The following is a 61,724-nucleotide window of genomic DNA, read 5'->3' as shown; positions in this document are numbered from 1 at the left end:
TCCTATAAAAGTTTTTCATTGCTTGTCGATGATGTGTAATCAGATCACCAAGGTTTGTGTTAGAATTGCAATGAATTTTTCTCAAAAATTCTTCTCATAGTTCTAACCAGAAGATAGGATAAGACTTCTTGTGCTTGTTTTTGTTGTTATTGCATGTGTCCAAGAAACAAAAGTCATAGAGAAAGTAGTTCTTGGAGTTTCACAACAATCAAAACATAGCAAGCCTTGTAGTAATCAATATTCCATACCCCAACATATTAGTCAAATGTTTTAAGTGTTCTAAGGAGTGTCTTAATTAAAGAGCATAGGCTTGCTAAAGTATGTTTCCTGGTTTGGCCAGGTCTATCCTAATTCTCAAGTGGGGTTAGAAAATCCATCTCCAGGTCAGAAAGTCTGCCAGTGATAGTCATTGCCAACATAGTTTGATATTTTGTGAGAAAAAAAAATCAATAATGTAGTAAACAACATATAGATTGCTCTCTAAAACTGAGAAGAGTGGCCAGAAACTCAAGATCAGACAACAGAATCGGAATTTAGGTCACCTGGAAGAAACACAAATACCAAAGGTTAGAAGAATGATTAAAACTCAATGTAACGTGCAGGGTTACACCCAGCTAGGAAAAACATACAAATTGATACAAAATAGCTAAAGGCCCAAAAAATATGAACAGTCTCTTGAAAAGAACCCCAAGAGTTATTGTAGGTCCTGAGTCAACAGTGAAAAAGCTGCTTACCACTCTCTTTGTTTTTGTTCAGAAATAATCATGATTCTATAGCAACAAATGTGTGGTTGGCAGGAACCATCGTGCTCAGCCTCAGTCAGTCTCCAGCAAGAATGCTCACTCCAGGTTGGGAATCCACTGGGAGAAAGAAGTATGGGGAACTGGAGGAGGCTCAATGGAAAACTGAAAAGATGATTAAAGGGTTATAATATCAGACCTACGTGCAAAGATTAAGACAATGAAACTGATCTGGTCATTCATAAGCTGGATGTGCCTTTGACATAGGTTATTCAAATTCTCTCTCTAAATTCTGGGCTGAAACACAATGTTTTATTTGATTCCATGAGGCATGCATTTGTCATGTGATTCTTCTGACTAATGCTGCTTCTAGCTGGAACTCCTGTTGCACAATTATTTGATTTACCACTCAGTTATGAAACCAGAATCATTCAGCTGAAAGAAGAGTTGAGACAAGGAGTGATCAGCAAAGACCTTAGAAATGTGAAGACCTCTTCCCGAGAGGCCATGGCCTTGCTGTCTTCCATCTCCAATAAAGATAACAGATGGAAATGGGCCCACACTGAGGCATGAGGGATGTAGATTAAACATGGAAATAAGAGTTGGTAAACACTTTGCTGAAACAGATCAGTGAAAGGGATTAAGGACTCCATTTCTCTGGGAGTCTTTCAAAAGATTAAGCTTTATCTCTCTGAAGTGGCTTATGGACTTAATGCCAAGATATAAACAATGCAATCAGGCATGTCATTCCAGGACAGCAAATATCTGTATCTATCTATCTATCTATCTATCTATCTATCTTCATTCCATGCCCTGGGTTATAAGAGTCTCCCTAAAAAGCTGTATATTGATTGAACTTTTCTTTTTTAAAAAAAGATTTATTTGTTTATTTGAAAAGCAGAGTTATAGAGAGAGAAAGAGAGACAGAGAAAGATAGATTCCATCTGCTGGTTCACTTAATAAGTGGCCACAAAGGCCAACGCTGGGCCAGGCCAAAGCCAAGAGCCCAGAACTCCATATGGATTTCCAACGTGGGTGACAGAGGCCCAAGCACTGAGGCCATCTTCCACTGCATCCCTAGGTGCATTAGCAAAGAGCTGGATCAGAAACAGAGCAGCCAGGACTCATACTGGCTCTCATATGGGGTGCCAGCATCATAGGTGGCAGTTTAACCCACTGTGCCACAACACTGGCCCCTATTGATTGAACTTTTAAAGTCAGTTGCTCTTAACCAGAATCTCAAGCCAAAAACATAAATATATGCTCTCATAGCATTTAATTAAAGTGGTACAAAATCAACATATTGATAGGCACACAAAACTTTAACACAAAAACTCACAAGAGTAGGATAAAGAATTTATCCTCACAATTTGTGAGGGCTGGTGTTGTGGCATAGCAGATAAAGCCACCACCTACACCACCAGCATCCCATATGAGCTGTTCCATATCCCGGCTGTTCCACTTCCCATCCAGCTCCCTACTAATGGCCTGGGAAAAGCAGTGGAAGATTGCCCAAGTGTTTGGGCCCCTGCCACTCACATGGGAGACCCAGATGAAGCTCCTGGCTCCTGGCTTCAGCTTAGCCCAGCCGTAGCTTTTGTGGCCATTTGAGAAATGAACCAGCAGATGGGTGATCTCTCTCCCTCTCTCTGTCTCTCCCTCCCTCTCTGTAACTCTGACATTCAAATAAATAAACAGATTTTTGAAAAATAATTTGTGCAGCATATAAATGAACTAATTAAAATGCAAAATAAAAAGGAAGAAGCAATTCTGAAATTATTTTAATGTTTAATTACTTCATTTGCATGCATCTAGGATTATGTTATTTTTAACATATCCTTCATTAATTAGATTAGTTGATGGATATGTTACTTGTTTAATGTTTAGAATTAGTAAATTTGGAATGTTTTTCAAGAAAACATAGCTACACATCAATCAATAAATAAAATCAATTGCTCTTTTTTTTTTTAAAGATGTATGTATTTATTTGAAAGGCAGAGTTACAGAGAGGCAGAGGCAGAGAGAAAGAAGTCTTCTTTCCGCTTGTTCATTCCTCCAAGTGGCTGCAATGGCCAAATCTGGGCTGATCTAAAGCCAGGAGTCAGGAGTTTCTTCTGGGTCTCCCATGCAGGTGCAGAGACACAAGGACTTGGGCCATCTTCTACTGTTTTCTTGGCCATAGCAGAAAGCTGGATCAGAAGTGGAGCATCCAGGACTTGAATGGGTGCCCATATGAGATGTGGACACTGCAAGTAGTGGCTTTACCCATTACCTCACAGTGCTGACCCCTCAATTGTGCTTTTAACTGAGAATTTTAAGTGTGATACAATTTGCAAAGATTTTTTTAAAAGATTTATTTATTTATTTGAGAAACAGACTTAGGGAAACAGAGAGAGCGAAAGACAGAGATAGGTCTTCCATCCACATGTTCACTCCCCAGATGGCCACAACAGCTGGAGCTGGGCCAATCAGGAGCCAGGAGCTTCTAGGTTTCCCACACAGGTGCCATACCACTGGCCCCTGCAAAGATATTAAATATAGTAGAATATCAACTGTGGATCTGTCTTGTGAGTGAAAAGTTCCCCTTCATCATTGCCTGCTTAATCTGTTTTAAATTAATTAGAATGTTGTTATATCAAGCTTTCTGAAAGCAAGACCCATATTTATTAAAAATATCACATTTTTGTCAAAAAAAAATCACATTTTTAAAGATTTGGTTATTTATTTGAAATAGAGAGTTACAGAGAGGAAGATACAGAGAGAAAGAAAGAGAGAGGTCTTGCATCTTCTGGTTCAGTCCACAAATGGCCACAACAGCCAGGGCTGGGCCAGGCCAAACCCAGGAGCCAGGAGCTTCTTGTTCTCCCAAGTGAGGTCAGGGGCCCCAGAACGTGGGCCATTATCCACTGCTTTCCCAGGCCATTAGCAGGGAACTGGACTGGAAGTGGAGCAGCTGGGACTCGAACTTGCACCCATATGGGATTCCGGCACTGCAGGCAGTGGCTTTACCCACTTTGCCACAGCACCAGCCCCCCAGAATATCACATTACTGTTGGACCTTTTCCATCCAGTGTGCAACTGTGTGCAGACAAACCTAGTGTGATTCTTTTTGAAGGTATTAGGACAAAGAGAATCAATGAGTCTATATAATACAAAAACGGGCCAACAAGTATAAAATGAAGTCAACCAAGTGAAAACTGTTCCCTAGTAAACACCTGCTTTTGCTGAATATAGTCCTCCTTAACAGTCCTCAACATGCTTTTCTCCAAGGCATGCCCACCTTCCCAGGGGAAACACCATCGGAATGATCTGAACTGGGGTCATTTCTATTTGTCCTTTCATGGGAAGGGTTTTTTGGTTTTTTTTTTTTTTTTTTTTTTTTTTTTTTTTGTCATCTACAAGAATAGCAGGTCACAGAATGAGAGCTGGCAAAAAGCAAAAAAGTAAGTCATGAGCAGGATTTGTTTAGTCTGAGGACCGATAAAACACACATAGTGATGTGTATAAAGACTCAAGGAGCATGAGCATATCTGGGAAGCAGAAAGAGCACAGAATAAAACTTCGCACGCCCAGACTTTGGGGCTTTGCTCTATCTTTTACCAATCTTGAGCTCAAAACAAGGTCTTCAACCTCCAGGAGCCTGAGGTCCCTTATCGCTACATGATGATGATAGTGCCCCTCCCGTCTGCTCTGCATGTAAATAAATGTCAGGGCTCACTCAACTCAGATTTCCCACCATGAAGTGATTGCCAGTTGGATACAGAAAAACTTTCAGCCTTTTGGCAAATTCATTGATAATAATTACAGCTGGAAGAATTGACTTTTGTCATTGATGATCTGGTCCAATGAGAATGCGAGATGAAGTTGGTTGCCAAGGGGCTGAGTGTGAAAGAGCCTTGTTATGTTAAGAATGACAGCTAATCCCAAAACGCATTTCATTCTGCCATGAAGGAAAAACAGGGGCTTCCTATCATAGCATCCAAGCTCTCCAAAAGATGCCAGTAGAAGGAGGATGCCAGGCCATTGATTGTCACTGCACCACCAGCATCACTACCCATAATAGACACAGGATAGCACACATGATGTTTTCCATATGTATGCCTTGTTCCAGTGTTGTTCAAGCAATCAGTCTCTCTCTCTCTCTCTCTTTATATATATATATATGTATATATACACACACACATATATATATAACTTCATCTTCAAAACAATTCTCTGAAATAGATTTATAATTTTGGTCATCATTATTCCTTTTTTTTTTTTTTTTTTTTTTTTTGACAGGCAGAGTGGACAGTGAGAGAGAGAGAGACATAGAGAAAGGTCTTCCTTTTGCCGTTGGTTCACCCCACAATGCCCGCCATGGCTGGCGCACTGCAGCCGGCGCATCGCGCTGATCCAAAGCCAGGAGCCAGGTGCTTCTCCTGGTCTCCCATGCGGGTGCAGGGCCCAAGCACTTGGGCCATCCTCCACTGCACTCCCGGGCCATAGCAGAGAGCTGGCCTGGAAGAGGGGCAACCGGGACAGAATCCGGCGCCCCAACCAGGACTAGAACCCGGTGTGCCGGCACCACAAGGCAGAGGATTAGCCTATTGAGCCATGGCACCGGCCCTCCTCTTTTTTTTAAAGATTTATTTATTTATTTGAAAGGCACAGTTACAGAGAGGCAGAGGCAGAGAGAGAGGGAGAGGGAGAGGGCAAGAGAGAGAGGGAGAGAGAGAAGTCTTCCATCTGATGGTTCACTCCCTAATTGGCTGCAACGGCTGGAGCTGCGCTGATCCAAAGCCAGGAGCCAGGAGCTTCTTCCGGGTTTCCCACGTGGGTACAGGGACCCAAGGACTTGGGCCATCTTCTACTGCTTTCCCAGGCCATAGCAGAGAGCTGGATCAGAAGTGGAGCAGCTGAGCATTATTCCTCTTTCTATCCCATCAGGAAGCAAAGGCAACAAAAGATTAGGGAACTTGGGCCCTTGGTAATACAGGTGGGAGAGCCAGTGGTCTTTTTTCAAGGTCCCTCCCCTCAACACCAGCACTTCCAAGTGTGGACACCAGTGATATAGTCACGGCTATGATCAGCAAAAAACAAGTGCACATCCAGCCAGTGCAAGCTTTAGAGACAAAGACCCTATCTTCATAAATCTTATAGTCTGGTTGAGGGTACAGATATTAAACAAACCACTGTGTGTATAATTTATAATTGGTCTGATGGGATTATTGGATAAAGTTGGTTACCAAGAGGTTGAATGTGAAGGAGTCTTGTTATGCCAAGGAGAAAAGTTAAACCAAAAATTCAGTTCATGATTATTCTATGGCAGTATAGAATTCTCTCTAGGGATCTTTTTTATTTATTTATTTATTTTTGACAGGTAGAGTGGACAGTGAGAGAGAGAGAGAGAGACAGAGAGAAAGTCTTCCTTTGCCGTTGGTTCACCCTCCAGTGGCCGCCGCGGCCGGCGCACTGCGCTGATCCGAAGCCAGGAGCCAGGTGCTTCCTCCTGGTCTCCCATGGGGTGCAGGGCCCAAGCACTTGGGCCATCCTCCACTGCACTCCCAGGCCACAGCAGAGAGCTGGCCTGGAAGAGGGGCAACCGGGACAGAATCCAGCGCCCCGACCAGGACTAGAGCCCCATGTGCCGGCGCCGCTAGGTGGAGGATTAGCCTATTGAGCCGCGGTGCCGGCCTCTAGGGATCTTTTTTTTATTGTGTCCACTTTTAAAGTTGAATCCAAGCTTGCAGAAAAATCAAGCTTAAAGGGACTGTGGAATAGAGTGAGATGCCCCAGGTCATGTAGGTAAAACTGCGAGAACAAGCACCTTGACCCAAGGCTAATGCTCTCTCTCCAGAAAGTGATGAATCTTCAGCCTGTTCAACTACTGAACACAGATGTACTTCTCCTGAACACACATATGCTCTCCTTATACAACCTTCCCCATCAAGTTTAAAAATACCGCTTCGAGTCATCAATCTTTCCAGTGACAGCCTCAACTGAGAAATCCATTTAAAGGAGCAGGAGGCTCTTTGCAAGCCATTGAGTTTTCTCATAGTCCTCACGTGCTTCTCCACTGCGATCTCTGACACTAACCCAGCCCTTCCCTCCTTTGGCTTTCAGCCCGAGACAGTGATGGAGCTGAGGAGGATGTAGCATTAACTTCATATGGTACTCCCATTCAGCTGCAGGTAAATGTGCTCGTCTACCTTCACCCAGCAGGGACCCAGCAAGCCCGCCTCCCTTGGGAGTGCCTTCAGGCTTCATTTCCAATGGCTTTACTGACCTGAGAGAGGACAAGCTGGGCAGGATCTTCCCAAAGGCCTTTGGAGCTTGAACCATTTCAGATTTAAGCCAGAGCAGGGCGGTGCAAGAGAATCAAGTGCACTTTTTGCCTCCCAGTCTCCACCAGCACCATGAACAAGCAATAAATCCTCATGCAGGTGAAGGTCCCTGGAAAGACAGGGTAACTCGGAGGGTCTGTGTGAGGATGAAGAGGCTCAGGCTCACAGAGCTTTGCCTTGCCAGCAGCAGAGGAGTGTAAACCTGCGTGAGTGCCCGGCCCTTGAGCCCCCACCAGCAGCCTATCGGACACCCTGTCTAGCTCCAGCAGCCCAGGCTGCCCCAGAACTGGGCCTGGTCTCTCAGCACCATCTGAATGCCCAGATGCACCAGCCGATTGCAATGCTTTCAGGACAAAACAGAGGGGGAACTGCTGAGTACGTTGGAGAGACTCGCATTTGTATTGTGATGGCTTGAAGACACACAACCTAGACAGTCAAAAATACCACATGGGGACACAATTCTTTTATTGTGGTGATCAAAAGTAACTAAAATCCAAGACTGAAAGTAATGCTCAGACCTTTTCTTTAGTAAATTTCACTAGGTATCTAAGGAAGTTAATCCCCTGGGTCTGTTATCTGAGACTTTGTACTTTCCTAAAATGACACATGGACCAGGACATTTGCTGTAATAAACACTCAAAAGGGAATTTACATGATGAGAAAAATCTTCATTCTTGCCTCAAGATTTTCCTAGATTAGTCTCAATTTCCAGTGATGAGCTATACAAAAACTCTGCAAAAATATTCTTGTTAACGGCTCAGAGGGTAGCCTTTTTTCCTTGCTCTTTTTTTAATTAACCAAGGATGAAATGATGGTGAGATGATAACATTTCAAACATAGCCTGGAAAATCTGATCTCCTATGCTGGCTCAGAGAGTTGATGGTGGTATTTCTTTCTTTCCAGACTGTTGATCCTGCACAAGAGTATTGCATCCCTCGGGTGACAGTAAGCTCCCAGCAAGATGCAGAATCCTAAAATCTACAGGAAACATGAATAGTCAAGACCCAGAAGACAAGCCTGGTAAAGGGGGCCCCAACAGGCCTCCGGGAAGCTCCCAGAGTCAGGCTGCGCAGGAAGCCTCGGCTCAGCCTGTCTGCTCTGTTTGCTGGCCTTGTCCATCCATCTGGATCTGTAATGGAAGACTGCCCATTCGAGCATAATTACAATCTTGCTGGCCACCCTCCCTTGACTATGTGTCTCTTTCTTCATTTGTGTAACTGAAAAATTCCCTTTCTTAGACATGCTGGAACGAATTGGTGCCGCTTACTAACAACTGAAAGACTCTGGTCTGCAGGAATTAGGATCATTCTAATATGACAAAGCAAAGAGGTTAGTAGCAATTTACTACTACTGGATTACTCCCCTGGTTAACTGTACACTGTGGTAAGAAACACCATACCATAAGATTTTATCTCTTAACCACGTTTCTGCAGCCAGTTTAGTAGTATTAACTAGATTCACATTGTTGTACAAAAGATCTCTACAAGTTTTTCATCTTGAAAAACTGGAATTCTGTACTAATTGAACACAACCTTCCCCAGCCAGCCCCTGGCAACACCATTCTACTTTCTGTTTCTATGACTGTTTGTTTACTTTAGATACCTTATATTATACACTTAAACAGTGTTTCTCTTTTTGTCACTGACTTAGCCTAATGTCCTCAAGGTCCATCCATATGACAGGATTATCTTCTTTTCGGACTTAATAATATTGCATGTTACGTACAAGGGCAATTTTAAAAGAACATGGGAATTCCATATTATGAAAAAACTATGCATGAATTTCAAAAAAATTTTACACCAAAATAAACTTACCTTTAAATTCCACTTTCCACAAATTTTTCTTACATATTTATTTATTTGAGAAGCAGAAAAAAGAGGTAGACAGACAGAAACAGCTCCTATCCGCTGCTTCTCTCCCCCAAAAACCTGCTACGAGCCAGGAACCAGGAGCTAAGAATTCAATCCAAGTCTCCCATTTGCACAGCAGGAACTCAATCACTTGAGCCATTACCACTGCCTACAGGTTCTAAATTTGCAGGAAGCTATAGACAGTAACAGAATCAGGTGTCAAACAGAGAGACTCTGGCATGGGAAGTAGGCATCTTCATCAGCATCTTAACCACTATGTCAGAGGCTTGTCCCTCCTTGAACTTTGTGCAGTACCCTCTTGTATACCATTTTCTCTATTTATCTGTTGACAAATTTGGGTTGTTTCCACCTCTTGGCTATTATGAATAATGCAGCAAAGAACAGGAGCGTATATGTACCTCTTTGAAATCCTACTTTCAATTCTTTGTGTTGTATGTCCAGAAGTAAGATTGCTGGATGATAAGGTAATTCTGTGTTTAATTTTTCCCTCGTGGCTGCACCAAATTACATTTCCAATCACAGTTCACAGAGAGTTCCAATTTCTCTACATTCTCACTAACTCTTGTTATTTCCTGGGTTTTTTAAATTTTGTTTTCATTTTGCTTTGTTTTTGTTTTTGTAGTGGCTATCCTAATAGGTTAGGGTGTCTCGTCATTTTTCACAAGGAGCCCAAAACATGACGGACCCTGCAACTGCTATAAAAGTTATAAGATGATCCTCAGGATCTCTGCAGCTGAGAGATTTAAATACCATGGACATTCCCGTGGACTTGCAAACGGAAAGGCCTGCTCCCCTGCTGACCAGCCCACGCAGCCAGTGTGCCGGCAGACATGGCTAAAGTCAGTGACCTGCCTCCATAAACCAGTAACAGCAAAGGAAGAGTCACTCCTGTAGATGCTCATAAAGGGTTTTAAGTGGTGAACATGAAAAGCAAAGTCTGCCTGTCTTGATGCCTCTGATGAGCTGGGGCCTCCGCACTCCTTGTTTTGCCTTCATTTCTCATGCAGCCCCGTATTTGTCCCAAGGGTTTCATCTGTCCTTAACACGCATTTGTTATATAGGACAGTTATCACAGGACCAGAGTCGAGGACATGCTCCAGATGGGTCCCCAGGGCCCAATTCAGCCCTCTGACCTTGCAGAGGAGGAAGACAGAACCTTGAAGAAACAGAATGACTCACCCAGCTCCAACAGTAGGCAGTGCTGGGCCACGTTTCCCATCCGCTGGCCCGGTCTTCTCCCCCATCTCTGAGGCTTCTGTATCAGCAAGTCAAGACATTTCAGGCCAGTGAGTGCTGAGTGCTTGCTACGTGAAAGCACTTTGAAGCCTCCATACAAGGGTAGTTCAAAAACTTCATGGAAAAATGGGGTTGAAAGTTGGATTTAGTTTGGTAGAGAAAAATTTTGAAATGCATACGTAGTTTTTTCATAAACTGAATTTGTCATGAACTTTGTGAAGACACTTTTTATGCGCAGATTTCCCAGAAAAGTTACACCTAAACACATCTGTTTATTCTATTTCCCTCTAACTTTAAAATGATTTTTAATTATTTATTTTCTTTATTTGAAAGGTAGAGAGACAGAGATCTCCCATCCACTGGTACATTCCCCAGATGCCCACAGCAGTCGGGGCTGAGCCAGTCAGAACCTGGGAGCAGGGACCTCAATCCCAGTCTCCCACTGGATCTCCCAGCTGTGGACAGCAGTGACTCAATCACTTGAGCCACCGCCTATTGCCTCACAGGGTGTGTATTAGCAAGAAGCCAGAAGCAGAAGCAGGGCTGAGACTTGAACCCAGGCATTCCAAGGGATGTCAGCCACCGCACCAAACGCCCACTCTTCCACACACTTTTTGAAGTACCTTTGTATATGTTAGCGAAGCCTTTTGAATGAACATGGACAGCATGGACTTTTCTTTTTAAATATTTACTTAAATAACATGTTTAATATTTTCATGTTCATTGACAAAAAGCAGTTGTGGACATTTGTGAGGTACAATGTGACACCCAATGTACAATCATGGATTTTTTTTTTAAGGCAACAAATAATTCCTGAGCATCTGGAGTTCATCCCTGGGCAAGGCAGGGAACACAGAGAATTTCAGAGATGCATCTTCCTTGTCTTACAGATCAGAAAAAGGGATTTGCCCAGGATAACAGGGCTTGTTAGGGGCGGAGCCAAAACCAAGATCCAGGTTCCCAATTCCTATTCAAGAGTTCACCCCAGGCCGGCGCCGTGACTCAATAGGCTAATCCTCCGCCTTGCTGCGCCAGCACACCAGGTTCTAGTCCCTGCCGGGGCGCTGGATTCTGTCCCAGTTGCCCCTCTTCCAGGCCAGCTCTCTGCTGTGGCCAGGGAGTGCAGTGGAGGATGGCCCAAGTGCTTGGGCCCTGCACCCCATGGGAGACCAGGAGAAGCACCTGGCTCCTGGCTTCAGATCAGCACGATGCACCGGCCACGGCGGCCATTGTGGGGTGAACCAATGGCAAAAGGAAGACCTTTCTCTCTGTCTCTCTCTCTCTCACTGTCTACTCTGCCTGTCAAAAAAAAAGAGTTCACCCCGTATACAATGTTCTGATGTTTTCAGCTACTTTTCTACTCCCTTAAAATTAGCTGCTCTTGGGGCCAGTACCGTGGCTCACTAGGTTAATCCTCCACCTGTGGCACCGGTATCCCATATGGGTACCGGGTTCTAGTCCCGGTTGCCCCTCTTCCAGTCCAGCTCTCTGCTGTGGCCCGGGAGGGCAGTGAAGGATGGCCCAAGTGCTTGAGCCCCTGCACTCGCATGGGAGACCAGAAAGAAGCACCTGGTTCCTGGCTTCAGATTGGGGTAGCTCTGGCCATAGCAGCCATTTGGGGAGTGAACCAACTGAAGGAAGACTTCTCTCTCTCTCTCTCTCTCTCTCTGTCTAACTCTATCTGTCAAATAAATAAAAAATTAGCTGCTTTTTTAAAAAAATCTGTGCCCTAAGCAGTATTATCAGCACAACCCTGTACTTAAATAAGTAACCAAGGCTTTGGCCCTTCTGCCCTCACTAACAATGAGCACTGAGAGAAAAGGCTCAGACATTAAGACCCTCACCTACAGACCAGCTGGCACCCGGGTAAAGAACCAAATGCTACGCCAAGTCATGGCTTCTTGCTTTGCCAGAAAACCATTATCATTGATCCTCCTGGTTATTACCCCACTAACCATGACAATGTACCTTCAACATAATTTTGCTTTGGTTCGCCAGCAAGAGATTTCTGTGGAGTTGGCTGACAACCCATTGAAGCCATTTTCAAGGGCCTAAGACTGTTTCCCAAAATGTGTTTCCTAAAATTGGTGCAGATAGGGCCAGTGTTGTAAAGCATCAGCTTAAGCCACTGCCTGCCACCAGCATCCCCTAGGAGCACCGGTTTGAGTCCCAGTTGCTCTGTTCCAGCTCCCTGCTAGTAAGCCTTGGAAGGGAAATGACCCAAGAGCTCGGCCTCTGCCATCCACACTGGGGAATCCAGGCTCCTGGCTTCTGCCTGGCCTAGACCTAGTCACGATGGCCATTTGGGGAGTGAACTAGTGGATGAAAGATGTCTCTCTCCTCTCTCTCTTTCTGTATGTCTCCTTTCAAATAAATAAACAAATCTTAATAAAAATAAGTGCAGGTAAAATTAAACTTCTTTGTACCAAATTGCCTCTGAAGTCAAGAGCATAATTTTACCACTTTTTAGACTGTGTTAGATTTGGGGGTTGTGGGTTGCAAATGTCTCAAACTCCTTCAGGAATGGAGTTTTATTGTAAGGCTTATATACAATAAGGAGACAAAAAAAACTCCCCCAAGGAACCCACTACAGCCATTTAACTGGCCTAGTGGAGATCATATAGGGCCAAACACCGCGGGATCTTGCCCCACTCCCTGCCCCACACTCCCCCTCAGCCACTCCTCGTCTCTACTTCTTGGTCTGGGTTTATCTAGCAATTCACATAAAGCTACAAACTCGGAGATATTAAAGTAGAAATCCATGAGAAGAAACCTGTTTTAAAAATAGATGACTTTATGATTATCATATTATACTCAATTACTCACTTCAACAAATATTATTTGGAGATCTAAACTCATTTACTGGGATGAGCATTTGGTACAGTTTTAAGACGCTGCTTGGGATACCCACATTCCATATGTGAGTGCCTGGGTTAAAGTCCTGGCTTCACTTCCAGTCAATTTTCCTTGAAAACTCAAGGAGGCAGCAATTACTTGGGTTCTTGCCACTAATATGGGAGACTCAGATTTGAGTTCTAAGTTCCTGGCTTCAGTCTGTCCCAGCCCTAGTTGTTGTGGGTATTTGTGGAGTGAGCCAATGAATGGAAGATTTCTTTTTCTGTCTTTGTTTCTCTCTCTCTCTCTCTTTCAAATAAATAAAAATAAATAGATAAAATTTTTAAAATAAACTCATTCCTTAAATATTTTAGAAAGTCCCCTTCTGAGTTTATTTTATCCAAAAGAAAAATATCAATGAAAAATTAATTTTCAAATACCTGACGGGTATAATATGACCAGTAAGTTCAGCTGGTTACAGCATGGTGCTAAAAAAATTCCTGCCCAGGTAGGGTTTATATATGCCCCCATTTGGGTATTTTTCTAATTCAAAGAACAGCAACGATTTGTTTTCCTCCACATTAAATTGCATGATCTTCCCATAAGCTTAAAGGGGCTTCTACTTACATTTTATTTCAACCTGTGGTTGGTTCAAGTTCAACTTTTCTCATCCTCTCTATTAGTTTTTCTTCTTTTTTTTCTGTTAAATTTGCCTTTTTCCTAGAGTAGTATCATTTTTTTGACCAAATTCATGTTTCTTTTTCTTTACATCCTTTTCCCACAATTTAAAAATGTACATTTTTCTACAAACTTTCTCTGTTGTTGTAGGAAAACAGGGTTGTCACACATCAAACCTATCCTAAGTTATGGTAGAATGAGGTAAACAAGATACTTCTGTGGTATTTGCCTCAGAATAACCTAGTCATCGACCCTAAAAGAACACAATTACTGAGAACTAAACTAGAAAACCTCTTTTTGCTTTCTCGTTACAAATGCCTCTATAGTTTGCACGTGGGGGAGATACTTCTCAATTAGCACTACATGAAAATCTGGAATTCTGACCAGATACACCTGACATCGAAATAAAGACAGACTTTCAGGATGGGAATTTGACACAGCGGTTGTCACCACTTGGGACACACACAGACACACACACACACACCCAGGCTGCTCTGCTTCCCAATCCTTCCCTTTCTAGGAAGCAGCACAGGATGCCTCAAGGACGTGAGTCCCAGCTTCCTGCTACTGTTTACCCAGGAAGGCAGCAAGCAATAGTTCAAAGACTTGGGCTCCTGCCTCACCTGTGGGGAACCTGGATTGAGTTCCTGGCTTCTGCTTTGGTCTGGCTCAGCCCTGCTATTGGGACCATTTAGGGAGTGAATCAGTGAAAAGAAAATCTCTGTGTCTCCCTGCCTTTCAAATAAAATGAAAATAAAGAAAATAAAAATTTTACAAAGAGAGACTTCCTCTTGGAGCTGTTAAATTTGTCTTAATGGCTCAGACCAATTTTTTTAAGATTTTTTTTATTTATTTGAGAAGTAGAGTTACAGTCAGAGAAAAGGAGAGACTGAAAGGTCTTCCATCTGCTAGTTCACTCCCCCAACGGCCGCAATCACCAGAGCTATGCCGATCCTAAGCCAGGAGCTTCTTCCAGGTTTCCCACATGGGTGCAGAGGCCGAAGCACTTGGGCCATCTGCGACTGCTTTCCTAGGCCATTGCAGAGAGCTGGATCAGAAGAGGAGCAGCTGGGACAGGAACCAGTGCCCATATGGATGCTGGCAACACGGGCAGAGGCTTAGCCCACTTTGCCACAGTGCCAGTCCCAGCTCAGACCAATTTTAAGTAGTTGGTCTCTTGGGAGAGATCTTGTTCACCATTCTTGAAAGAGATTGTGTAAAATCTCTGCAGTGAGATGAGGTTTGTGTTTTAACATGTATCAGAACGTATTTATTCAAAGGACTTCAAAGTGATGACTTCTGGAGGCACAAGATGCTACCATTGCTTAAAGCATTATTAGAATGCCTTGCCTGGAGCTCCCTTCAGGAACATCTCGGGAAAAATGACTGTGATTGGATGACTGCGGTACTCAAGCTGCCGAATGCAGGAGGTGAGCACAATAGGAATTTCTGTCATCACTCACTGTGCTTTCAAGTACACTTTAAAAATTCCACTGGGTATCTTTCTGGATTTTTCTAAAGACAGAGGGAGGAACTATTAGAACTTGAGCCATATTTAGTTTCTGGTTAAATCAATTCTTGGATTAATAGATATGGTTCTTGAGGTAACTTTGATTATAGGACTCAAGATAAATTAAACTAGTAGAAATTTCAATTGATCTATTACTGTCCACTAATTGTAGAACAATGACATTATTGCTGCAGAATAAATACGGAGGAAGCTAGCCACAAAAACGTACTAAACAGAGGAAAAGAAAAACACAAATTATATTGTTGCATCTATGTGTATAAATATATATATAGTTCAATTTGTGCAACTGACATTTTTAACTCACTAACATGTTCTTTATGTAATGTTAGTATTCTAAGGGAACATGCTGTGCTTTTAAAATTTCTTTTTAATATGAAATTCACCCCATAATTATAATATTCAAGAATGTGAGGATCTCACATCTTCCTCAAACAGGACTCTCCTGCATTGATTAAAGGGGCCAGGCTGCCACAAAGGGAACATTGTGTTACAGCTCCCATCTGCACTTTATTTATATGTAGAAGAAGTTTATGTAGACTTCATCTGCAATTAATTTTCAAATTCCCCAATGTTCAAGTCAGTGGCAGTATTCCTTCCCGGAGCAATTTATTTCTGGAAAAACTGATCCTTTCAATGTTTGTTTTGAGTATCTAGCTTATTCAGACTAATGTTTGCTGTACCTCTGTTGTTACTATTAGGGTTTTTTTTTTTTTTTTTGAGCAAATGAAAAGAAATGAAGATATACCTATAGCAGAATAAGCTCTTGTACTAAGGATCTTCAAGATACCCCATCCTTTAGGCTAACAATAATTTTAATAACACTTTACACTACATAATACTTTATAATTTATGAATGATTTTCACATGCACCATCTCAATTGATCCACTGGATGGATTAGCCAGTGGTTTTCAGTTATGGAATCTACACATTCATCTATCTTACTAATATATGAAGAATCTTACCCAATACTCATAAGCTAAATTTGGATATGTTCTTTCTGTTGCTTTTTACAGCACGATCTGAAGTACCTCTGTTAAATAGACGCATAGCCCTTGAGAATCCTTACTGATGAGTGGAGACGTCACTCCAAGACTTCCAAGAAAGACACAGCTTTTGATTTTTAGCTACAGTTGTTATTGTCACGTCTTACTGTTGATAACTCAATTTTCTAAACACCAAAAAAACTCACAGGTGCATCTAAGATCTCACTTGGGGCACCCACATTTCATGTTGGAGTGCTTGGGTTTGAGTCCTGACTCCATTCCCACTTCCTGCTAATGCAGATCCTGGAGACTCAAGAGGTTGAGTCCCTGCCATCCATGGGGAACACCTGGATTGAGTTCCCAGTTCCTGACTTTGACCCTGGCCAAGAGTCACTGGAAACATTTAGAGTGAACCAGCTATCAGGAATTCTCTCCCTCTCCCTCTCTCCCTCTCTCCCTCTCCTCTCCCTCTCCTCCTCTCCCCCTCTCTCCCTCTCCTCCTCCTCCTCCTCCTTCCCCTCCTCCCCTCTCAAATACATAAATGAAGCAAAGCAACTGGTAGAGGTGATTATTGAGGAAATTTTTATGGAAAGTGTCACTATAGCGATCAGAACTGCTGTTTACCAACTACCCTCAAGCTCTCTTGTCTTCCAGGCACATGGTAAGAGTGTTCTTCTTGCCCCTTCTAAGCTTGAATGGGACCATGACACTAATTCTGGCCAGTAAGTTGCAAGCAGAAATGATGCCACATCTGAGTCTCTTATAGGCCAATTAATTGTTAATGCAGGACCTCCAAGGGCTTTTGTTCCTTCTGCAGTATCCCAAATAATGACTGTTCCATGCGTCTAGGTTCTGTGATGAACATGCATGTGAGGAGGAAATAGACCTTGGTTGCTTTAGCCACCAAGACTTGGGGAATCTTGTTACCTCAGCTAGCCAGTCCATCCTGACATAGCCACTGACCCAGCTGTTTGTGTTCTGAAGTAAAACGAGGAGTTACTTGTCTGAATCTTTTACTGTTCTACCTGTTAATCTAGTGTTCTTCAAAGACCGCCTTAGATTAAAGCAGAACCACCCTGAACTTGACTGCTGTGCACCACACTGATCTGCCAGTCACGTGGCTCCGCGACTGTCCACATAATTACCATTCACAGAGATGGATGCCATCATAAAAGCTTGCCCAATGTGAAGTGGTAACTTTGAACCAAGAGTAACTCCGGGAGCTGAGTCAAGAAGGAGCTCTGACTTCCATGGAGTGGAGAAATTCACAGAGCAGATGATGTGGGGATTGATACTCAGAGCTGCCTCTACCAAGAGTCTGTGTGAGTTAGGAAAATGCGGCCCCAATGAGCGGATGCACTTGAAAATGTGCCCCCGTGCCAGTGGATGCATCCTCAGTGCAGGGCTCACAACCTGGCATGGAATGGGGCCGGATGCCAACCCAACCCACCTCACCACCTCAGCTGTGTGTCTATGCAATGCAAAAAACAGTCAATTAACCAGTGGCCCACATACAAGCGACAGCAACAAATGCATGTGTAAAAGGGCAGCTGCAGGGAACAAAGGCTCCCTTAGAGAAGTGCGAGGTCCTGGCTGCCCCACGTCTGATCTAGCTTCTGGCTAACACATCCTGGGAGGCAGCAGACGATGGCGCAAGTGCTTGGGTCCCTGTAACCCTGTAACCTGCTAGAGTTCCTAGCTCTTGGCTTCAGCCTGGGTCAGCCCTGGCTATTTTAGGCATTGGGCAGTGAACCAACAGATGGAAGATCTCTCTCTCTCTCCTTCTTTCTCCCTCCCCCACCCCCACCATTTCCCCATCTCTCTGCCTTTGAATTACATAAAAATAAATGAGTATTTTTAAAATCTCATAAAAATAGAATCAAAAGCTAAGTTTCTTGAGGCTGGATCATAGCATATTGGGTTAAGGGGTCGCCCGAGGCACCAGCAACCCGTATCAGAGTGCCTGTTTGAGTCCTGGCTGCTCTGCTCTGAATAGCTCCCTGTTAATGCATCTGGGAAAGCAGCAGCAGATGGTCCAAGTACTTGGGTCTCTGATACCCAGGTGGGAGACCCAGATGGATTTCCTGGCTACTGGCTTCAGCCTGACCCAGTTCCACCCCAGCCCCAGCCCCAGCCTTTACAGCCATCTGAAGAGTGAACCAGCCAATAGAAATTCTCTTTCTCTGTCTTTTCCTCTCTGTGATTCTGCCTTTGAAATAAGTAAAATTGTTTTGATGTGAATGAATTTTGAATCCTGCATAGTTTTTCATAATACACATTTTCCACAAACTTTTTGAGGGTCCCTCATACAGTTGTCCTGTGTACCATGATGGACTGGCTCCAGGACTCTCCAGCTATCAAAATCCAAGGCTATCTCAGCTACTTTAAATCATCTCCTGATAACTCATAATACCTGACATCATGTAAATATTGTGTACAAATTTAAGGACTAACAACAAAGGGGAAAAATACTGTCCGTGTTCAGCACAGGCACAGTTTTCCTTCAGGAGATTTTCCGTGTGCTGACGTGGACCAGATCTACCACACTGAGATCCTCCCTGTGGGGTTGGGCTCAAAGATTCAGGCTGGCCAGGACTATTGGTGGATTCCAAAAGAAGGGTGAATGTGGCCAGTACTTTCCCTAAAAGAATCAGCTGTTACAGCCACAAATTCTCGGACCCTGACCCATGGATCAGAACTTCTAGGTGTGCTCTGTCAACCAGGAAAGTCTTCTCATCTGCAGGAGCTCCCAGGTGTCTTCACTTTTCCAGTTTGGCCTGGGAAGACGGAAAGGGATGGCCCTGATTGGGTATAATCAGTGGGAAGGGTTGATGAGTCAGTCCTGCTCCTGGGGACGTTCAGCTTTGGATTTGCATCCTCCTCCTTGCCAGGGACGATGTGCAGCTCCACCCTCCACACACACATGCACACACACACACATGCACCTGCACCCAAACACACACACACACACAGGCATGCACACACACATATGCCTCTGTCACACTGCATTGACCCTAGACTCCACCAGTTTCCGTTTGAGAAAACATTGCCAGAAGCAGCTGATGCCTGGAACACTCGGGAAGATAAATCTTCCCTGAGCCTATTTGCTGGCACTCTCATCTGTTTCCAGTTTGGTTTATGTAATCTGAAGGCCCGTGTTCATCCATTTTGGCTCAAGTCAGTTTAGAAAAGTAACGCGCTTGAAAAAACAACACAATTGATCTTTGGGGGAATCAATCTAAAACGCTTCTCTGAGTTTTTGCTGTGGGGGATGCTTTTCTATATTTGAAGTATGTTCTTGTGTCGCTCTCCCGGGAAACACAGCTTTCCCAAGCTTGACAAAGAAAAGCCTCAGGGAAATAAAGTGGGACGTGATGACACGCACTCAGTCCAAGACGTGGAAAATGTCCCTTCGTTCCTCCCAGCTGCAGGCTTGTGAGTTGCTTTTATAGCATTGGATATAAGTGTTCTTGTGCGGAAACCAACAAAAATCTGATGGTTGATCAGCTGAAATCCATCAGAATTTTTTGAGGACAAATTGGCATTCAAGATGCCAACACTAGCAAGAGAGACATCCAAAAAGGATGTTCTCTGAGAAACCATAATTCCAGTTAGCCTGGGACAAAACAAACTACCCGTCTCCCCAAAATGCACTCCTTCATTCCACCTGTGTGTGTAGGCACTGTGCACGGCTCAGGGAAATGCAGGGGGAAGCAAGCAATTGCTCTCTTCTTGCCGCCTACAAGATAGCAATGGAAAAACGGGTCCACCAGCAAATTCAAGGGTACTTCAGAAAGCTTTTGGAAAACAGAATTAAAAGATGCTTATTTTGATGCAAAAAACATTTTTAAATCCATACATAGCTCCTTAATAGTACATATTTTCCATACTTTTTCCAAATATGTATTTGTTCATTTTCTTTACTTGAAAGGCAAGAGAGACAGAGAGATCTTCCATCCTTTGGTTCATGCCCCCAAAGGCCTGTAACAGCTAGGGCTGGGCTAAGCCAAAATCAGGAGCCAGAAACTCCACCTGGATCTCCCACATGGGTGACAGGGATTCAAGTACTTGAGCCATCACCACTTCCCTGCAAGGTGTGCATTAGCAGGAAGCTGGAATTGGGATCAAACCAGGCATTCCAATATGGGATGTAGGCATCCCAAGTGGTAGCTGAACTGACTCATCAACCAGCCCAGCCCTCCACAACTTCTGGAAGTAGCCTCGTATAAAGTCACCTCACCTTTTCAGTCCTCTGAAAACCAAAATTGAGTAACTATAGATCTTGGGAAGGAGAATTTGGGTGAAGATTCCAGTGGGACCCCGAAGTTCATCACTGGAAGAGTATGCCATTGAGAAATCTAACTCGGAGGATTGGAACGAAACAAAGCTGGTGAAGCTGATCAGAGAGGTGATGAGTTCCTCAAGTGGGCTGCAAGGTAGAGTGGGATGCTGGTCCCCCTGGGCTTAGGGCAGCCAGGCATGGTCTGAGGTGGCCGCAGCCCATGACACCAGGTCTGGCCACCAGCAACACTATCCATACACCCTCATGTGCCTTAAAATAGCTGTACTGTCTTGTGAGTGCCCCGTAGAGTAAAAATTATTAGGAGAAAGTGTCGGGCCTGGGCCTGAGTGTTGTGAGATTAATTTGGGATTAACCTGAACTATGAATACAGGTTATGTCATCAAATTTCCTCACTATGTACAGGAAGACTTTTCAGACTGGAGTGCGTTCTGGACTGAAGAAAAAGCTTGAGAAAATGGTGGGACCTTATGGGGCAGGTATTTGGTGCAGCAGTTAAAACACTGCTTGGGACATATCAGGGTGCCTGTGTTCAAGTCCTGGCTCCACTCCCCCATTGCAGCTTCCTGCCAATGCATACTCTGGCTGGAAGCAGGCAATAGCTCAAGCCCTGGGGCCCTGCCACCCAGCTGAGAGACCCAGATAGGGTTCCTGGTTCCTAACTATTCTGCCTGGTCCAGCCCTGTCTGTTGGAGGCATTCAGGGAGTGAACCAATGGATGAAAGATTTCTCTGTCTCTCTCTCTCTCCCTGTCTCTCTGTCTTTAAAATATAAAAAGAGAGATATCTTGGCAGCTATAAAAAGTGGGACAATGGGATTTGATGGTGATAAGTGCTAAGGGTATGTGAGAAAGACCAAGGAAGCCAAGGTCGCAATGGTCACTCACCCTAAGTCAGGGACAGTTGGTGCCACACACTCCTTTTTGGCCACACAAGGGACAGCCTTGTGTTGCTTTGATTAGAAATATTTTATTTGTCATGCTAATACATTTGTATACATACAGTAACAGGATGGCAGGGTACTGGATTCACCTAACTTGTATAAATGGCTCTCTGTACCTTAACACTGTCTCTGTTGTATGTACATGTGGGTAGGTGTGTGTGTGTGAAGGAGATGCAGGTGCGCACACAGCCACCGCTCCCAGCCCACACACACACCAGGAGTTTCCAGGAGCCACTGGGAAGGACAACCAAAGAGCATGAAAACATCTAAATTGATCCTTGGTGCAGAACTGATACACAACCATTTAGCTTTCCATCCTCTAGTTTTCTCTTAAAAGTTAACTCTCTGTCTCCCTATTCCTCTCCCCCCCACCTTTCTCTCTCTGAAGCACCAGCCCTGGAGACCAGGGAAAGGTACCCAGGTGCCACCATGGCATGTCTGGCATCACGAAGCAGGTGTGTTGGGAACAGAGAAGAGAAGGAACAGGGCACCCCGCCAGCACCTTTGTGGAAAGGACTCGGCATAACTGAAAGATGGCCTCGCAGCAGGCCACGTCTGCTTTCTGCAGGCTGTGCCTCCCCACTGTGTCCCCCTGCTCCAGGAAACGGGGGGCTTTCTGGGAACTCTGAGGAAAGCCCAGCCATTCTGACTGGAAGCAGGGTCCGTGCTGAGGTCCACTCCTTCTGCCCAGCTTCACAGACAGGTCATGGCATTCTGGGAACTGTAGCAATGTTTTCCTGAATTTCTGTTCTGAAGTCTTTTACTTTAATTTCATCTCAACATACTTTTGCTCCGTTGTGGTAGTTGCCACTCCCTTAGCTGTGGGAGATGCATTCCAAGACACATAGAAGATGCCAGAAACCACAGAGAGTAGCAAACTCTGTAGTCACTGTTTTCTCCTATAGGCACATACCTGAGATACAGTTTAGTGTATAAGTTAGGCACAATAATAACTAGTAACAAAATAATTGTAACAATGTGCTGTGATTAAGTTATGTGCATGTGGTCTCTCTCAAAATATTTTCTTGTACTGTACAGCAACCAGAATACATTTCTTATTTTTAAATGTTTATTTATTTTCATCCACTTGAAAAGGGGTGGGGTGAGGTCCCATCGGCTGGTTCACTCCCCAAATGCTCACAACAACCACGCCTACGCCAAGCCAAAACTAGGAGCCATGAACTCCACCCGAGCTTCCCACAAGGGTGGTAGGGACTCAAGTGCTTGACATCACCTGCTGCCTCCCAGGATGTGCATTAGCAGGAAGCCGGATGGGAAGTGGAGCAGCCATGATTAGAACCCAGCATCTCCGATATGAAATGAGGGCTTCCCAAGTTGCAGCTCCACCCACTGGGACACGATTCTCATCCCTTCTTTTCTTGTCATGCTGAGGATGTTCACGTTTTCACTTAAAGCAAGCACTTTCTGGCTTCCTGTTAGCATATCCAAACTGCCAGCCCTACCACTCTTGGGCTTTGGGGCCACTGTCAAGTAAAATAAAGGCTGATCTGATAACGGAGACAGCAACTACTTGACTTACAGTTGGATGGTGTACACAGCTTACAACTTAAAACTTAGGAACCCTTCATTTCTGGAATTTTCCATGTAATATTTTTTGCACTGTGGCTGATCACGGGTAACAGAAACAGTGGAAACCATTGTATTTTGCCAGGCCACAGGTTAAAGTGCTCCTCCCACTTGTTAGCTCTCTCTCCTCATCCCTTCATACCCCACTATGTCTCCCAGTGAAACCTAGACCCCTCCCCTTGTGTGTGTGTGTGAGTGTGTGTGTGTGTCTGATGTCTCTCTTTCTCTCTGTATCTCTAGGTTAAGTACGGTTGGGTGCTCCCTCTGGCCCTCCTCCTGGTTCCCAAGCGTGCATAGAGTTCAAGGGCTCATGACTCAGATGAATAAATTTGCCCTACACAGGTTCAACCCACAGACCTTTTTGATTTTGCTGAGTGATACAAATCCCGGAGTTCATTCTTATGCAGTTAATCCCCTTCAAGGGACAGCATGGACTGGTTTTTTCATACTTCACAATGAATGGTAGCTGTGTTCTACAAGACTGCATCAGGCATACTTCAGGCGCTGACTGCATGACCTGAGGGGCAGCACACTGGACTTGTAACGTTCAAGTCCCTTTGTGAGAGATTCTACATTATCATAGGGTCCATCACAATGCAATATTCAACAGAGGGTTCCAGGATTCAAATCTGAGGATCAACAATTTGGCAAGGAAAAGTCCAGAACTCTAGGAGTCCATGAAACTTTCTAAGCTTATCTAATCCAGCCTTGCTCCAAACACAGAGTCCTTCAGGGGCTCCCCCACAGAGCCCCAGCTTGGACACCTGTAGCTACAGAAACCCCCCTACTTTGCAGGGAGCTTGTCATGGATCTGCCTTCCTAAACTGTCTAACCGTTGAGTCACTTGTGACGCTGCTGTTATTGAAGGCAGCGTGGAGTCATGGGTAAGAGGCGTGGCAGCGGACCACCTGCATTTGGTGCCAGGGCCTCTCCCTCGGCAGCTCTGTCAGTCCCAGGCACTACTAAGCCTCTGCTCCCCCAGAGTCTGCAGGTGTTAAATGAAAGGGGGATGTGACCATGACAACCCATGAGATTTCTGCCCGTATAGAACTACATTCTACAGCTAAAGCACTTACAGCAGAGCCAGGCACGGGAGAGGCAGACAGCAAACGTTAGCTCTAATGATGGTGATGATGATGATGATGACATAGCTAGAAACATCTCCTCCCCAGACTTACCATCTCCAGTCCCATTAGCCCTGCTGTATGTCACGCATAAAGCAGCTCCTTATCAGCTCCTCCATGAAGGTGACACACACAGAGGTGGATTTAGCATCCTGGGGCTGGGTAATGGGCACACGTCTTGCCCTGCACCTCCCAGTGAGGTCAGTGCTGCCTGTGCCTGCTTTGACTTTTGGGTTGCTGAGCCTCGCCACTCATTCTTGTAGGTCTGAGCCTAAAACTACCAGGTCTTTCTCAGAAAAGCTACCATCAAAGCAAGCCTTTCCAACCTGTATTCATGTAATTTGTTTGGGAGGTGTGAATATATTTGCATCTATTAAACTAAATTACTGGCTTGAAATCTTCATCCAGCCCAGTGCAATGCATTGGCACTCTGGTTTTATTATTCACTCTTTCCTATATTTGTGTCAGGTTCAAAATTTGTTAAATGTGCTCTTTTCTACATCCAAGTGATTGACAAAATGTTATCCAGATATAAATATAGAGCCTTATGGCACACCACTAGAGATCTCCATCTAGAAAATGCTCTTTACTCGAATATTTAACCGAAGTCTCCACCTACCTCTACTGTCATTGTCCCTTTTTCCATCTTGTTTATAAAGATATCATTCTAAAGATCCATATATAAAGGGTAGGTATTTGGCCTAGCAATTAAGATGCCGGTTAAGACAACTTCATCTCATACCAGAGTGTCTGGGTTCAATACCTGGCTCTGGATCCTGACCCCAGGTTCCTGCTAATGCAGACCCTGGAAAGCAGCAATGATGGCTCAATTAATTGGGTTCCAGTCATCCATCTGGGGTACCCAGATTGAGTTCCTGGTTCCTGGCTTCAGCCTAGTCCAACCCCGGGTGTTGTGGGCATTTGGGGAGTGAATCAGCAGAGAGAGGTGTACACTCTGTGTGTCTCATGAATAAATAAATTTATTTTAAATTAAAATCAGTACATGCACAGCCATTGTGGAAGAAGACAGTATGGAGATACCTCAGAAAGCTGAAAATAGATCTACCATATGACCCAGCAATCCCACTCCTGGGAATTTACCCAAGGGAGATGATATCAGCATATGAAAGAGTTATCTGTACCCCATGTTCATTGCAGCTCAATTCACAATAGCTAAGATATGGAATCAACCCAGATGTCCATCAATTAATGACTGCATATAGAGATTATGGTGTGGATAGATAGGCAAATATAGATATACATAGTATGGAATACTACTCATTCTAAAAAAGAATGAAATCTTCTCTTTTGCAACAAAATGTATGCAACTGGAAACCATTATACTTAAAGAAATAAGCCAGTCCCAAAAAGACAAATACCATGTTTTCCCTGATCTCTGCAACTAATAGAGTACCAAAAATGTAGTATATAGGAGTGAAATGGACATTTTGAGATTCGATGATTGTTTATAGCCATTGTCTCCACCATTGAGGAACAGTGTTTTTTCTTCTTACTGTTTGTTTAACTCTTTACTCAAGATATGGTTAATCTTATGGTATAAAGTAAACTGAAAGTAGATCATTGTAAACAGCCAGGGAATAGGAGAGCAAAAAGGAGGAAAGGTGGGAGTCTGGGCCGGAGGGAGTTTGGGGTGAGAAGTATCACTGTGTTCCTAAATCTGTATATACAAAGTACATGAAATTTGTTTACCTTAAATAATTTTTTTTAAAAATTCAACAGGCAAAAAAAATCACTACATGTTTTCCTATTTCAATTTTTTTAGTGAAAGAATGGCCGATCTTCTTGGAGAAAGTAGCAGCTTTTTTTTTTTTTTTTTTTTTTTTTTTTTTTTTTTTTGACAGGCAGAGTGGACAGTGAGAGAGAGAGACAGAGAGAAAGGTCTTCCTTTGCCGTTGGTTCACCCTCCAATGGCCGCCGCGGCCGGCGCGCTGCGGCCGGCGCACCGCGCTGATCCGATGGCAGGAGCCAGGAGCCAGGTGCTTCTCCTGGTCTCCCATGGGGTGCAGGGCCCAAGCACCTGGGCCATCCTCCACTGCACTCCCTGGCCACAGCAGAGGGCTGGCCCTGGAAGAGGGGCAACCGGGACAGAATCCGGCGCCCCGACCGGGACTAGAACCCGGTGTGCCGGCGCCGCTAGGCGGAGGATTAGCCTAGTGAGCCGCGGCGCCGGCCCAGTAGCAGCTTTTATAATCACAGGAAACGGTGCTAGCGCCTACTGCTCAGGGTGTGGCTCCTGGGGCTCAACAGAGGAGGTTTTGGAATGGAGTTGATACAAATCCAGTGAGATTGATAGGTCATTATAGGGAAGAAGAAGGAGAAGCAGCTGGGACCACACAGCTCCGTACATGTGGGTGAACCAAACTCCGCTGAAGTTCATTTTCCTTCCTGTTGAAGATAGTGGTTGAACTTGGTGATTGAGACACATGGCTCAAGTTAGGGGGTTAGAAACACAGTTACTTCCAAAAACGTTCCAAGGACTCCCTCCTCCTGTGCTCTCCCACACACCACAGGGAGTGAGGGATTCTCCAGGGGTGTGGCCCCTGCCCCCTGGTTCCTCCACACAGAGAAGAGAGTGTGGAGTTCTGACTCGAAACTGGTCCCAAGGAAGTTGAAGGATTATCCCATGGGCCGGGGAAAATGAAGACGAACTCTTTGCCTCGTGTCGCGGTTCCTGCTTTGACAACCTACATTCCCAAGAAGCAAAGGACCTATAGTTAACCAGAAAACATCCGTTCTTGTCGCTCCCCCTCTTCGTGGAGGAACGACACCAAACCCTGCCTAGGCTTCATATCCGAGTCACGGCACCATTATGTCGCTCCCCCTCTTCGTGGAGGAGCAACACAGGACCCTGCGCTGTTCTTTCGTCTGCTCGGCCCTCCCCGGGTTTGCTGCTGGTTCTTCCTGGGTTGGCTACTATCCCTTCCACCTCCGTGGAAGGGCAGTTCCCCCTGGCCACATTCCCCACTTCCGCAGGGGAGCGGCACACCGCCGGCCGGCTCGTCTCGGGGGCTGCACAGGTGCTCCTTCAGCTAGATGTTCCCCTTAGATGTTCCTGGTGCATGCCGTCTCTCTCCTCCTTTATAGTCCTCCTCCGCCAATCCTAACTCGGCTGCCCACACGCCGAGTACGCTGCTCTCCAATCAGGAGCAAGTCCTACAGTTTATTGATTGAACTGGAGGCAGCTGTGCAGAAGCTGTTTTCTTCTCTCCCAGCGCCATATTGTGGGAGAGCAGATGCATAGAATAAGTCTTAATTCCAGTAACTTAGTCCAGTCCGGATTGCTCCCCACAGTTCTCACCCACTCCCTCTCCCCATGGCTTACGTAGAGGAGAGAAGACGACCAGAGGAGAAATCAAGGGAAGAAAAGGCAAATGGGCAAAGGAAAACAAGAGGAATGCTTAAAATATATGTCATTTCATTTCATTTCATCTGATTTTTTTTTACTCAATACTCCCTTGGGGAAAGGGTCTAGAACTGACCACATATCTACAGCAGAAAGAGCAGAGACCCAGAAATCTGGTCCTGGTGGTTTTAACTCCACCAGCCCTGAGTTTCCTCTTCTCCAAAAGGAGGGCCCAAACTCTCAAATCTTAGGTTCTGGAGTGTTCCAGAAAGATCAGGAAGGTTCTAGAAATCTGAAGGTTGCGGCACTCAGGGTCAAGCACCCACACATTTGCCACAAGGATGCATCTGTGCCCTTAGAAACTCCTAGAGCCAAGAAGGGCAAAGCTTTGGTCTGCCTGAACAGAAGGAATTCCAGAAAACAACCACAAGGCCAGGCCACAGAACTTCTAAGGGTAGCAGTCTACAAACCAAGGAGTCTCAGCGCTCCACACTTGAGAAAAAATTTTTTCTGCTGCTGTCGCCTCCCAGTCTGAAGTAATCCCATGTTTCACATGGGGCTGGGTGGTGAGTAAACCTGCAAACAACGGTAGCAACAGAAGGAGGCGGGCAAGGAAAGGAAAGACCAGCTGGGTACCGGTCAGCTCCTGGCAAAAAGTTCACATCTGGAAATAAAGGAAGGAAACTCAGGACGCACGGGGCGGGGGCGGGTGTGCAGCGGAATGGGGCTGACGCTTGCATGTCCAGGGTCAGCCTGAGCTCTCCGTTTTGGCACACTTTTTCAAACATGAAGCCAAGGTTCTCACCCTGTAAATATGACTTCACATTAATAACAGCAGCCTATGAGATGATTATCTGTAAAGACGCCAGACTGCATGCAAATAGGCCGGATACGCCTCGCAGAGTTTCACGAAAAGAAGACAAAGGGCAAAGAAATTCTGCCAAAGGACTGAGCACAAACACGCAAGGAAAGCCTTTTAAACGCCCCCCACCCCCACCCCTTGGCCTTTAGCTGCAGCTGGCTTCACAGAAAAGCAACTTTGCAGGTCTGTGGCTGACAGGGCTGAGTCCCTGAGGGCTCAAACCTGGGGTTTTACCGCCATCCAGTGGAAGCAGAGGGTATGGCAGCACTGCCCGGTGAATCAGAGGCACAGGTTCTTTCTCTTCTGACAATGAAAAATGACAAAGATCGTCAAGCTTTATTTCATTATCCCCACTTAGTTCCAAGGAGACAGCACTTTGTTTCCCTGCTATCAATCACCTGGCGTCCCCCAGGCACCAGGCGGGGCTACGCTTTCAGCACGATCTAATGCAGCCCAGCTGGAGATGGGGGCGCCAGGAAGAGCTTTGGACTCCTCTTCTCCAAGGCGAAGAGCCCCTGAAACATCGTCTCAATAACAGAGGAGTTTAGACATGTGCAGAAGACGTGAGACCTGGAGATGAGCTGACAGCCAAGGGCGGTGACAAGTGCTTCTGGAGAATTCACTGAGGCCACAGCCCACTTGCTCAGTCTCACTGACCACTTTTTTTCTTAGAAAGAAAATACGTTCCCAGGGATGGCTGCCATTCCCAGATCCTATTAAGTTTGGGGATTTAAAAAAAAATTTTTTTTTATTTATTAGAGAGGTAGACAAAGATCTCCCATCCACTAGTTAACTCCCCCAAATGCCCACAACAGCCATGGCTGGGCTGTAAAGGCAGGAGCTGGGAAATCAATCCAGGTCTCCCGGGTAGGTTTCAGGGACCCAACGATTTGAGCCATCACCTGCTCCCTTCCAGAATGCTCCTTATCAAGGAACTGGAAGTGGGGGCAGAGCCAGGACTCAAACCAAGCACTCTGATATGCACACAGGCATCCCAAGCAGCATCTAACCACTGGACCAAAGGCCCACCCTGCTCTCCAGTTTTGTAGAGGGGCAGCCATGTGGATACAAAGGTCAGGCAGACTTTCCTGCCTGTTAAGAAGACCCTGTGGCCGGTGTTGTGGACAGTGGGTTAAGCCGCTCCCATGGTGCCGGCATCCCGTATCGGAGCACAGGTTTAGTCTGACCTTGCTGTTTCCGATCCAGCTTCCTGCTCACATACCTGGGAAGGCAGCGAAAGGTGGCCTGGGTACTTGGGTCCCTGACACCCATCTGAGAGACCCAAATGGGGTTCCTGGTTCCTGGCTTTGACCTGGCCCAAAACTGGCTGTTGGGGCCATTCAGGGGGGTGAACCAGCAAGCAGATAATACATCTCGCTCTGTCACTCCCTCTCTATTTCTCTTTTTCTTTCTATTGTCCTGCCTTTCAAATAGATAAAAACTTTTTTAAAAAAGAAAGATCCAGAACCTTTTGCAGTTTCATCTTTTGCTCATACACAACCACCACCACCACCACCACCACCCTCTTGGCTTGGTTTTAGGATGAAGGCCAGAGAAGGAAAGAGAAGGAGATGTGCATTTGTAGGGAATGGTGTGTTCCCTGCACTCTGACAGATATAAAATAAGCCAGATGTTTTCTCCTCCTAACAAACCTCACGGGGTCATGGCCTCTTGTAAAAGACTAGAACAGTTGAGAAGGATCCATGTCATTGCTTGTCACTCCCTTTTCAATACAAAACTAGTGTTAGGGCAAAGTTCATCAACCAAACCTTTGTGGCACGTTAACGCCTGCAGTTTGTTAACGCACCTCCACCCTCAGCTCGTCTCGGCCACTCCCAGGTTTTTTCCTTACTTGGATGAAGTCCAGGCTCTTAGGGAGTAACTCCCCAACTTAGTTACCCATTTACAAATGTCATTCACGGGCCGGCGCTGTGGCGTAGCGGGTAAAGCTGGTGCCTACAGTCCCAGCATCCCATATGGGCACCAGTTCGAGTCCCGGCTGCTCCACTTCCAATCCAGCTCTCTGCTATGGCCTGGGAAAGCAGTAGAAGATGGTCCAACTCTTTGGGCCACTGCACCCATGTGGGAGACCAGGAAGAAACTCCTGGCTTTGGATCGGTGCAGCTCCGCGTGTTGCAGCCATCTGGGGAGTGAACCAGCAGATGGAAGACCTCTCTGTAACTCTGCCTTTCAAATAAATAAATCTTTTAAAAAATGTCATTCACTCTCTGTGGGGATTTCCTTTTCCCTTCACCAGAGAGCCCTGTGCTGTGCCCCACAGAGCTGTCTTGGATTGCCACTTACCACGTCCTTACTGGGATATTGTGAGCCAGTTCTGTCAAAGAAGCGACCAGGACTTGTCCACTCCCAGCACTAAACCTCGGTGAAACACGCACCTGGCTTTGCAGTCTCCTCCCTGTCTTGGGTTTCTGAACCCCATTCCAAAGTTGCCACTCCTCTGCCATCTGACAGCAGAACCCCAGGATGCCTGCCCCTCCTGGCTGTCTCGCTCTCTCTCCTTGAGTGGCTTCCAGACTTGGGGCAAAGGAGCATATCTTAGATTTAAGGAGGAGAAGGAGACACATGGGAGAGGTCATGTACAAACTCGGGGAATCGAACCTTGAACTTCGGCTCCAACATGAAGCCCAACAGGGGAGTCTTGGGGTCCACCACCACCTGTACTTCTGCTGCAGCGGTCAGAGCGGCCACCAAAGGGAAAGGCACTGGGTGTGGTGGTTCAGCCACTGCTTGGGACCCCTGCATCCCACATCAGAGTGCCTGGATGGGAATCCCAGCCCCTCTTCCTATCCCAGCTTCCTGCTAGCATGCACCTTGGTGGACAGCAGGTGACAGTTCAAGTGTGTGGGTCCCTGCTTCCCAGTTAGGACACCTGGATTGAGTTCCCAACTCCGGGTGTCGGCCTGGCCCAGTCCTGGTTGTTGTAGGCACTTGGGAAGTAAACCAGAAGATGAAAGATCTGACTCTCTCTGCCTTTCAAATAAAATGAAAATAAAAGATAAACGTTTTAAAAAAGAGTCACCACTGCACCTTTATTGAATATGCAGATGAATAACTTATTATACAACAAACACTGCCCCCTGTCGACAATGCCCGCTTACAGCGCACAGGCGGTGAGTACAGGGTGATCTATTTACAGAGGCTGGGGCGCAGGGGAGTGGAGCGCATCAGTGCCTGGAACTGCCAGCAACAGCAGCGTACAGATGCTCCCTCCGTGCTGGGGGGGTCCAGGAAACCAAGCACAGGGGGTGTGGAGGCCCCGGGGCTGACACCAAGCGCGGGGATGGTTCCAGAAGGTGCCCCGCCGAGTGCTCGGGGAGCTGTTGAGCCCTCTGAGAGGCAGCGCCACGGAGGTGAGTCCGCCCAGGGTGGCCTCAGCCCCTGCTCCTAGGCGAGGAGTCGGGGGAGAAGCAGGCCAGGGCGGCGGCTGCCAGGGGAGATCCAGGCGGGCAGGCCTTCGCTGGTTCTGCTGATTCCAGTTCTGCTCTGGGCCGAACGATTCCCACGGAAGCCGCCCCCGCAGCTGGACAGGCCAGTCCTGGGGGCCGAGGACCACGCCTCCGGTCACAGGGAAGGGACAGGACCAGCAGGCACCTAACCCGGGGCAGCCTGAGACTCGCGCTTGGAGAAAGAATCCTAAGTGTGGGAGGAAGGCTGCTGAGGCCTGGCGCTCCAGCGTGCAAGCAGAGTGGTTGAGGCGGGCGCCAGGCCGGCGGCTCCTGTTACGTCCGGTGCAGGTTTCCCGGGAGACTCGGCGTGGAGCCCGCGTCGCGGCGAACTCCCAGTGGGGTTGGCGGCCTAGCTGTGTTCACCCCGCTCTGGACAAGCAGGTTAGCTGCCCTCTTTCCTTCCTTCATAGCCGTTGTAAGGGCTGGCCCGGGCCTGGGCGCGAGGGATGGAGAAATCCTTCTGGGGAGGCTGATTCTGAAAAGGAGACGAGAACATCATGAAAGCCTCGCCTGTCCCGGCCTCTCTCGGACGTCCTGCCCGCTTCTCCACAGGCCTCCCCCAGGTCCTCCCTAACCCCGTGAGGCCACCTGGGGACGTCGGAATCCTGGCCAGTTCCTCAAGCACAGCTTGAGGAGAGTCCCAGACTGCGAATGCCACAGACCAACAGGAAGAAGACGGCAATTACCTGGAGCTGGAAATGGGTGGCGTAGGGGGCATAGAGAGTATCCCCTATCTCTCCAAGACCTGAAACAGAGCAAGGGGAGAAATTGAAGCACTGAGGCCCCCGCCTGCCGGCAGCCCGCCGCAGAACTTCTCAGAGTGTGCCCTCACGTCTGTTTCCTGTTTCGGCGCAGACTGCCAGTCCTTGTAGGGAGACACAGCATGTGCTTGAGCCCCCGGCCAGGCACAGAATAAACTCAGAATTGGTTGAATCAATGAAAAACTAGCAGGAAGAGCTTTGGAAACCGCTTTCCAAAGCTTACAGCAGGGGCCCCACCTCATCTCCGGAGCATTTCAAAAACACATTTGGAAAAGTCATTTAAAAGACAGGGTGTGTGGCACAGGCACGCAGGACACTGGTATCCCATTAGCAGACGGCCTGTGTTTGAGTCCTAGCTTCACTTCCCAGTTCCGGCTGCCTGCTAATTCGCACCCTGGGAGGCAGCAGTGGTGGCTCAAGTACCCGAGTCCCTGCCTCCCACGAGGGAGACCTGGATTGAGATCCCCAGCGGCTGGCTTTGGCCTCGCCCAGCCCTCTTCTGTTGCAAGCATTTAGGGAGAGAACCAGTGGATGGAAGCGCTGTCTGTCTCTCTCTCTTTCTCTGTCCCTCTGCCTTTCAATAAGTCAAATAAATAAATAACATTTTTAAAATGTCTTTTCAGGTGTAGATCTGGTGAGAGATGTGCTAGATAGGATCTCAGGGGGTATTTGCCCACCTTCTTAACTGTCTGATGAGGAAAAACTATATTTTATATAAATAAATCTATATGCTTATTATATATGTATCATTTTCTTTTAGAAAGGACAGAATTTACGAGAATTGGTTTCTGTGTCTTTTGGGAGAATCGGAGGTTTTACAGTTGAGAAGGACAACACGTAATCATCACAAACACAATTTAAAGCAATTCTTTTATCTCCCCCGCCCCCCCAAAATCACCTGCCCCATTCACTCGATCAATACTTCCATGTGTAAGGCATTATGAGGAATGTAAGGATGAACCAGAACGATCGATCGCTGGCCTCGGAGAATAAGGAAGCCATGACGGGGACACAGCACTACCGAAGGAGACGGACTCGGATGGGAACATTTCAGAGTTCTACAGATGCACAGAGCAGAGCGATCCCCAAGCCCGCAGAATGCATGACTCTGGACAAGGGCAGGCAGAGGGCAGGAGCAGCAGGACCTCTCCAAGGCAGAGGCAGGCGAGCGCAGGGATTTGCAAGCACTGGGAGGAGGCTCCTGTGGTGTGGAAGGCTCTGGGCTGCTGCGCTGGGTGGGGAGCGTGGCAAGGGAGCAGCAAAGCCCCTCAGGAAGAGGAAGCTCCTGAAGTGGGCAGCAGGAAGGACGAAATCGCCAGGGAACCGTGGGGAGTCCAGGAGGGAGGGGACAGAGTGCAGCCCTGGGAGTGGGGAGAAGGGGCTGGGCATAGAAGCCACCCTCTCACCCCCCTCCCAGGCTCCCGGGCACACAGGAGAGGCCACAGCTGCAGCAAGAAGCCCCAGGAGGCTCTGTATCCCAGGCTGGCCTCCGAGGGAAGACTTCTTTATCGTGGGAGCCAAGACCTGGCCTTGGAGATCCCTCACTCCTGTTCAGAAACCATTTCCCCACCGATTAGACTCAAAGACGCAAAGACCCAGGTAAACTCCGGGGCTCCATGAATAGACCCCATGGGCAAAGGAAGTCACTGGGTGTCACTTTAGCCGCTTTCTCACAAGACCACCCGCAGGCTAAGCTGCCACCCGCAACGCTAGCATCCCATGTGAGCGCCCATTCCAGTCCTGGCTGTTCCACTTCTGATCCAGCTCCCTGCTAACGTGCCTGAGAGAGCAGGAGAAGATGGTCCAAGTCCTTGGGCCCCTGCACCTGGCCCCGGCCACTGCAGCCATGTGGGGAGTGAACCAGAGGATCAAAGCTCTCTCTCTCTCATTCTCTCTCTCTCTGTAACTCTGCCCCTCCACTATCTTTTTTTAAATAAATAACACTGGCCCCTCCCCTATCTTTTTTTAAATAAATTTTTATCTACTTTAGAGACAGACAGAATAAGAGAGACAGAGAGAGTCTGTGTGTATGTGTGTGTGTGTATGTGTGTATGTTCCCATTTGTGGTTCACTCCCCAAATGCCCACAATAGCTAAGTCGGAGACAAGACTGAAGCCAGGAGCCAGAACTCAACCCGGGTCTCCCACGTGGGTGACAGAAACTCACTTGAGCCATCGGAACTGCCTTTCTGGGTCGGCAGTTAGAGGAAGCTGGAGCCAGAGGTGGGCACCAAACCCAGGCGCTCCAACGTGGGACGTGGGTATCCTAATTCGTGTCTGCATAGCTACGCTGAAAGCCCATCCCTCCCCAACCTTTCCACAGGCTTCTCCCCACACCAGACCGTGTACCTTGAGTCATTTCGTCTTGAGAGAAGGCTCTGTTCTCCATACCGTAGCTCTGCTTCAAGTGTTGAGGTTTACAAAAGGCGTCCTCGATTGGATAATCCGTGGGGTTGCGCTGATTGGTGAGCAGCCAAAACTCAGGACCCACATAAACAAACAGGAAAACCCAGCCATTGGCCACCAAGGCGGTGCTGAGGATGGTGTCATCCCACGCGGGGCCCGGGGTAGGAATCAATAGCAGGGTGATCCACGCCACCCAGATGGCAATGGACAGGAGTGTGGCGAGGTAGATGTGGGCCCCGTGTATCTTCCAGCCAGTGAAGGGCCCACAGAAGGTGCAGGAGGACGTGAGGAAGGTCAGCACCATCAGCAGGAGGACATAGATGAGCAGCAGGACAAAGTCTTCATTGCGACGAGGAGCAGGGAGCTGGGAGAAGACATCGACGTTGGTCCTGTTCATGGTGAGGACGACGTACTCAATGGCGATGACGTCCTGCACCAGGCTGAAGCCCACAGCCAGGCCCAGGGTCACCAGCAGGGAGAGGGACTTCCTCCCACGGACAAGCTGCGTCAGGTTGAATGCGTGAACCAGGAGGCAAGAGAAGCAGACGGAGAAGAGGATGCCGAAGAGGAAGAAGCGCGTGGGCCCCGTGGCCCCGTCCAGCCTGATGATGAAGGCGAAGGTCAGGCCGAAGAGCCCCAGCACACCGATGAGGAAGAGGAACTGGGTCGGGAGCATCTTCCGCCTGTTGGAATCTTGCACCTTGCAGATGAGGATCAGGAGAGCAAACATGAAGACCACTGAGCCCACAGCCCCAATGGCAGCCAGCGCCTCCAGGACGATGCCCCAGGCCGCGTTAATGTCACAGAGCAGGTAGTACCTGGGGTCCAGGTCTGAGCGGCAACCCTTAGGGGCCATGGTCGACGTTCTGGTGCTGAATAAAAGCAGAGTTGGGAAGGGTGGTGAGTCTCTCAACACACTCAGACACGTACGGGACTAAAAAAAAGATTAGGGGGAACATTGCATGTGTTCAGCTAGGATGTTGTTGCCCTTGAACGTGCTACATTAGATGCAGCTAACTTTTCCCTGCCTCTCTGGCAAATCCTAAAGACTGATGAAGGCAAGGAACGGACCTCAATGCTTCTCTGCCCGATGTAACCATCTTCATCTTGACCTTGAAGCCAGGGAACCCAGCTCTCTGAAGGGATTTTTTTTTTTCCCCAAAAATTTTGAAACACAGATTACAAACAGCCTTCCAGGTTACTTTTTCCTAACTTCCCTTGTGTTGTCTCAGGACTCAGCGAGCAGGGAGGTAGTCAGACTTGGAGTTAACACGTGGATCATAGTTTATCAGTCTCAAAGATTTCCCACCTTTGGCTGTGTTTCAGGTATTATTTATAAGCATCCCATGAGGAGTTACCTAAACTGCAGATTTTTCTACAGAAGAACAAACATTGGGAGCAGGTGTTTGCCTGCATATCAGAGTCCTTGGGTTCACTACCTGCCTCAGCTCCCTGCATGAGCAGACCCCCTAGGAGGAGTGATGGCCCAAGAAATTGGGTTCCTGCCACTCACATGGGAGACATGGATTGAGGTTCCAGCTCCCAGCTCCAGCCTCAGCCCAATCCTGACCATTGCAAGCATTTGGGGAGTAAACCAAATGAGATCTCTCTCTCTCTCTCCCTCTCTCTCTCCCTCTCTCTCTTTCTTTCTTTTTTTTTCTCTCTCTCTCTCTCTCACCCTTCCCTCATAAATGACCCTTTATGGCTCTAATTGCACTCCCAGGAACATAGGAGCTCCCAGGTGATAGATAATCCACTTGTCCATTCAGAAGAATCAGGAATCTACAGGATGCGCAGCAGCATACTTCCCGTATAAGTGTTGGTAATCACTCAGGCAAAGGGTTTCTAGCTCCACTTCCCCGACCTCCATGTGAGTTTTACACCCAGCTGTCTGCCTGACTCCCAGGAAATCTAAATCCTAAGGATTTGGGGCACAAGTGAGAAGACAAGTTGGGAAACTGGAAAAGAGAAAGGAGCTTCTACGTTTTCTCAAAACAGATAGCTCTGAAATTCCAAAGCCAATGTCAGGTAAGATCTGAAGTTCAGCATAGCCAAACACAACTCAGTCCTAACAGTTTCTCAATAAACCATACATTTTACTGCTTATGACTGCTTCTGCTGCTTATGGCACTACTCCTTTTGTTTGATCATATGCTCTGTATGCATGGATTCTTGTTTTCTCTCTTTTTTTTTTTTAAACTTTTCTTTTCCCAAGAACATTGATCATCAAGGGTGGAAAGTTCTGAATGGACTTGAAAGGAGACCCCTGTGGGAAGGAGCCAGCATTCCGGCAAAGGGAGGGCTGCTGGAGCCCCCTCGGTCTCTACTGGTCCAAATGTGGAGACAGACGTGCTGCAAGGAATCTGAGTAAGGAGGGCTGGGGCCGGGAAGCAGGAAAAGGTACGAGGCCCCAGCTGACTCCTGCCTATTCTCTTACAGCAAAATAAACCCACGAATGCTAACGGATGAGATACCTTCAGCCACTCCTGAAAAGTAGCAACCACTGCAGGGTCCCGGGATTACCCAAAGGAAAAAAGAATTCTCTCCCTTTTCTTTCCATCCTGTCTCTTCAAATTGCAAGGCAGGCAGGGGCCAGCGCTGGGGCATAGCGGGTAAGGCCACTGCCTGCAGTGCCGGCATCCCATATGGGAGCCAGTTCGAGTCCTGGCTGCTCTTCTTCTGACCCAGCTCTCTGCTATGGCCTGGGAAAGTAGTGGAAGACGGCCCAAGTTCTTGGGCCGCTGCATCTGCATGGGAGACCCAGAAGACGCTCCTGGCTCCTGGCTTCAGATCGGCGCAGCTCCGGCCATTGTGGTCATCTGGGGAGTGAACCAGTGGATGGAAGATCTTTCTCTCTTTTTCTCTTTCTCTCTCTCTCTCTCTCTCTCTCCCTCCCCCCGCCCTTCAACTAAATAAATAAAAATTATTTTAAAGGATAATTTTAAAAGTATAGTTTATATCTATCTTCCTGATGTTGGTGAAAGTTGGCTGTCCACACTTCACTGCATATGTTATAGTCACTCACGCAACAAATATTTACTGAGCATGGCTGTATGCCAATCATGCGTCTAGGTACTGGATGGTACAGCAGGAAGCTGCCAGCACCGCCACAGCCTCCCTACACCCTCCCTCACTGTGGATCTGATGCCTGTGTACGCTACGCTGCTGGACAGCACACCACAGTTTTCCCTACCACAAGCAAAGAGAGGGTCACCTCCCCTGTCTGCAGGGTGGGGGCAGAACAAAAAACAGGAGGAAAAAGGCAGGCAGAGGACATTCAGAGAAAGCAGCTCCCGAAATGCAAGTACCCACAGCCTGATCAGCTGTGGTGACAATTGTCCACTCTCCAGTGGGGGACCGTGAGAAAGGGAGGTGGGGACGGCCCTGCCTTGCCTGTGCCACTGAGTGTGTAGGAGGAAGAACCTGTCCCGTTCTAAGGCGGCGAGGAGAAGGGAAGGCACGCAGGCCCTGTGCACTGCCCGCCCGTCATCGCACCACAATTATTTCACTTCTCCACGCCCTCTGAGATTAATCATCCGGGTGGTATCTGGCAGGAAATCTTGTACTCTCTCTCTCGCCCTCCCTGCCTCTCCCTGAAAATGGCTACTTCCACCGCTGTGGCTGACCAGTCAAGTTCTTGCTATAGAAAATTTTATAATGGAGGCCCATATAACCATCACTTGGTTTCAAAAATGTTATTATATGACCAATTTTGCTTCATCTAATTCCTCACTCCACTCATTAGGTTATTTTCAAGCAAATCTCAGACATCGCATACTTTTGTCCATAAATACTTTAGTTTGTCTCCTTTTTTAAAAATCAAAACTCAGGGCTGGCATCACGGCATAGCGTGTTAACCTGTCACCTGCAACATCGGCATCTTAGATGAGTGCCGGTGTGAGTTCTGACTGCTCCACTTCTAATCCAGTGCCCTGCTAATGTGCCTGGGAAAGCAGCAGAAGATGGCCCAAGTACTTGGCTGCTGCCACTCACATAGGAGATCTAGATGGAGTTCCAGGCTCCTAACTTAGGCCTGGCCCACCACTGGTTGTTGCGACCATTTGGGGAGTGAACCAGTGGATGAAGATCTCAATCTCTCCCTTTTACTATTCCTTTCAGATAAATAAATCTTTAAAAAAATCAAAAAATTTAACTACTCTTTAAAATTAATAATCCTTAAGTATCAAATATGCAGCTAAGGTATTTCCCAATTCTCTCCCAAGTGTCCTTTAAAAGACCTTCTTAGTAAATGTTTTTTTATCTAGGTGACTGTCAGAATCATCATTCTAATTCAACTCCAATAATCTCTACTCTTCCTCCTCTTCTCCAGTCTGATAAGAATTGCTCAACACCAAGTAAAAAGTTACAAATTCTTTGAATTTACTCATAGAAAAATCAGTTCACCATAGTCATTAATAGGCAAGTCTGTATGGAAAAATGGTCCAGGAAGATGCCTGGAGGAGGGTGGGGTTCTGAGAAACCGCAATCACTTGAAGCTGCCTTAAACCCTTTTTAGGATAAGCCAGGCATTTTAAAAAAAAAAAGATAAAATAAGAAAAGAAAGAAAGAGAGAGAGAGAGAGAGAGAATTGAGGAGAAGGTGAGGGGAAGGAAGAAAAGGAGGCAGAGGAGAAAGGGAGGCAGGGAAGGAGGGAGTCACGTATTGGGTTCAATTCCAAACCGTCTGTTACTCCTCCCCTGTAGGACAAAGAGGTTTCCCAAGCCGCCATGCATGAGGTCAAGTCCCGTCATCTCCCAAACCTCTGTTGTCTCTTCCAGAAAATGAGGGGCTGGGCCCCACGCCCAGCTCTGCAGTTCATCCCTCTGGGAGCTCCGTGAACACAATGTCCAGATCTCTCTCCCTCGCCTTCCTGTCCCATTTCTTACCATTAAAAGACGAGGTGCCACTACCCCCTAAGCAGACCCCAAAGCAGAGCTGGAGGACAGGCTGAGGGGGCTGAGCACAGGTCAAGAGATGGGAAACCAGGGGATGCTCACTTGAGGGGCAGAGCTGCAGGGTACTGGGGCAGGACTGACCCTGGATGTGGCCTTGACTGACAGTGCTGACTGGCACACAAAGACACACGCCAACCTGTGGTCCATCTCCTGGCGAATGGTTTCCAACCTGAGACTCCTCAGACCCCCAGAATGGTGCAGCAAATGTCCAAGTGCTTACACCCGGCCTGGAAGGCTGCCCATACTGGCTCTGTGTGGCCCTTCTCAGAGGGTCTGAGAATGCGCTACCCGGGGCCAGGACCTTGCTAGAACTGGGTCTGGTCTTCCTCTGAATGAGAGTTACCTTATTCTAGCATCTAAAAACAATGACAGGACCTGAATCCTCAGACTGACCTGGGAATGACACCGAACAAGTGACACAGTTACTGAAGCTGAGCCTTCACAACATGTCAGCCCTGCAAAATCATGATTTTCCAACATTTTAACTGTTTATTCTCCAATGGCTACATTCAATCAGTAGTAACAAAATAGTCATGACATAACCATGAATAAAAATGACAACTATTACCACATACTAAGGCAAGCACTCTGGCAGGGAGGTGGGGGTGAGGGTTAAAGATCTTTATTTGCATTCTCTCACCTACATGTGTTTATGTATATTATCTCATTTAATATTCCCACAGTCCATGTATAAGTGAAAAGACTCTTGGAGAGGTGAAAGAGACATATCCAATGTCACACAGGAAGAATATTCCCTTTCAGGTAGTCATAATCAGAACTCAGTCCTTCATTTCTAAGTCACTATCGTGAGCTGCCAAGCTTTTCTCCCTCCCTCAACCTCTGTCCATGGAATCCATCCTATCATTAAGCTCGGCTCACTGAGAGGTCTCCAAACCACCTGGAGTCAACCTTCCTGTCACTCGGCAAACATGGCAGTGGTGTCAGGTACCACACTCAGTGTACAAATCACATAGACCAAAACGTGTGCTGGTGCTCTTGGGAGGCCTAGCACAGCCGCCCTGACACGCAACAAGGGAGTCACAGTGTGCAGGAAACATGGAAGATACGTGGAACACAGTGGCCCTCTACGCGGCTTTGCTGAATCTAAGGGACCCAAGCACTGAGCCCTCCCGGAGGTTGACCTGAGCTTTATATTGTTTCATTTAATCCTCACAGCATCCCATGATTATACCCTTTTTACAGTTGAGGAAACTGAGGCACAGGGAAATGAAATGTCTTGCCTGAAATTATGTAACTCTTAAAAGCCAGACTCAGGGGCAGGCATCTTGCACAGCGGTTAAGACACCACACTGCTTGGGATGCCCACATCCCTTATGGGAATGCCTGGGTTCAAGCCCTGGCTCCACCCCCGACTCCAGCTTTCTAATAAATTAATAATAATGTTTTAAAAGGCCAGACCTCCAGCTTTAGCTGTGCAGTTGCAACTCCCTCTGCAGGTGGGCCCCCCACAGCCAATGCTCAGAAGGTTTCCCTGTAGGCACAGATCGGCCTAGAGGTGGCATCTGAAGCCTTCAGAGGGAATGAGATTGCACAGGAAGCCAAAGACAGAAGCATGGGAACACAGCGCCATCGGAGTGGGAGGCAGCAAAAGATATTCAGAAGAAATCATCAGGGTTTGTAAAAGAAATAAGCCTGGGCTGTTCCCCAGAGCAGCTAAGGACGCACAATGGACAAGGGAGTCCAGCGCTGCACAGGAGCAGACGGAGGAGCCTGGAAAGGGATCTTCCGATTGAGCTGTCAAAACAGCACATTAGGGGCAGAAATTTCCCATACCACCGTATCTGGGCTCTGGCTCCTGACTCTGGTTTCCAGTTAATGCAGACACTGGGAAGCGCCAGGTATGGCTCATATAATTAGGTTCCTGGCACCCACGTGGGAGACCCCAACTGAGTTCCAGGGTCCTCCAGCCTGGTTCAGTCTTGGCTTTTGTAGGTATTAGGGGGGTAAACCAGGAGTAAGAGCTTTCTCTCAAACAAACGATTTTTAAAAACACAAAAATAATTTTTGTTTACAAAGTGTATTAGTTACTCTTGTCTCTAACCACAGATGCAGCTTCAATTGGAGCACCAAGACTTTTCTCCAGCTGCTCCCCCTATTGCTCCCTCCCTCCCTCTCCACCTTGACAAGGCAAATCTTCCTGGCGCATTTTCTACCTGGGAGAGAACAGGGTTCACCCAGGCTCTTCTCACTCAAAGCCATGGTCTTTGCCTCAGCACAACCAGAAAGATTTTGCCCCTCCTATTCACTGTCTACTTAACCCACTTCAAAATGTGGCTCAAAACCTAACCTCCGTCATGAGTTTTTAAAATTAATACTAAAGGGAAGGTTTTGGCGCAGTGGTTGAGATGCCACTTAGGATTCCTACATCCTATAACAGAGTATCCGGTTTGAGCCCTGGCTCCAGTTCCCATCCAGCTTCTCTCTACTGCTCACCCTGGGGGGCATCAGATGATGGTTCAAGTGCTTAGGTCCCTGCCACCCATGTGAGAGTCATGGATTGAGTTCTGGGCTCGCTGCTTCAGCCTGGCTACTGCAGGCACTTGAGGAGTGAGCCGATGGATGAAGATCTCCCTCTCCCTCTCTCTCTCTCTCTGCCTTTCAAATAAAAATTGTTAAACTTAATTTAAAAATATTATTAATACCAGTTTCATCTCATTCTAAACTTACAGGTCTTTCAATAGCTTTCACAGTTAAGTATTTCTTGACCTTCAAGTGTTTCCTGGACGTACGGCATACATCGCCCATTAATAACAGCTCCTTAAGGAAACAGAGTAAGCCTTCTGTTTACTGGCCTTCTGCTTACGAGGTGCTCTGCCCTGTGGCTGCTGCGCAGATTTTTCAGACTTAGACTAACTGCTGGATAATTAGCCAAAGCTAGTTATTTATTAGCAAGTGTGAGTAATGGGGAGAGAAAAAACTTTTAAGATGAATACTGCTGATGCTAATCCTCGTAATTTTTGTCCAGGCTGGGTTCTCCTAAGGGAGGAGTCCCACAAGCATTTCTCAGCCCTCGATGAAGGATTCACTGTAACTGGAAAGTGTGCGCAGGGAATCTCTGACCTGTTCCTGCCACTGCCACCCTAGTTCTGATGATGTAAAAATGACACATCACAGCAACACCTTCTGAATAACATCTTAACAACATCACTAAATGGAGTTTGCATGCAGTGACTGGGAGAAAAGAAATCTTCGCAGCAGCTCAGGCAGACCAACGCGAGTGCCACAGCAAAGCTCCCAAGTGGACACTTTCTAAGTAGTTCTCCAGGAGTTCTCCATCTTCCTTTTCTTCTAAATAAACTATGTAGACTTTAGATTAACCTGAATATAGGATGACACGCTGGAAATCACTTTTTAAAATGAAACTTGAGATGTTGAGTTAAAGTTTCCAAGTCCGTTAGGCCCAGAACGCTAACAAATGGAAGTTTTATAAACCAGGAGAATCGAGTGAAGTCCGCTATGGGTCCATCTCAAAGCTCTCCGTTCTGTAAAGGTAACATATTCATGTGGGATACACCAAGTCCAGAGCCAGCCTTCTCACCTCTCCTTGCAGGCTGATGTCTCTAAGCCGTGAGAAGGGCACCTCCACCTCCTCAGTGAACCAGCCGATCTGAAAACACAGCCTACGCTGCGCTGCGTAAGGGGCAGAGGAAGAGACGAGTAGACCTATGACCCACAGTTAGGGGACAACAGCAAGTGACTGGGTCACAACATATGTAGATCGTAACTCTCCTCTCGAAAAGACTAAAAACTAGTACACCTGTAAGAACCTCACTGAAAACAAAGGGACTGGCAAGGTTAAAAGGCAAAAGGAAGGGAAAAATGAAAATAAATACAAAAGAAGGAATGCTAATAAACAATGTTTATTTAACAAGTGTGCCAGGTGCAAAGTTAAATAACTTGCTCAAGTAAAAGAAGCAAGCAGGAGTTGAGATTTAATCACACAAAGTTGTGATTAAGGCCAAAAAAAAAAAAAAAAAAAAAAACCAGCCTGCTTTACAATAATTAGGGATACTCCACACTGAAGATTAAAAATCATAAACTTTGATCCACCAACAATACAGCAACTAAAACATATAAAACAAAAACGACCACAGTTCAAGGAGAAATTAAAAGAAATACAATGGTTATGGAAGACTTTAATACTTCCTTATCAATTCTTGGCAGGTGAAATACACACAATGAACAATATGATAAATTTCCTAAATGTTCTATGGAAACTTTGATGGGAATATTCTTCATATCTCACTACATCTCCATTATTAATCATATAATTTACATCTTCTACATCAGCGATCAGGAGATATTTTCTATAAAGGGTCACTACATAGTTTAGACTTTGTGAGCCCATGGAACATTTACCAAAACTGAGCATATTTTAGAGTATAAAGAGAAAACTGAAGTTCCAAAAAAAAAGCACAAGAGTACATATTCTAACAAAAAAGCCATAAAAACGGAGAAAAATAGAAACAAACACAGTGCACCGCTCAGAAGGTCAAACACCCCTCAAGCAAAAATACTTTTTAGTTTACTGTTGACTATACCACATGCTTTCCTCAGGTCAATCTGTGCATTTTTAAACAGCAATGGACCCAGAATGAAAAGAATAAAATCAAAGTCGAAATTCTTCATCACATCCTGCTGTCCTTACATTGCCACTCAGGTGTGGAATATGAAAAAAAAAGCAGGGTCTATAGAGGACTCCCAAGGGAACAGGCGCGTGTATAGACAGAGGGATTGGCATCCTAACACAGGAAAGGAGCTCCCGGCTCCCTTAGACCGCTTCTAACTCACGGCACACGCCCTTGCCTGACCGGGGCTTCGTGGTCCTGCTAAGCTTGGAGGAGAAAACAAGGCGCCAGGACTTAGGGCTGAGAACCCTTTCCAGGAAACCACGCGGCCGTGCTCCTCTGCCCACTCTGTCTCCCAGGTAGCGCCTCGCCCCACCCTGCCTCTCCTGCCAGCCTTCCCCGTTCCCAGCGGCACACAAACCCTCGCGGGTCTCCAGCCCCGAAGTACCCGAAGTGGCTAAAGAATGCCCCAGAGCCCCTGGCAGAGGCTGTGTCAGCCCAGCCCCGCGACAGGTGTGGTCTTTGCTGGAGGCTCCGCGGCGGCGCAAAGCTGCGGAGAACGTTAAGTCCTCAGACCCTCTCGGGCCACCTGCTCGCCCTTCCCGGGGGGCGTCTAAGAGAGCAAGGCAAGCACAGTTTACGGAGCTCCCAAGCGCGGTCTGGTTGCTGGTGGAAGCGCTGAGCTGCTACCATGGGAGCAACTCAGGGGCCCCCGGAGGAGGGGCCGCAGCCGAGCGGACCCCCACCCACAGCCAGAAGAGGGGTTGGAGGCCAGGTGCACTTTTAGTTCCCGGTATTCAGCAGGGCACCCTGAGGGTGCCAGGACAAAATACTGGGAACTTTCCAGCGTCTGGGTGACGTAGCAGCTGTCACCATCTCCCTCCTCCGGCCGCTCACTTCACCTTTCTCCCCCTTTTTCTCTTCCCATTTACAATGATCCCCAAACCGCTCACCCCCTGCCTGGGTAGGATTCCACCTGCCCTCCTTCACGTCCGAGCAGAAACTGTTACCTTGACGCTCTTCTCTCTGACTTTATTTTAGCCTGGGAAGCCCAGAAAGGGCGCCAGGGGAATCTGGGAATCTGAGTTGACTTAAAGTAGAGGAATTCCTTTCTCGGACCGTTCCGCCCCTAGCCAGCCGCGTTCGGTCCTTCGGGGCCTCTCTGCTCCCCCACCCGCGCCGTCCCCGCGCCGCGCTCGCCGCGCTCCGGACTCCTGGTGCCGAACTCACCCTGGCGCCGGGCTTTGGTCGTGAACTTGACTAGGCGGCGAGCACTCGGGTCGCGCACGCTGGAGCAGTCTGCGGAGCAGCGATGCCGCCCTTGCCGCGCCCAGCGGTTATAAAGGTTGCTGCGGCCGGGGGCGGGAGCGCGCGCGCCAGGAGGCCGAGCGGACCGGCCGGGGGCGGGGGAGGGTCCCGAGCAGAGGACACGCCCACTCCGACTCCGCCAAGCTTCGCGCTGTTGTGGAAATAAAGTCCCAGGATCTCCTGACGTCAGAAGCAGGGTCATGCCCGACACCGGGTGCGGGGAGCACCCTGCTCGTCCGCTCCTGCGTGGCCTGGGGCGGCCCAGCCAGACATGGGGCTCGAAAGAAGGGTCGCGGGGACGCTCGCTCCGCGTCGGCGCCGCAGGCTTGTCCCCTCAGGGTGGAAGCCATCCCCTCCCTCTCCACCGGCTCTCCGGTCCCCCCAGGGCCAGCGCCAGCGCCGGCCAGAGAGAGGGGCCCAGCTCCCCCGTGAGTTCCCAGGGCCCGAGCCAGCCTTTCTCCAGCCTCCCGCCTTGCGGAGGTTTTCTCTTCATCACTCTCACCCCGCCCTGCGGGAGGGGAAGCCCGTCTGGAGAAGGAGGTGGCCGCCCTCTCCGGCCTCCCCAGCCTGGAAGGCAAGTGCCACCGGGTCCACAGTCAGCCCAGCGAGTGCCCTGGAAAGAACTGCGGCCAGACCCGCCCTAGCGCTGCCCTGGGCTGGAGAGATCCGTCTCCGCTTTCCTCACAGCCTCCCCTTGAAGCCCTGACGCCGCCGGCCGCGGGGAACCGGGGTGCCGGATAAAATCAAAAACCCAAGGAATTCGCCCCGCCCGCCGCTGCCCACCCTTCTGCATTAGCAAGCCGATCCCACTGAAACTTGGCTTTGTTTACTTGTTAAACAATCCTGGAGAGTCTGCCCCGAACTGTCAGGGCTCTCTGCCCCGGGGCTCCGCGGAAGGGAGACTCGGCTTTCAGGGTGGCTGCGGCTAGTGCACCTGCCGCTAACCAGAGGGGAAGGCCTAGGACTCCCAGCTCTCCTCACTTCTCCCCCACCCTAAGTCTCCTGTGCTTTTTCTGATGTGACTCTCAGGCCCCCTCCTTTGGCCCAGTGGTTTAACATGCTGATTGAGACACCTGCCTGAGAGGACCAGGGTTCCGATCCTGACTCCATTTCGACTCCTATCTTCCTGGTGATGCACATCTGAGAGACAGCACATGATAGCCCAGGTGCCTGGATCCCTGCCACCCACGTGGGGGACCTGAATGGAGTTGGAGGCTCCTGGTCCCTGGCTGTTGCAGGCATCTGGAAACTGAACCAGAGGTTCCTCTCTCTCTCTCTCTCTCTCTTTCTCTCTCTCTCTCTCTCTCTCCCTTTCCCTCTCCCCCTCCCTCCCTCCCTCTCAGCTTTCAGATATGCTCACATGGGATTCCAGCTCTGCAGCAGGAGGTTTAACTCAGTACCCACAGCACCAGCCCCCCCCCCTTCAGATTTCAGCTTCTTGCTAACGTGCATCCTGGGAGGCAGCAGGTGATGGCTGTAATATTTAGGTCCTTGACACCCAACTTGGGACACCCAGATTAAGCCCCGAGCTCATGGCTTCAGCCTGGCTGTCTTGGATATCGTGGGTATTTGGGAAGCGAGTTAGCAGATGGGACACTTTTCTCTGTCTCTCTGCCTTTCAAACAAATAAAAGTCAATAAATAGTTTATTTTTTAATCCAGCATGTATCTTATACCTACAGCAGCAGCCACATTACAAATGTTCTCAAGCAATGTGCAGCTAGTGGCTCCCTCGCTGGACAGAACAGGGCTACTCACGTCTGAGGGCTCTCTGAGTGCTGGCATGTTAGGATGCGAGTCACCACGTCTGGGGCGAGGCTCATGACATCAAGCAAAGGATGTCAAGTCTGAGGTCTGAGGTCACAGCTGAGAAAGTCGCACCCACCCTTCCAGGACAGGGAGCTTGGGAAAACCAAATAGGACTGTGGTGTCTTTGCAGTGGCTCCCGGCTCTCTCATGGTGCATCCGACACATCCAGAGAGGCATGTGAGAGAGCAGCTGGGAACAGAAGCTTGTTCTGAGTGCTGTCTTGGATCACTTTGCCATTGACTATGGATGTCCACCTATCTCTTATACCCTCCTTTAGACCTTGTTTTCTCCTTCCATCCCAGGCCAGCACAAATATGGGACCAACAAGGCACCTGAAGAACAAAATTCCAGGAGGCGCCACACAGCCTTAAGCTCTGGGCCCTGGAGCACCTCTTCTGGTCCCAGCCAGGATCTGAGTCCACAAAGAGCCCAGGCAGGGGAGGGACTGGGGTGGGTGCAACAGCCCAGTGATTTTGAAATGCCCCTGAGAGAGACAGTGAGAGGGGTGGGGTGGCCAACAGGTGGAGACATTTGTTCCCTGGTCTCCAGTCCTGCTACAGTGGGTTAGAGAGCAAGGTGGCGGGCCCTTGGAAATCAACAGGAGAAACAGCAGGGAGGGAGTCAGAGACCCCAGTCTCACCCCTTTGGGGGTTCCCTGGCTTATGTTTAAAATGTTAAATTTATTTTGTTTTTTTTATTATTATTATTTATTTATTTGAATGGTGAGAGAGAGAGAGAATATGAATCTTCTATCTCTGCCAGTTCACTACCCAATGTCTGCAACAGCAAGGGATGGACCAGGTCAAAGCAAGGAGTTGGAAACTCAACCCTCATCTTCTATGTGAGTGGCAAAGACCCCAAGTATTTGAGCTGTCACCTGCTGCCTCCCAGAGTGTGCACCAGCAGGAAGCTGGAATTGGAAGCTGAACTGGGACTCAAACCCAGGCACTTAGAATGCTTCATTACTGTCCATCTGTCTGCCAGATGCTGCTCCTTAGAGGCAGCTTCGATTCCCCAGCATAATTACCTAGGGGAGAGATCATCCACAGCTGCTAATGGCTGAACAAACAGGAAAATTCCCAGCAGAGGATGGAGACCGACCAGGATATTTCCCCTGCTCTTATATTCCCCACAACGCTTGATGCACAGGGCGGGTCTGCCTCCTCGGATCATGACTCTGTTGGAACTGCAAGTATCTTGCCAGGTTCCTAACAGTGGCTCTTCTAGTCGGTCCCTAAATACTACAGGAAGCATTCGAGAGCCAGCTACGCATCAGGCATTGCAGGGACTGTAACAGAAGCAAGACACAGATCCTGCTTGGTCTCTGTCCCCTGATGGGAATTTCCCTGTTTGTTCACTCATCAGCAGCCGTGGAGAATCTCCTAAGGAACCCAAGCTGCCCTAAGGAGCAGGGTCTGGCAGACAGCTGGGCAGCAATGAAGCAAAAGCAATGCATGTGCTCGAGGTCACACCAGAGGATCACACAGGATGATGGTCGCACAAGAAAGGCCACCGGCAGCACTCCATGCAAAATTCAGGCTAGATCCCACCAAGGAGGAGGTGGAGAGTTTTTCAGATGAAGAAGGGAAGTGGGATGATGCATAGGGAAGGCATTTCAGGCAGAGAGGGCAGAACCTGCAAAAGTGCTGAGGCATGGGCCCCTCGTGAAGCCCTGCCCACTCAGAAAGTGTGAGCACAAAGTGTGGGCCATGAGAAACAGAGCTGAACGAGCAGACAGAGGCCAGCCTGAGTCTGCAGTCCCCAACAGCATGAAGTGGGGGACCATCCCGATGAGATGTAGGGGATGAAAGAGCCACTCTGGTGGCCCTAAAACCAGTAGCTGGTGTCTTGATACGAAGAGGACACAGACATATACAAACACAGCAGAGACAGATAGAAAGAAGAGAGCCACAGGGAATCAGAAGCAAGGATCAGATGCACAGACCAAAGACCACCAAGGACTGATGCAGCCCCCAGAGGTGGGGACATGGGCAGGGGGTGGTTCCCTTCTGTGAGAGAATGATTTCTGTTGTTTCAACCCAGTTTACTGCACTTTGTTAGGCAGCCTTCCCAAACCTCTGAAATGTGGACTGTGTTTGCCTGCAGGTCACAAGTGCAAGAGAGCCCTCTGAACACGGCAGGAGTCCCCAGCACTTCACCTGCAGGTGGCCCCCACCGCACCACCAGGTGGAAGGGAGAGGAGAGGCAAGGCGTGGACGGCGTCAAGTGAGAGCTGACACTTGAAGCTGGGGAATGCAGCCTGCAGGGCACCTGTGCCTGCGATCAGCACACTGGCCAGCCACCAGCTCTGCCCTCTTGTGCCACTCCTTATAGGACTATTTTAGAAATGCCACGGTCACAGCTCACTCCCCCCCGCCCCGCCCCTGTACTGGGGCTGACTCTAAGATTGCGTTCACAGCCGGGGTCTGCAAGGTGAGGCAAGTTATGAACCAGAGCCTCTGTGCCAAAACCAGTTACCCTCCCTGTGACCCAGGGCTGGGTTGCAGCACCCACCAAGTGCCCAGACTGGTTCCGTGACATGAAACCCAATGCACCTGCTAGATTCTCCTCTTCCCACTCCTCAGGACAAAACAAGGCACCAGTGGCTCTGCCTGGACTTCTCCCTCCCTCTGAAGCTGTACTCAGCTCAGGGAGGGAAGCCAGAAGCCAGAGAGGCTACAGGGAGCCCAGGACCCTTGTCATCCCAGATCCATTCTTGGGCAGGCCCTATAAGCCGGTCTGTTCTCCTTTCCTGCTGCTTAAAGTCTTTTTGCCTGCCTCGGGCTAAGATGACCACATCCTACATTGGAGTGCCTGAGTTTCATAGCCAGCAACTGATTCCTGATTCCTGCTTCCTGCCAATGTAGACCCTGGGAAGCAACAGTGACGGCTCAAGTGATTGCCCTGCCACTCATGTGAGAGACCTGAACTGAGTTCCAGGCTCCAGGCTTCAGCCCCAGTCATTACAGAAAATTGCAGTCTCTCCATCTGTCTGTCTGTCTGTCTGTCTGTCTCTTTCTCTATGCCTCTCAATTAAAGATAAGAGCCTTTGGCCTGACCTAGAGGCAGTATATTGGAACGAACTTGAGCCTCAGAATTATGAAAAACTGGCCTGAGTCCCACCCAACAGCTCCAGGATCTACTTCCTCTTCTACAAAGCGGGACTTCACAATACTCAGTTCTCAGGGCTGTGGGAGCATCAAGTGCAAATACGTCTAGCACGGAGAACTCTGCAATGATGTTCACTGGCTCACTCCTGAGTGTGTGGCCCTACAGGCAGGTAGCAGTCTCTTGAGCCTGCACATAAAAGACAAACTGTGCAGCTGACAAAATCATCTTCCAGCATCTCACCTTCGTCAGCCTCTCCCTCACTCTTGTCACCCAAACACCCCTGTGTTTTCCTATGTTGTTCAGGGGCACAGAGCGGTTCAAGCCGCTGCCTGCAATGCCAGCATCCCATATGGACACTGGTTCAAGTCCCGGCTGATCCACTTCCGGCTCTTTGCTAATGACCTGGGAAAGCAGCAAAGATGGTCCAGGTGCTTGGGCCCCTGCCACCCACATGGGAGTCCCAGATGAAGCTCCTGGCCCCTGGCTTCTGGCTCCTGGCTTTGGCCTGGCCCATTTGGGAAGTGAACCAGTGGATGGAAGATCTTTCTCTCTCTGTAACTCTGCCTTTCAGAGGAATAAATAAATCCTTATTTAAAAAATTAATCATTAAGAGTAGAAAATTCTAAGGATGCTGCAGGATGGCAGAGTTGATCAGTGAAGGGCCTTTCAGAAGAAGATTTTATTTTTAAATAACGGCACAGGAAGCTCTTTTAGAAACATGGCTTACACACCTGAGTATTTAGGACTCAGTGGTTCCTCACGCTGCTATCTGTTTGTTCCTCACTCCCTAGTTTGAGACCAGGGTATTTGTTCATTTAACGAATATATGTTGAAATGCTGGTGCCAGGCCTCCGTCCAAGGGTGAAGATTCTCCAGAGGATAAAACACACTCTCTGTCCTCAGGCAGCTTCCTTGTTAGTGGAGGGAAAAATCGATCATGCAGCCCGAGTGTCACAGGAAGCAGAGTAAGGGAGATGGGGTGAAAAGGGACAGGTGTTGTTCTACACAGGGTGTCCTGGACAGCCCTCCGGGGGAGGGACCTGTGGCAGAGACCCGGAGTGAGCCTTGTGGATATGGAGGGTGAAGCATCCCAGGCACAGCGGTGGCAGGGCAGGGCCCTGTGCCAGGCAGGTCACGGAGCAGCTAGGAGGCTCCCATGACTGGAGGGCAGGGTGAAAGGAGAGAGCAGGAGAGGAGGTCAGAGAAGCCGGGGGAAGCAGGGAAGCGGAGGCTACAGATTAAATCAGGACTTGGAAGTCTCCAGGAGGTCTCTGGTGTTTGCCCTCTGTGGGCTGGGAAGCACAGGAGGATGGGGGAAAATGTAGCTAACGTTTTATGAGGGCCACATGCCACCGACTTGGGGAGGCCAGGTGTGCTGGAAGCCACTGGCCAGCAGGTGAGGAAGCCAACACTAGAGACAAAGATTGGAGAAGGTGAAAGCTGGAGGTAGTGAAAAGTAGCTGGGTTCTTTCTTCTCCTTCTTCCTAAATTTTACTTTATTTATTTTAATTTTATTTGAAAGGCAAAGAAACAGACAGAGACAAGATCTTTCATCCACTGGCTCACTCTCCAAATGCCCCTAACAGCAGGGACTGGGCTAGACGGAAGCCAGGCACCTAGAACGCAATCCAGGTCTCCCATGGGAACGGCAGGGATGCAAGTACTGCTCAGTCTTAGCATGCACATTAAAGGACGCTGAAATGAAAGCAAAGGAGCAAGGACTCTAACCAGGCACTCTGACATAGGATGCAGGCATCCCACGCAGTGACTTAACCACTGTGCCAAACACCCTTCCTTCTTTTTATTTTTGTTTGAAAAGAGAGACAGAGAGAGATCTTGTATCTGCTGGTTCACACCCTAAATGCTCGCAACAGCTGAATTTGAGCCAAGTCAAACACAGGAGCCTGGAACTTGACCCAGGTCTCCAACATAGTGGCAGGGATCCAAGTACTTGAGCCATCAGCTGCTGCCTCCCACCATGCACACTAGCAAGAAGCTGGAATTTGAAGCGGAGCCAGACCTGAATCCAGGCACTCCAATATGGGATGCGGGCATCCTAAGCAGCACCTCAACCATTGTCCCAAATGCCCACCCCAAAAAGCGGCCAGATTCTGAATTCATGTTGAACAGAAAGCCAACAGAATTTGTTAAGGGACTGAATGTGGGAAGTGAAACAGAGAAAAAGAATAAAGGATAATCCTAAAGTCAAAGGGCTCTGAATAAAATTGAAAAAAAATATGTGTTTTATGTTTGCCACCTAGAAAAATCTAGGGTTCTTATCAAAATAAAAGGTGAGATGATGTAGACAACCCAACAGTTTTAATGCTATGCAAAGTACAAGAGGCAGGCAGTTCAGAGAGACCAAAGCATCAAATTTCTGGGACATTTTAAAGGCTTATAGGATCAGATATATGCTAAGTTTTGATAATGGGATTACTCCATAAAATATTATAACCTCCTATTTTTCCCAATAGAACTAGAAAGGTACTTCCCTGTTGGATTTTTGCTTTTTTCACCAATGTGGTCGAATTGGATAGACCGGAATGCAACTGGTTCTCTACATCCATCAGTTCTGCACCTGTGGATTCCAACCACAGACGGAAAATATTCCCTGAAAATGCATCTGTGCTAAACAAGTACAGACTTTTTTCCTTTTAATTATATCCTAAACAATATAGCATAACAACTGCTTACACAGCATTACACTGCATGAGGCCTTTTTTTTTTTTAACATTTTATCTGTAGTATTCAGAATCATATACAAGTTAGCTTTACAGTTCATTTTACTATATAAAAGTCATTTGGGGCCGGCGGCGCGGCTCACTTGGCTAATCCTCCACCAGCAGCGCTGGCACCCCAGGTTCTAGTAACGGTTGGGGCACTGGGTTCTGTCCTGGTTGCTCCTCTTCCGGTCCAGCTCTCTGCTGTGGCCTGGGAAGTCAGTGGAGGATGGCCCAAGTGCTTGGTCCCCTGCACCCACATGGGAGACCAGGAAGAGACTCCGGCTCCTGGCTTCAGATAGGTGCAGCTCCAGCCGTAGCGGCCATTTGGGGAGTGAACCAACAGAAGGAAGACCTTTCTCTCTGTCTCTCTCTCTCACTGTCTGTAAACTCTGTCAAATAAATAAATAAATAAATAATCTAGAAAGGCAGAGTTACTGAGAGGCAGAGGCAGAGTAGGGGAGAGAGAGAGAGTGAGATCTTCCATCCACTGGTTCACTCCCCAGATGGCCACAATGGCCAGAGCTAAGCCAATCCAAAGCCAGGAGCCAGGAGCTTCTTCCAGTCTCCCCTGCAGGTGCAGGGGCCCAAAGACTTGGGCCATCTTCTACTGCTTTCCCAGGCCATAGCAGACAGCTAGATTGGAAGTGGAGCAGCCAGGACTTGAACCGGCGTCCATATGGGATGCTGGCACTGCAGGCAGCAGCTTTACCAGCTAAACCACAGCACCGGCCCCAAGCTGTACCATCTTTTTAAAGGTTTGGCATTTCTGGACCACAACAATGTATGCGTAAAGAAGGCAGGAAATAATTCCCCCTCCTTGTTATGATTTAAAAAAAATATATTGTAATGCAGCTTGGAATTTTGCATAAAACCCCATAAATATTACACGTTGGAAAAGTCCAAGGCAATTAAATGCCAAGGACTTTGAGGTCTTAATTTTCTTTTCTAATAGAATCCATGAAATTCAAATAGGCATAATCAAATCAAAAATAGTAAACACCGACTGGTTTGAGATTGAAATTTATTAGAGATTCATGATTAATTTCTTTCCACCTTGAAATCAGGTGCAAAAACCAGCTATTAAGTGCATTCCAAACTTCTCCTATGTAGCATAGGTAGAATTTTCTGTCTGTTGGCACCAAAGTGAAGTCACATTTCCTCTTGGGAGGCAGAAATTTCACATCTGAACATAGAGTAAGATAGGAAAAAAATGACCCTTGTTGTTTACTACTATTGTGATTCTGAGATCTAGGATTAAAATGTATTAGCAATGAACAAAGCAAATTCCCAGCAACAACTGTCAGGTTAATGACGCTAACTCCCTTCCCCTAACCACCATAAAATTTTAGTATAAAAAGAATTAAAAGTAATTACTAAGCTGAACAAATGGGAATTAAGAAACTAAGAGAATAGTTCAAACCAAAACCAAAAAAGGCCTAAATTGGCTGGCTCCGCAGCTCAATAGGCTAATCCTCCACCTGCAGCGCCGGCACCCTGGGTTCTAGTCCTGGCTGGGGCGCCGGGTACTAGTCCCGGTCGCTCCTCTTCCAGTCCAGCTATCTGCTGTGGCCCGGGAGTGCAGTGGAGGATGGCCCAAGTCCTTGGGCCCTGCGCCCCCATGGAAGACCAGGAGAAGCACCTGGCTCCGGGCTTCGGATCAGCAGCCACTTGGGGGTGAACCAACGGAAAAGGAAGACCTTTCTCTCTGTCTCTCTTTCTCACTGTCCACTCTGCCTGTCAAAAAATTTTAAAAAAGGCCTAAACTTGAAATGACTGAAAGTAAGTGTGCTTTACCCCACCACCCACTATGAATTTAAATATCCCTGCAAAACAGCATTAGGTTTCTGGTTAGAGATGTAGCCCTTCTTTAAGTCTTAGTGCTCTGCAGTTTTCTACAATTTTATTTCCTTCCCTCAACAATTATCCAAAGTATTTAACAGAATCTTCCACTTCAGCCAAAAGATGTGTGATTCAAAGAATTTACTAAGGTACTCTATGCAACCTTTCTATACAAAAACACCTAGTGATTACAATTGGCTTGTGCAAGATAAACATTTTTGGTGTTAGAATTGTTAAACATCACACCTACTACTGCACATCAGCTCTCTATAATGAACCTGAGCTTCACAATGATTTACCACTTTAAATTACTAATTAAATAACTGAAAAGTTCTGAGCCAAACTAAACTTAGAATGGGCTATAAAGAAAAATAACCTTCGACAAAGTCCATATACACATCTATTCCAAGACTACCTTTGCTAGCTAGCCCCTTCCCCAAAGTTTTAGCCTGAAAAAACAGTAAAATCTACACAAAATTTTATTGCAACCACACAAGGGTTACATTAGGTCAAATACAACAAACACTATGATGTAACTTTACATTTATTAAACCACAGTTCAAAGCACAAATTTATACATCCTAAATACATTAGACATATCTAATGAAGTCACACTGGTCATCTTCCACTGACATTTGATATCTGGATGAAAGACCTCAACTTTACAAGACTTACTTTTTAATTTTTTTTAATATTTATTTGACAGGTAGAGTTATAGACAGTGAGAGAGAGAGAGACAGAGAGAAAGGTCTTCCTTCCATTGGTTCACTTCCCAAATGGCCGCTACGGCCGGAGCTGCAGCAATCTGAAGCCAGGAGCCAGGTGATCCTTCCCGGTCTCCCATGCGGGTGCAGGGGCCCAAGCACCCGGGCCATCCTCTACTGCCCTCCCGGGCCACAGCAGAGAGCTGGACTGGAAGAGGAGCAACCGGGACTAGAACCCGGCGCCCATATGGAATGCCGGCGCTGCAGGCAGAGGATTAACCAAGTGAGCCACGGCGCCGGCCCTACAAGACTTTTAAACACGAATTCTTAGTATAAAAACTGTGTACTTGTATGTAAACGGTTTAATGGGGAACCCAGTTAATGGGCTTCCATCTTTGCTAAGTCATCCATTTTGTTGCATTATTTTATTTTAAATGCTTAGGGGTAGTAGGACAAACTGGTAAGTTGAAATCTGGATACATTATCTAAACCTCCCATTACCCTCAATGAATTATAGATGAAAACTGATTTCGTCTAGTCCCAACTGGCTATTACTAATCATTTTTGTTTCCAAGATAATTACCAAATAAGATTGTCTAAATTTCTCCCCCTGACACTGGAATGTAAACCAGACAAGATTAACCTGCAACTTCACATCTAAAGAAGCATTAGTGCCTGTTTACGCTTCAGTGAGAAAGCTGTCTTCTTGGCTCCGCTGAATGCAAGAAGGCGCAAAGAAGTTCTTCGTCATTGTGTCTGAAGTAATTCCAGAATCTTGCATCTCATACCAATCACTGAATGACATCATTTAATAAATAGCTAAGCCTCTGAAAATTATTAAAAGCAGATGGCTCATGGGAAGAATCTGCTCCCATGTTATCAAAGATAAGCCAATCTCCCACATTCAGCTCAGGAATAAGACAGTTTTCCACAATTTGATCCAGCTCATCACAGGATGGACCTCAAAGGCTGCTTGTAAACAGAGGCTCATCTTCCTTGCATTTCTTGTGAACCTCTGGAATGGCTTTTAAGTTCTCAGATGGCTTACTTGCAAAAGAACCATAAATACCATCATTCATATAATACAGGAAGGCTGCTTCATCACATCTGGTTTTTTCTACTCGAGAGGAAAGCTTACCATTTTCAACAACTTTCCTTGCAGTGATATTAACTGCAAGTGTGAATGCAGAAGACACACAGTAGCTTGCAGGTTCTGAAGTGATCTTATTACCAGATCCTTCAGGAAACCAGACATCCAACAGAGGGCTGATAACATGATTAACTTCTTCCAATTGAAACTCAGTTCCTGTGAAGCGTCCACCCAGGTCTAACATGCTCACTGAATAGCCAAATTCTCCAGCCATGTCAAAAGCATATCATACATCAGACAGGGAATGGACATATACTTGAGATTCTTTGAAAGCACTTGAAACATGAAATTTAACCCCAATTTTGCACATCTAGTTCCTTAGCACATTCCAAGAGATGCCTACAGTTCTTCAGTGAGGTGCCAAACTTCATGTTACCCTCTTCAGCTCCAATATTATCTTCTGCTGCAACATGTAGTAAGCCCTTAGCATTTGATCATTATGGGCAATATTCTTCAATTCAATTTCATTGTCACACGTCATGATATTCACTCCAACTTTTGCAGCAAATTTTATCTGAGGTGCCTGCTTGTGAGGATTTACGTAAATAATGTTTTCTGGTGGCATACCCAATTCTTGCACTAAAGTCATTTCATTTTTACTGGAACAAGCAAATCCAGTCCAAGAGCTGCCAAAATTTTGAGTACAGCTGGAACAGAGCTGCATTTCACTGTATAGAACGGCTTTATCTGAGCCACCACATTCTGCCATTGATTATGTTTCTTCACGATCTTTCCAAGATCTTGTGCAACAAAAAAAAAAAAAAATGCACTTTTCCCTGTCAGGGTATGTTCATATACATAATTATCAATAACATTTCCAAGGTTTTTTCCTTCATCCAACAGGCCAATGGAGTAGTCTGCATAGTTAATAACTCCTTTCATCTCAGCTGTATTCCACAAAGCTGAAAGTCATAAGCCAGTAAAAATAAGAGATGGGCTACCACGCCTATGTCTGGGTCTTTAAAATATGCAACAAAATGAACAAGTTAGGAGATGGAAGCCCTACCCCCCCATCATCAGCTAGGTTCCCAAGGTGGCTCAGCGTTGAAGTTGAACTGCTCTCCATTCAGCACTTCTTCTAGGCCCTCTGGGTAGTTGTATACTTAGTCAGAAAGTTCACTGTGAGATAATGGGGTCTTCTTTTTCTTGGCAGAATTTTTAAAGAGGTATGTGGTTTGGGCCTGCACTGTGGCTTAGGGGTTAAAGCTGCCGTCTGCAGTGTGGCATCCTATATGGGTGCCAGTTCGAGTTCCAGCTGCTCCACTTCCAATCCAATTCTCTGGGAAAGCAGTAGAAGATGGCCCAAGTCCTTGGGCCCCTGCACCATGTGGAAGACCCAGAGGAAGCTCCTGGCTCCTGGCTTCGGATCAGCACAGCTCCAGCCATTGCAACCATCTGGGGAGTGAACTGCAGATGGAAGACCTCTCTCTAAGCCTCTGCCTCTGTGTAACTCTGCCTTTCAAATAAATAGATAAATCTTAAAAAATAAAAAATAAAAAAAAAGAGGGATGTGGTTAACTTGAGCAGAAATACCCAAGGCAGCCTGGGCCATAGGCTGTGGGAACAACACAGGGGGGCGTTGGTGTAGCAGTGGAGGCGGCGGCTGGAGAGAAATGGAGCAGCGCAGGCAGACGAAGAAAGGCGCGGACTGGAGAGGATTCGGCCGCAGAGCAGCACAGCAAGAAAGATGAGAAGAGGCAGAGAAGGAGATGACCAGAGAGAAAACAAAGAGGAATGCTACGGCCAGGAGAAGAGGCAGAGTCTGCATGAGGTCTTATAAGTAATCTAGACATGGCTTAACCATCACAAGAGGATTGCATAGTTACAGGCAAACAGTATGCACCCTTAAGTTTTCTGTCCAGGGGGTCCCGGAGCCAATTCCCCTAGAATACTGAGGAACAAACTATGCTTTCATGTTGAAGCAGGAGTTTGGAGTCACATCAAATAGTAAGAGTCAGAGATGGGGCCGGCACAGCAGGTTAAAGCCCTGGCCTGAAGTGCCGGCATCCCATATGGGTGCCGGTTGGAGACCTGGCTGCTCCTCTTCCAATCCAGCTCTCTGCTATGGCCCGAGATAGCAGTAGAAGATGGCCCAAGTCCTTGGGCCCCTGCACCCACGTGGGAGACCCGGAAGAAGCTCCTGGCTCCTGGCTTCGGATGGGTGCAGCTCCAGCCGTTGCAGCCATCTGGGGAGTGAACCAGTGGATGGAAGACCTCTCTCTGTGTCTTTACCTCTCTCTGTAACTCTTTCAAATAAAAAAATTTTAAAAATTTAAAAAAAGAGTCAGAGATTAACATAGAAATTGCCAATGCCTAGAGTAGTTTGGAATAAATCAGTTATCATGTACCCAAACAGGGAAAATTTCACAAGAGCATAAATAATGACTTCTCCCATACTTTCCAAATTTTATTTATTTACTTTCATTTTACTTAAAGGCAAAGAAACAAAGAGCGAGCCAGCGAGCGAGAGAGAGAGAATCTTCCATGTGCTAGTTCACTTCCCAAAATTCCACAAGAGCTGGGGCAGGGCCAGACAGAAGCCAGGGGCCTGGAACTCCATCTGCATCTCCCATGTAGATGACAGGCGTTCAAATACCTGAGCCATCATCTGCTGCCTCCCAGGATGTGCATTAGCGGGAAGCTGGTTGAGAAGAAGAATAGCCAGGACTTTAACCAGGCACTCCAATATGGGATGCAGATGTTTCAAGTAGGCAACTTAAGCCACTGCATCAAACACCAACCCTCAACTTTTCCCATCTTGCTTTTATCGTCTGTGGTATTATCTTCCACAAGTTTGAAGTCACAGGTTTTTTTCACAACTGTTCACAGGTAATGAATGATTCATTTAGATTCCCACTATAGAAACACAAATGCCTTCCTCTACCTTCAAGCCACAGAATTTATCCTCCAGCAAATAAAATATGGTGAGAGCATTGCATTGATGGGGTGCTCCAGAGTTTCAACTTAGGGAGGCAAGGAACCCTTTCACTTCTGAAATTGTTTTCAAATGAATTTGCTTCCTACACATCTACATCTCCCTGTTTCTAAGGGGTGGGCTGGGCTAAGATCCATAGCGGGAAAAAAGTGACTTGCCTAAATTGTACTCAGTGAGACAGTAAAACCCAGAAAAAATATTCCTACCAAGATAAGAGGGTCATTAAATAAAGTCCATTCTCCCCTGGCATGCAGTGGAAATATTTGGCTTTCCAATACAGACTAGACAGAGGGTGTTCTTTTTTTTTGTTTTTCAAATATGAGTGCAGTATATTTTTTAATATAGCCTCCAACATGATTCCCTGAGCTACATCAGGAGAAATAACAAGGAAGGAAGATGTAAGAACAAACACTGATTCAAGGCCTTACTGTGTGCCAGCTCCCCCTTTAGTGCAAAGGAACTAAGAACTATTCATGTGTGGTGGAATGAGAAGGCCATGCCAAGATGGCTGCTGGCAAGCTAGCATCACTTACTCAGGAATGGCTTCGAAACCCACCTGGCAACAGAGCCTGCCTGGCAACAGGCTGTGATTGGATGGCTTCGGATACTGCCTGGCAACAGGCTGTGATTGGTTAGGGCATAAACTGCCTCTGGACCAGATTGAATGCCTTGGCTATTTAAGCTGCTGTACCAACTGAAATAAATGAGTCTGCAGGCTGCTCGCCTCTGGCCCTGGCACACTTTCACCTACCTCCCAGGGTCTGTGTGGTGACTCCGCGCCTCTTGCCCCCACCACACTCCTCCTCTCAGAACGAATCCACAGCAACTTCATGCATTTTCTTTACAAACTTGTATAACTTGATAGCATTATTGCTTTGGATAAAACTAAGTCAATGAATAACAGCATCATCCAAGGATTTAAGCCTAGCGGTTAATACACCCACATCCCACATGAGAGTATCTGAGTTTGATTCCCAGCTCTGGCTCTGGACTCCAATTTCCTGCCAGTGCAGACCATGGGAGGCAGCAGGTGATAGCTCAAGTAACTGGGTCCCTGCCACTCACATAGGAGACCTGGATTGCATTCCTATCTCCCCACTTCAGCCTTAGCCTCTGCCATTGTGGACATTTGGGCACTGAACCAGTGAACAGAAGCTGTTTAACTATCTCTCTGTCTGCCTCTCTCTCTGCCTCATAAATAAATACATAACCAGCAGGCCTCATCCAGACCAACAAATTGCCTTTGCATCAAAGTGTCCTTGGTCTCCTCTCCTGGGTTGGAAGCTCCACAGATAGCCACCTTGTACTTCCTGTTTCTTTGGGTGCTCAGTCTATTCAGTGGGTTGGGGGAATCCCAAGGAACACAGCCAAAAGGGCCAGGGCCAGAGTCCCACATGGGTGGAATGGGAGGGGTCCCTGTGCTGCTTTCCATTCCCTAGGCTATATCTGAGTCTGGGTCTGTCCTCGTCCCAGAGATGGCCCAGGGGCACCAGCGGACACTGGCTGCCATCTGATAAACCAGCCAACTCTGAGGACAACACAAACCCAAGCCCAGAGTGAAACTCCTATGGGGAGATGGGGTTGGTGCT

General features: G+C 47.4%; 2 protein-coding genes and 1 pseudogene across 4 annotated transcripts in view; 1 reads left to right on the top strand and 2 right to left on the bottom strand.

Moving 5' to 3' along the window:
* The window catches only part of GPRC5D (G protein-coupled receptor class C group 5 member D), a 12,443-nt gene extending 4,188 nt beyond the window's left edge, over positions 1 to 8,255 (top strand). Inside the window, exons 3-4 of one of the 2 annotated variants that reach the window (XM_002712647.6) lie at positions 6,846 to 6,913; positions 7,970 to 8,255. In XM_002712647.6, coding sequence (XP_002712693.1) covers positions 6,846 to 6,913; positions 7,970 to 8,041 — 140 coding nt within the window. In that variant the 3' untranslated portion in view covers positions 8,042 to 8,255. The remainder of the gene's footprint in view (positions 1 to 6,845; positions 6,914 to 7,969) is intronic. The other variant, XM_008259607.5, reaches the window with a different exon arrangement.
* A 23,148-nt stretch (positions 8,256 to 31,403) lies between these two features.
* On the bottom strand, positions 31,404 to 46,361 carry GPRC5A (G protein-coupled receptor class C group 5 member A). 2 transcript variants are annotated; one of them, XM_002712648.6, is made up of 4 exons: positions 45,788 to 46,361; positions 34,957 to 35,885; positions 32,534 to 32,592; positions 31,404 to 32,322 (listed from the first exon to the last, which is right to left on the bottom strand). In XM_002712648.6, exons 2-4 carry the CDS (start codon positions 35,867 to 35,869, stop codon positions 32,230 to 32,232), a joined length of 1,065 nt encoding a protein of 354 aa, XP_002712694.2. In that variant the 5' UTR covers positions 35,870 to 35,885; positions 45,788 to 46,361; the 3' UTR covers positions 31,404 to 32,229. The 2 variants fall into 2 exon arrangements, with proteins under 2 accessions (XP_002712694.2, XP_051706232.2); XM_051850272.3 differs by having other exon boundaries at positions 34,957 to 35,947; positions 45,788 to 45,914.
* Positions 46,362 to 56,729: 10,368 nt separating this feature from the next.
* Positions 56,730 to 58,082, bottom strand: LOC149124728 (antizyme inhibitor 1 pseudogene; annotated as a pseudogene).
* Between the last annotated feature and the right edge of the window lie 3,642 nt (positions 58,083 to 61,724).

Source organism: Oryctolagus cuniculus, chromosome 9 (assembly GCF_051225735.1).
Source record: "Oryctolagus cuniculus isolate XC-2025 breed Fujian yellow rabbit chromosome 9, ASM5122573v1, whole genome shotgun sequence".
In the NCBI taxonomy this organism is placed as follows: Eukaryota; Metazoa; Chordata; class Mammalia; order Lagomorpha; family Leporidae; genus Oryctolagus; species Oryctolagus cuniculus.
Note: the sequence above shows the minus strand (reverse complement) of the source record. Positions and strands in the feature narration are given on the sequence as shown.

Bases quoted from the DNA above. Each gene is read 5' to 3' on its own strand.
- GPRC5A (XM_002712648.6), bottom strand. From the start codon at position 35,869: ATGGCCCCTAAGGGTTGCCGCTCAGACCTGGACCCCAGGTACTACCTG. The intron at 32,593-34,956 runs GTACACGGTCTG...GCTCTGTTTCAG, and splicing joins TCAAGACGAAATGACTCAAG to GTCTTGGAGAGATAGGGGAT. The intron at 32,323-32,533 runs GTAATTGCCGTC...TCTCCTTTTCAG, and splicing joins CCACCCATTTCCAGCTCCAG to AATCAGCCTCCCCAGAAGGA.